Source organism: Musca domestica, unplaced genomic scaffold (assembly GCF_030504385.1).
Source record: "Musca domestica strain aabys unplaced genomic scaffold, Musca_domestica.polishedcontigs.V.1.1 19, whole genome shotgun sequence".
NCBI classification, from domain to species: Eukaryota; Metazoa; Arthropoda; class Insecta; order Diptera; family Muscidae; genus Musca; species Musca domestica.
Window position 1 is genome coordinate 10,813,227 of NW_026712245.1, and position 72,089 is coordinate 10,885,315.

General features: G+C 35.0%; 2 protein-coding genes and 2 long non-coding RNA genes across 4 annotated transcripts; 2 read left to right on the forward strand and 2 right to left on the reverse strand.

Moving 5' to 3' along the window:
* Positions 1-23,438: 23,438 nt before the first annotated feature.
* On the reverse strand, positions 23,439-23,874 carry LOC131801998 (kunitz-type serine protease inhibitor 2-like). The gene is made up of 2 exons (XM_059121283.1): positions 23,732-23,874; positions 23,439-23,671 (listed from the first exon to the last, which is right to left on the reverse strand). The coding sequence occupies exons 1-2, from the start codon at positions 23,802-23,804 to the stop codon at positions 23,490-23,492; spliced, it is 255 nt and encodes an 84-aa protein (XP_058977266.1). The 5' UTR covers positions 23,805-23,874; the 3' UTR covers positions 23,439-23,489.
* A 2,482-nt stretch (positions 23,875-26,356) lies between these two features.
* Positions 26,357-27,363, reverse strand: LOC109611640 (uncharacterized). Its single transcript, XM_020034682.2, has 2 exons — positions 27,039-27,363; positions 26,357-26,898 (listed from the first exon to the last, which is right to left on the reverse strand). Exon 2 carries the CDS (start codon positions 26,651-26,653, stop codon positions 26,408-26,410), a length of 246 nt encoding a protein of 81 aa, XP_019890241.2. The 5' UTR covers positions 26,654-26,898; positions 27,039-27,363; the 3' UTR covers positions 26,357-26,407.
* A 16,437-nt stretch (positions 27,364-43,800) lies between these two features.
* Positions 43,801-45,031, forward strand: LOC131802052 (uncharacterized). Its single transcript, XR_009342020.1, has 2 exons — positions 43,801-44,440; positions 44,510-45,031. It is a non-coding gene; the product is annotated as an uncharacterized LOC131802052 (long non-coding RNA).
* A 2,136-nt stretch (positions 45,032-47,167) lies between these two features.
* LOC131800535 (uncharacterized) lies at positions 47,168-47,967 on the forward strand. The gene is made up of 2 exons (XR_009342021.1): positions 47,168-47,668; positions 47,735-47,967. It is a non-coding gene; the product is annotated as an uncharacterized LOC131800535 (long non-coding RNA).
* Positions 47,968-72,089: the final 24,122 nt, after the last annotated feature.

Here is a 72,089-nt window from a genome sequence, read left to right on the forward strand (position 1 = left end):
AAATATTAACTTACTACAAAGAACTCTATTGGCTCGATTAAATTCCAATTAACAAACAAAGGGTATTGTGACAAAATTCAATTCTTGGAATTGAGATAACACGAGTTGTTTTTTCTTTATCTTGTCTTGAATGCGTATTTTCAATTCTTCTGAATTTCGTTTCTTCTCGGCAACAACATATTTTTAAGTGATTGATTAACTTTATTTGAAATTAATTTTTTTTCATTGCTCGTTTAAAGACCTCTGATATATTGTGATAACAATTTATACCCTCTCAAGGGCGATAAGATACAATGTAATTCAATTATTATGTTTAGTCAATGGGAAAAATTTAGGTGTGTCTTAAAGGAGTATATTTCCTTGTGTTGAATAGAATCCCTGAACGTCCAGGAATATGTAAATTTATTTAAAAATTCATTGTAGTCCTTAGTAAAGCGGTTTTTCGACATGTCCGACATAATTAAAATAAAATAAGTAAAACTTGGAGCTTGAAAAATTTCCAAAAAAAATCCGACATGACCCATTTACGAGCATAACCTGCCTACTGGCAAAATACACATGTGTGCAAAATTTTATCCCTCTATCTCAATTCGTTCCGAATATAGCGTGATTCCACAGACAAACAGACGGCCATCGCTAAATCGACTAAGAATTTTTACGCTGAAAGAGTTTCATATTCTTATAAAGCCATTGAAATCGGTTGGAGAATGCAGTTAAACTCAAAAATACCATAAATTGGGCGGTACCGTTATAAGGGCGTTACGCCGAGCATTTTTTTAAGAGAAGATAACTTTTTACTAAGGATCCAACATATAAAATTACAGATGATGTAGTTGGAAGTACGATCAAAATCTTCATAATAACGAAAATGGACCGTGGACATAATTGTGGCCTGTGGAGCCACTGTAAAGTTGGAAAAATCCTAATTATTTTGCGATCATCTCCAAATCCGTTTCAGAAAATTTGGAGATGATCTAGCGATGTCCGTCCATCTGTCTTTTTGGCTGGTGCGCACGATAACTCTCGAAGGGAGTATCCGATTTGGTCCAAACTTAGTACTTCGTAATATTATTATCAAACTTAGATCGAGTTCGTAGATGGGCAATATCGATCCAATCTTCTGGAACCCGCCCCCTCCCACAAAAGATCGAAATTTTCAAAAAATATATTTTACTGCACTGAAAGAGGAAGGATAATTCGTGTTTGCTCCAACTTTGCAAATCCTAATATTTGCGTAAGTGCTAGGTCACGTATGAAAATGGACAATATCGGTCCACTCCATCAAGTACTTCCCCCACAAAGTTTCAACATTTTGAATAATTATAACTCTTATAAAATGTGGTGTAAGAGTACAATTATCTTCATATTTCACACATCACAATATTTTATTATTATTTTTATTAATGTCTGTCGTAAAAATGTGATGTATCGGTCCACTCCTTCTGGTACCTTCTCCACAAAGGGTCAAAATTTTGAAAATCCATGAAGATCATAAAACTCGTAATTAACATCGTATTCTATTCAGACTTGATACATCTCAATATTTCCATTAATCTGTTATAACGATGGTAAAGATCGGACCATTTCTTCTAGTACATCCCCCACATAGGGTTCAAGTTTTTGTAAAACAAAACGCTCAAAGAAAGCGAAATAAGCATCCAATACTCTTCAAATTTTACACTTACAACAATTTTTGCTAACACAAGATATGTTGTGAAGATGATATATATCTGCGAACTCCTTCTAGTACCTCACCATCAGTCATAACTTGCGGAACAAGTCAGTGATTTTTCTAAAAATTATAGCATATCTCATATAAAGTAAAAGAAGTAACCAATATAGTCGAAACCTGGCTCGTCGCAAAATTTATATCATATTAGATAGGTCCGATACGAAATGGACAATATTGGTCCATTCTATTGGAACCTTCTTTATATAGAGTCAACAATTTAAATAATCATAACATAAGTAAAAATATATTTAAATAATTTGTTTTTAAGTCTGTGGCTGTGATTTGGTAAAAGACTACAGACTGAGAGTCTTTTACCAAATCACAAAGCTCAATACCAGCAGTGGAAATTACAAAAAAGTGGATTATAAAAATACAACAAATACTTTTGTCTACTTCTAAAGAATAACTAGTTTTTTTCGGGTGGCATGCCCACGTCGAAGTATTAACGATTACAAACGATTGGTTGAAAACTCATTATTTCGGATTAGAAAGCGATTTTATTTATTTAGAAAACACTAGACGTAGTTTTGGTTTCTAACCGCTGAATTTGAAAATCTGAAAATTTATTTTTAATGTCACATGGAAAAGTTAATTTTTTTGCCAGTTGTAACCATAGGAAATGACTGAAGTTCTGCATATATTCCCATATATTTGGTGCCTCTAAAAGTTTTAGCTTTAATGAACAATTGGCAAAAATATACAGTACTTTTGGAATACACCACAATTGAAGCTCAATACATAGCGGATTCATTCATATGAGTCTAAAAGTCTTATTTCTTCTTATTCTGAACACTTCCAAACAATTGGTTTCCTAGCATTAACCTATACTATTTTAAAGATATTATTCGGAAAAGCATTATATGTTCCATAAATAAAATATACTCAACTGAATTTCTCGAAATAATTGAATCTATCAATAGATAAGGTCGCAATATCCAACCTCACTTTATTTGTTCATATTCTTATTGAAAACACAATAAACAATGATTTCTGATAATGTTGTCTTACATTTCAATTCAATAAATTTTATTTCGTTGTGGAAAGTATACCTAAGCTTGTCACAGTTATTCTTTGGAAATAAATTAATTTGAATTTTTACTTAAAAGGTTTCGGTGATTGTCAAACAATTAGACATCGTCCACCCCCTCCTCATCTCCCACCAATTTAGTTCACAGAGCACAGACCTCAGCAACAACAACTCGAATAATAGTCAAGCGGAATTGTAACTGTCATAGCTTGTGGTGTTTTTGGCGTTCTTGAACTAACTTTCCAGGAAGTTTGACAAATGTTGTACCAAAAATCTTAAATAAATTTCAAATTACTTTAATTGCAGGAAGAAATGTCGAAGTAAAACCTTTTGAAAACAAAGGCACGGCGTTAGTAATTGTCAGCACGTCGTGGCAATATCATAAATTATATCTTTTGTTGGGCCAAATTTTCATTAAGACAAATTATTGTCTATCAATATGTTGCCATGACGAAAGACATTACCTCAATTTGTGAACAACCACTTGCACCCTCACATCCCCCAAACGCACCCTGTAGCAGAAGCTCATCACAAGTTGTGATTCACAACATAAACAATGGTAATAACCAGACTACACAATCACAGCGTGTGGGAGTGGGGTTGTAATTTCACCCTTCTGCTCCCCAGGAAAATCTCTTTGCTTTGTTTTGCCAAAGGATGCTGCCAATGTTTTTAGTTCTGGTGCAGGAAGATTGTAAACAACTGTTGTTGCTGTTACAGTTGCTGTTGTTAACAAGTGTATACATCACCTTCAAGGTAAATTATGTTTGTATTAGTCTATTCTACCCCCTTCTACCCCTCCTCATCGACTTCCCATAATACACACTCAGACTAGAAAACCACACAGCTTAACAATGCCAAAAAGCCACTTTCACCACATCCTTATCCTACCTCCCCCCTCACCACTCTTTTGCCTTTGTGACAGAGAAACTTTGTGACTTCTGTGATTAAGTTCACTGGAATATTTCTTTTATTGACGAAAGCGTTAGTCACTTGTACGAGGGCAGCAAGTTCGAATGTACTTAAACCGTGACATTTCATTTTTGAAATTTATGTTCGAAATTATGAAATTAATTTAAACTTTTAATGAAGCGTGTTGAAATTTGACGAACATGTGGTAAATAATTTGCTTTTTATTTAGAGACATCATTTTTCTGTTGAATAATTTCAAAAAAAAGAAACAAGTACCTAGGCTTCAAAGTGCATAGAACTTGGGGTTGCCGCAGTAAAAGCAATGTGGTAGAAATATAAAATTGTGCTACTTTCCAAATTAGGTGGTCATTAACTATATTTTGGCACCAATTTTCCAAGCCCTTATTTCAGGACGGGCATGCCATAGAAAGTAAGTACTTCCCAAATTGCCACCAAAAAATAAGAAATGATTCAAAAAATTAATCGCTCTATTTTTAGAAAACACGAGTTGATTTTGTAATCGTTTTCATAACACTTCATTCCATTACAGCTGCTTGGCCGGGAAAGAAGGACTTAAATCTAAAACTTGAACCAAAATTAAAAACAAAATAAGTTAAAAAGCAGTAAGTTCGGCCGGGCCGAACTTTGAATACCCTCCCCTATTTGAAACGAATTTGGAAATAAAATCTTTAAAAAAAATTGTTAAAATTTTAAAAATACCGAATATAGCCGTTATATTGGTGTCTATACGACGTGGACCTACATGGGCGTTGTTTGTCATAAGTTATTACCATATTCAAATTCGAAACTTGCAATAAACGTTGAATAATGTAGCTAAAATCATCAAAATATCATATATAGGGAGGAAGCGTTATATCGGAGCTGTGCAAAAACGTGAACCAGCATATACAATTTTCTGTCATAGGCTGTAGCATCTATTACGAACTTCAAATACCAAATCTCAAACAATTTTGATGGGTATTGTACCTAAACTCGTCAAAATACCGAATATAGGGAGGTGCTGATATATGGGGTCTATACGAAGACCTGGACCAGCCTAGATAATTTTCTGTCACAGACTGAGCTCTAAATACGTAATTTGAAACAATTCCGGTGAATAATGACGCTAAAACCATCAAAATACAGAATATAGGTTATATGGGGGCTATATGAAAACGTGGACCTATATGGCCCATTTACGAACTCAAACTGCCTGGAAAATTAAACATGTGTGCAAAACTTTAGCCTTCTATCTCAATTCGTTCGAAAGATAGCGTGATTACAACAGACATACAGACGGAAATACCTAATTGGACTTAGAATTTTACGCTGATCAAGAATATATATACTTTGTTGGGTCTGACATGAGTATTTCGAGGAGTTAGAAACGGAATGACAAAGTTAACATACCCTCCATAGTATGGTGGAGGGTATAAACATTTTGTAGGGCAACTTTGAAATATAACCTCATACAATCTGAACTCAACAACCAACAATATGATTAGAAATTGTATCTGAATACTTAACAAAAATTAGGACCCACTATTATTGGAGGGCTGTACGAAATAGTGAACTTATATCTTCTTCTTTGCATATTCTGAAACCTTAAAATGTAAAGGTTGAATAACACTGACATTATTGATCTATCAAGTGATATCCTGATATGGCAAAATGCATTGGCCAATGACCTTAAAAACTGTGAGTGAAAAGTTCAAAATATCCATAATCGAGAGTTACCGTCCTATAGGAGGTTTATTATATACATCCTTGATACAGAATTTTCGATAAATTACGAAGTTCTTCATAAGTCAGGTTAAGAACTGTCAGTCGACAGATATTTACCCTACGCATTTTACCATTTATGTATAATTTTTTGATGAACCTGAAATTTTTCATACTTTCCAAATCTCAACCACAGACCCCAACAGCGGCATCCATATCAACTTTCGGGATTTCAGCTTTATTTCTCCAGCCTATTTTCCAGCCATACCCCTTCACCCAATACAAAATTTAGTACCATTTAGTACTTTTTGTCTCAATCATAGATACCAATAGAGACATCACTATCAGAATTTGGGATTCCAGCTCTATTTTAGTTTAGTAATTTTCGTACAACCACCTACATAAGCAGCGACCTTAATACCAAATTTCAGATTTCAAGCATTATCTGTTCACCCAATACCAAATTGTACCAAATATAGTACTATTTAGTACTTCGTGCACTTTCGTGCACTTTTAGTACCCATTTCCAAAATCACATCTTTATCACAAATTAACCCCTAAAAGGGACCCCAAAACAAAATTTCAAAATTCTAGTTTCACCCTGAACCAAACTGTTCCAAAGTTAGTACCATTTAGTACAGTTCGCACACTTAGTTCACATTTCCAAAACCAAACTTACAACCTTTATTCTCATGCTAAATGTCAAGTTGTTAGCTCTATCCGTTCTTAATACCAAATGGTACCATTTTAGAACTTTAGTACAAAATTGGAGCTTCTCGTAACCTTAAAGTTCGAATTAAGTTAAAAATCCTTTGGTATACCTATTCTAGATACTCTCATTCCAAATCTCAGAATTTTAGCTCATTCTGCTTTCCCAATATAAAACATTCAATATTTAGTACTTTTTAGTACTTATCCTTTACCCTTTTGTACCCTTTTTTCACTAATTTACAAAAAAAAACGCAGCCTTGTTCCACGCCTACGAACCAAGACTTGCTTTCGTGCAATATTTCAAGATTATAGCTTCGGTCGTCAGTGATTTCACTGCTCATTTTTAGATAGGGAATTAATAGGGTTTTTTTGGTTCTCTTTAAAGGTGTAAAATCACATTATCTGTTCTCCAATATTTTTCTGAGCTAAAGTTTTACCACATAAAAATATTATAAAAATTCAGGCCCACATCGTATCCACCTCTTTATTTGATTACCTTACTTCTCGAAATTCTGAATTCCTGTAAGCCAGACAGGTTAATGTAAAGTCTGGATCGCATTACCGAATTTTAGACGACCATCCCCAAGAACATTCCAAAAACGCCGTTCTCAGCAGTTGGGCATGGCTCGGTCCACTTTACAACGGATTATTTGCATTGATTTGCATTTGTTCCCGTACAAAATTCAATTGACGCAAAGAATATTGCCTGCGGACAAGCCTCGTCGATTGGAATGGGCCCAAAGTCATGGGTCATGGGTCCGTCGAATATGGGCAACCCTGTATATATTTTCCAGACCTAGATATAATACTCCTATCTGCGGAGCATAGCTATAACCTTTCATGCAATTCCTCATTCAATTCGCCCGTGCGCAGGGGTCTCATCCATTTAACTTTAACACGAAATCGAACAAATTTAAGCAAAGCGAAAAGATGTAACCACCCTCGTCGTTTAAAAATTTAATTTTAATTAGCCTTTTCTTTCGCTTTTCCGCACACACACACGCACACACCCACGGACAACGAAATAAGTGAGGTTTGTATTATCTTCAACAAATAATCGGAATGTGAAAATGAAATTCTGTTGTTATTATCGACCTTCGGGGCATTTTATTTCGCCATCATCATCACCGTTCGCATCAACGTCGTTATCGCCAACGACATCGTCATCAACCTCGGCGAGATTGCAGAACGAACACCGGTGTTTGTGGTTGAGCGTTGTACAATACCACCATTTCCATTTTATTGTTGTTCCTCTCCGCTGCTGCTGTTGTTGTTGTTGTATTTTATAATTACATTAATATTTTATAAAATCCAACAAAAATCATCAGCAAGCAGGTCGGTCGGTCGGTTGGTCGGACGCCCGCACTTTAACAAACAGCCTAAAGTAATCAATTGAATTGTTCGTTGGGATGGCTGAGTGGCTGAATGGATGGGTTGATGGATGAATGCAGGATAGAATAATGGATGCTCAATTCCAGTCATAATCAGTGAATATTATTTGAACACATACCCCCGCACGTACACACGCAACGATCCTGCCCAACTCCTCTTCATTTGTGGCTACCGTGAAATGACCCTTATTATTGCTGTCGGTATTGTGGCCCCTGACACTCGGCTACTGTGGCTGATGTTGTTTTTATTGTTGTTGTATTCAATTTGTTGATACATGGTGTAAGCCCATGCAACCCATTTGCGGCCATAACATTATGCATGTTTACGAATTGTTACTCTTAATGTAGCTTCTCGCTTTCGAGTCCTCTGTATCCATATATGTGCCGTCGTTGTGCATTCAGTATGGAGTTGTGCTGCATCGCACACGCTGACATTTAATTAAATGCGCCTACAGCTATAGTCATCATCATTCATCCACTAAAGTCATATCCCTTTCGCAAGTGAAGAACGTCGTATTTGAATCTGTGAATTGAAATACGTGAATTGTGCTACACGCATGAGTTGAAAGTGGCTCAATTTCTCTAAAAGCGGCAACACCTAAAAAATGGGTAATTTATATTTTTATACCCTCCACCATACTATGGAGGGTATATTAACTTTGTCATTCCGCTTGTAACTCCTCGAAATACTTATGTCAGACCCAACAAAGTATATATATTCTTGATCAGCGTAAAATTCTAAGTCGATTTAGCGAAGTCTGTCTGTCTGTCCGTCTGTTTGTTGTAATCACGGTATCTTTCGAACGAATTGAGATAGTAGGCTAAAATTTTGCACACATGTTATTTTTTTCAGTAGGCAGGTTAAGTTCGTAAATGGGCCATGTAGGTCCATATAGCCCCCATATAACAGTACCTCCCGATATTCGGTATTATAATGATTTTAGCGATATTATTCACCACAATTGTTTCAAATTTGGTATTTGAAGTTCGTAATTGATACTACAGTCTATGACAGAAAATTGTCTGTGCAGGTCCACGTCTTCGTATAGCCCCAATATTCGGTCTTTTCATGATTTTAGCGACATTATTCACCGGAATTGTTTCAAATTTGATATATGAAGTTCGTAATGGATACTAAAACCTATGACAGAAAATTGTCTGTGCAGGTCCAAGTCTTCGTATTGCCCCCATATAACAGTACCTCCCAATATTCGGTATTTTGATGATTTTAGCGTCATTATTTACCGGAGTTGTTTCAAATTACGTATTTAGAGTTCATAATGGGAACTACAGTCTGTGACAGAAAATTGTCTATTCAGGTCTTCTTATAGGCCCTATATATCAGCACCTATATTTTTATTCGGTATATTCGGTATTTTAACGAGTTTAGGTATAATACCCACCGAAGTTGATTGAGATGTCGTATTTGAAGTTCGTAATGGATGCCACATCCTATGACAGAAAATTGTCTATGCTGGTCCAGGTCTTCGCACAGCTTCGGTTTAACGGTACCTCCCTATATACGATATTTTGATGATTTTAGCTACATTATTTACCGTTTATTTCATGCTTCGAATTTGAATATGGTAATGGCTTATGACAAACAATGCCTATGTAGGTCCACATCGTATAGACCTCAATATAACGGCTATATTCAGTATTTTTAAAATTTTAATAGAATTTTTTAAGGATTTTATTTTTTTTTTTTAATTTCCAACTACGTTCCAAATGGTGGAGGATATATAAAATTCGGCCCGGCAGAACCTACTGCTTTTTAACTGGTTTCTACAAATCATACTTGATCTTCCTATGAAATAATATTGCCATTTGTTGTACTCAAGGGTTTTTAGGGAATTAAGATTTCAAGGGAATCTTGCACTGATATCTGGTAACCTACTTGCAAATAATTCTCTATTTGTAATCAGAATACTTTTTGTGTAATATTCTTTTTAATTCAGGAAGTTTAGTATCAATCGATTTAAAATGTTAAATTACCCTCTCCGTCCCAATTCACATGCCTTGTGCTGTTATACACCGATTTGTTATGCCACCATCAACTGCTTGCAAAACAAAGTTGCATTACGAAAAACGTGTAAACATTGAGCCACCGCAGCTTCAATGTTTGCTGGGCATTTATTGTAAGATTTCTACACCCCGAACTCCAGGCAGTGTCCCATCAACTCAGATTTCTTACTTGGCGAGTATTTGAGTTTGGCTGGTTTGTCCGACATGAATATATGTTCCTCCTCCCTCTGCTGCATTGTCGTGTCTGCCTCTTCCCATTGTTGATCTCAATTATTTGCATTTTGCTCACAAAAAACACTGCTGCGGCTACTCCACCAGCAAAAAGTGTTGCTATGCCTTTGGCTATTTTTACAGGTTGTTGCCGCTTCTGTTGCTGCCTGTTACCATTCAAGAAGAGAAGAGTGGAGGGGGCTTCATTGTTGTGGTAGCGATGATGTTGATGATTGTATTTATGCACAAAAATTAACAGACAATTGCCAAGTGGAAATGGAGTTGTAATCGGCTATAATTGCAACCAAGTGGAATGAATTTGAGGGCGTGGGAACAATCTGAAACAATAACGGTTAATGTGGGTTAAACGAATTTTGTGACAAAAAAGTGTGTATATCTTCAATGAAATTTTTATTTATTATAAAAAAATATTTATTATAAAAAATTGAATCAAGAATGTATTTAATCTCTTATCCTCAAAAAATGTGGAATAAAACGACATTAAAAATATGTGGATGAATTGTATGTGACAACAATTATTATTAGCCTATGAATAATGAACAAAATCTAAATCTCCTCTGGGAGACCTTCACAAAACCTGAAATCGGTAAATGAATGATTAATTGAAAGAAATAACTCGAGATCCTTAAAATTTAGATAATCAGGGGAAATAAAAATATATAAGAGCTATAATATGTCGTGAAACAATACTGCGTATTTCTTGAATTTATACTTCACCCTTTTAGTTATCCATCCCTGGAGGCTGTATCATAACCTGGCTGTATATTGGAATATTCTAAAACTCTTCAAATCGTGGGTTGTATTAAATGGAGATTATACGACGAATGGAACGATATCGATTTGACTGCTCACAAACAATTTCAGCTCTCCAATTGAATTTATTCGATATATACAGGGTGAGATAAAAAACTGCAACATAGTCAAACACCATAATTTTTATTTTTTTTTTTATTTAATTGAATAAAAGGAAAAAATGTCGGAAATAGCATCAAATTTTAGAATAAGTTTAGATCTTTTCGAATTGGTCACCTTTGGCACGAATTATGGCCTTCAAATGGCCAATTAAACCGCCAAATGCTGCCAGAATGTTGCTCTGCGGTATTTTGGTTTATTCCCGTAGAAGCGCTTGCTTGAGGTGATCGACACTTTGGTATTTTTTGTGCCAACCTTGCTTTCCAAAATACTCCAGACACAATAGTCCAAATGTTTGGGTGCCCAAGGCTTTAATACCCCCTCCAGGACATTTTCGCGATAATACTCGGCACGGTAGATTAATACAATCGGAGAGCGACCATCGGCTGTTATGGAGGCCTACACCATCACCATGGCCGGCGATTGAGTTTTGGTCAACTGAAGGTGCACATATTCTGCTGACCTCTTTGGCAAGTAAACACGATCATTTTGTTTGTTTACAAACTGCTGGACAACGAATGTTTTCTCATCGGAGGAACCAAAATTTGGCCAAGCAAAGCAACTCTTTAGCTCTTCTAAGTCTACGTCCTTTCTGTTGCGTTGTAAGTTCTTGCACTTTTTGGAATTTCAATGGCTTTACTCCGAGCTCTTTTTTTCAATATATGACGAATGGAATATTGCGATATGTTCAGCTCATGAGCCATTTTTCGGCCACTGCGACGCGTATTTCGATCAAGTCGCTTCTTTACTTTTCGAACCATTTCTACAATTTGAGAGTTTTCGACCCATGATTTTCTATGCTTTAAAACAATTATAACGAAATTTATCAGAGACAGAAATATTAATTGGGTCCACCGATTTCTTTGTAGGTTTGTAAATCTGCCTCTGACACATTGGACATTTAAATCTTCAATTGCTCTGGGCTTTTTTCAAAGCTAAAAATTTAACTTATAACTCTGTTTAACATGTCGCAACAGTGCCTAATATAAAATTAAGAATTACTTTAAGCATTCAATTTTAAAAATTCTTCTCTCAAATGGAACGCATATTTATGATTTATGCAACATTGGCTGAACTTGAAATTGTTTCAAACTTTATTCTCTTTTTCTACATCTTGTCCCTTTTCTGAGCACATGCCGCCCATCTCAAATGACAATGTCACGCATAGCACGCGCTCTCAATGTTATCGATATTTAAATGCTATCCAAATCTCGTTACTTTGCCACTCTTGGAAAAAAAAAAACTTTCAAAAGAAGAGGTGCAACGTCTGCTGCGAAAGACAAACGTCGCAATGTCATCTGCCATGAATTATCACACCTCTCGAACCCGGCAGACAATTGATAGCACAAGGTGGAAAAAACGCGAAATATGACGATGACGACAAATTCGTTTTCCATTACCACCACTTCGAACAGCAGTCATAGTAATTTTCTTTCCGTTTTTCAATTGCCTGCCAAAGCGAAAGACAAGACAATCATTTTGCATGGGGCGTTGGCGATGGGCGCAACTCTACGGAATGCCAGAACTCCCTGTCTTTTGCATAAAAACAAACGCATAGCAATTTTCCCGAACAGCTTCTGGTTAACATCTGTCGGAAGTCGCTGACATGATGTACTCTTTTTTTTTTGTTCTTCCTTGCCACTGTTTCCTCCAAATGCCATGTTGCACGGGCTATAGTCCGCTATGTTTGGCTATGGCAAAGTGGCAATGGTGGTGGCATAAAACTCGTGCTAAGGTGAAAATCGGAAAAAAGTAATTTCAAACAACAACAACAATAATAATAACATTACAAACTCACACACAAATCAGAAATCATGAAATTAACCTTTTTTTCTTTTGGTAGAACGTTCAATTGAAAATAGGAAAAATCCTAATAAGGATGTCTGTTCTTTGTTTGGCGAAATATTATCCCTCAATTGAGAGTACACTCAAACGCACACACACACGGTCGCACACAACCAAATGTTCGAAGGGGGATGGTTGTGCAAAGTTAAGAATTTATGAAAATTATACATTATTTTGACAATGTCACGGGTGTTTTGGGCATTTACAGACACATTTATTACAACTTGTGCCATCGATGACAATATCAAATGGTGTGCACTGTGGAATCTCCGGGATGAAAATGATAATTAAATAAACATAAGAAAATAGGTATTGAAAAATTGTGATTTTTTCCGTTAAAATATTTTTACAAATGCCATGATTTTAGGACATTAAATCCTTAAAATCCTGAAAAATATATATCTTTTGCCAGGAAATTTTGACAATAACGTCGTATTGTGAGCAGGAAATATGCGACTCCAACCAATATATCTTCTTGGATTGTGAGTTTTGTGAATAATATGCAATCCAACATAACAAGATTAAACAAACTCTCTTCGGGAGTTGTCATGTACTTTGAAGTTTATCGAGGAGGATATTAGTAAAACCATTGCACAATGAACCCACATCCAATTTTTCTGTCCAAAACTATTTTAATGTCTCCATACGGAATCTCTAGAAACCAACAGTGACCTCAATATCAAAAATCGGAATTTCGGTTCTATTTCTTTACCCAATATCAGTTTTAGCAGCATTTTTAAGCATATCCATAACATTCTACATCTCACCATTCTAGATCCTAACAGTCATCCGAACTTTGTACCATTTAGTGTTTTCGAACAATTATAGTACACATTTCCAAAACTACCTCCATATACAGGGTGAGATGAAAAAACTGCAACCAACTTCAGAGTGCTGTCATTTCTAAGCCACTCGTCGGACAGCTGTTAAAATAATTACAGTGGCTCATTATATTGTTTTCAAGCATACAAAAGCATTTTGGTGGGAATTTTCCACAAAAAAAAAAAAAATTATTCGTGCTGGAATTCAAGCGTGATAGTGTGACTTCTTTATATTTGGTTGGAAAACCACAAGTGGCTATCGTTAAAGCACTCCAGCATTTATATGTGAATAAATCTTTTGTGTCTCGTACCATCGTTCGTTACCGTGATACTAGTAGCATAGCCCGACGTCAAGGAAGTGGACGGAAGAAAACAGCAACATCAGCAGAAATGGTTCGAAAAGTAATGAAGCGACTTGATCGAAAGCAGTGGCCGAAAAATGACTCGTGAGCTGAACATATCGATCGAACAATATTCTATTAGGCAAATATTGAAAAATGAACTCTGGGTAAAGCCATAGAAATTCCAAAAAGTACAAGACCTTATACCGCAACAGAAAGAAAATAGACTCAAAAGAGCTAAAGAGTTGCTTCGCTGGACCGAAAGTGGTTTTCTCCGATGAGGAAACATTCGTTGTCCAGCAGTTTGTAAACAAACAAGCAAGTGCTTTGCCGGAAATGGGCCATAATACCGCAGAGCAACATTCGGGCAGCGTCTGACGGTTTCATTGGCCGTTTCAAAGCCACAATTCGTGCCAAAGGTGACCAATTCGAAAAAATCTAAGCTTATTCTAAAATTTTATGCTATTTCCGACATTTGTTGCTTTCATTCAATAAAATTAAAAAAAATGTAAAAATTATGTCGTTTGACTTTGTTGCAGTTTTTTTTATCTCACCCTGTATTAACCACAGACACCAAGAGGGACATGTATATCTAATTTCAGGATTTCTGCTCCATTCGTTCACCCAATTTCAAATTTAGTACTTTTCGTTCAGATATAGTACACATTTCCAAAACTACCTCCATATCTCATTCCCAGATACTAACGGAGACCTCAATACCAAATTAGAGAATTCCAGCCATATCCCTTCATCTAACACCAGATTTAGTACTTTTCGTACTAACATAGGATGCATTTCCAAACCAACGCAAACCCCAACACAGATACCATCAGTAATTTTAATATCAAATTTCAAATTTTTTTTTACACCCAATACCAAACATAGTACCATCCAGTGCTTTTAGTACAATTATAGTACATATGTCCGAAACCTCCTCCATAAGTCTACTCAGTCACGAACAGAGACCCTAATATATAATTTCAATCTGTTCACCAAATACCAAATTATACCAAAAATTAGTACTATTTACAAAGCTTCGGGCACTTGTAGTACGAATTTCCAAAACCATCTCTTTGTCAGAAACCTACCACAAATAGGGACCCCATTACAAAATTTCAAAATTCCAGTTTCAGTCGTTCACCCTCCAAATTTAGTACTTTTAGTACACATTTCCAAAACCATTTTCATATATCAAACTTACTTTTCAACTTTGGTTCTAATACCAAATTTCAAGTTTTTAGTTCTATCCGTACACATGGTACCATTTAAGAACTTTTCTTAGTCTTTTCTTAGGGAATTTCCCAAAACCCTTTGGTACATCTATCTAGCATTCAATTAATGACTCTCATTCCAAGTTTAATACAATACAAAATATTACATTATTAGTACATTTTAGTAATATTTTAGTACAAATTTCTAAAAACCCAGCCTTATCACACAGTTACGCATTCATACTGACCCTCGTGCAACATTTCAAGATTCTAGCTTTTTATTTAGCTCTTTTTTATTGATTCAATTTTAGGTTAATATTGAATATGGACTTTATTGGCTCTCTCTCTCTCTTACTTGGCCCATAAATTAAAAAAAAAAATATAAATACTTTCCACTTTTTCTTATCATAACCACTGTTCATGTTTGTTTTTGTTGTCAGGATACACCCATGTAATGTACTTACACATGTAACTACCAACACACACATATTATATTATGGCATGTTTATTCCCCTACCATTCTCTGTCCATCCGACCATTCATCCATTTCGTCAAAGATAAAATGCCCGTAGAATTCAATAGAAAATTGAGTTATGTTGCGACTTGTTGGCAGAATTGTTCGCTGGAAATGAGTGATTATCAGATGTTATCTACCCTGACAAAACTATAAGGGTTGTTTCCCACTGATGACAGGCCAATATGGATTGAATTTATCAAAAAATTCACACCTCTTTCGTTGGGGTTATTAACATTTTACCCTTTAATTTGCAAAAGGCATATGTTTTTAATATATCATCGCAAAATGCTACTTCGTCAACCTACCCGGTGCGAAGGAGGTGCAGAATAACTGAAAGTCATCTGCAAAACAAGGAAACAATGGTCGAACCAAATTACCAAACACATGGAAGTGGTGATGCCAGTCAAACATCAGATATTATGGAAAATTATATGACAACCTGCATTCCGTGATATATTGGGTGTGTGTGTGTGTGTTTGTGACAGTAAACCCCACCAGCACCCTCACCATACTGCAGACAATGACTATAAAATTAAAAGAAAATTGAAAATTTGTTTCTTTGTGTCCCCTTCCCCCCCAAATCATGAATTATCAAAAGTGATAATTATGTTTCAATGTTTTTCATCTCCATTAGAAGCCCACAGTTTTCTTTCAAAAGCATATTGCGATGAAGCCGATTCCTTTTTGGGATGCCACAGCAGCGGCATTGACATCGAATATTGTAATTGTAAAAGGCAAAGTATCCTGTTTGCGGAAACCCTGCAAGTGACACATTTAAGTTCGTTAATACAAAGAACACCTGTGGAGAGGTTTTAATTGCATTTACACTCAGGAGCACACAGACACACACACTCAGGATATCTTACTTGGTCGGTCGGTAGTCTACTACTACTCCTCCTCCAACACCACCACCTCCTACTTAATCTTAAATGCTGTCCAACTGTGTTCATCCCGTGAGTTCGAGGAACATCGCTGACGGTGAGCAGCAGAGATGGATGGCGTTGCTGATGTTTGATTTTGATGTGATGACAACGCATCACAAAAGTGCAGAACATAAAAGGTCGTTATGACAGCTTTGTTGATGTTGATGTCCTGATATGCCCCCACTTCCAATCTGGTGTCTCAACAGGAAAATTTGGGACACTATGCCATTTGCTATAAACAATGTCGTGTCGTGAAAACATAAAATGTCCTTTAAAATTGCTACTGTTTCTTTGGAGAATGGACACGATTTTGTAATTGTTGTGTGATTTGTGTTTAGATAAAGACCAAATAAATATTTTGTTTTGTCCTCAAAGAAATTTTAGATGAGGGTGTTGGGGAAAAATAGTTAGGGAAATCAATATTTCATTTATACAATATCAACGTAACTACTCAATAAGACACTTTTGATACTATTTAAGAGAAAATTCTATGCATTTATATTCATCAACTTGATTTCAAGCTAAAGGAATATTTCTGCTATTAATTTTTTTTTTATTGCATACCCTCCACTATACAGCAGAAACTTGCAAAACTTAAAAGAAGTCCGTTGAAAAATTATGCTATAATTTTAAAAACTTCGAAATTTTCTTGTAACAGTTTTATGGGACTATACGGACACGTGGTGCCCAAATACCAAGTTTGAAATAATTCTGTTGTTAAATCTAAATCATTAAAACTCCAAATATTGGAAGGTGCCGTTGTATGGGGCACTAATACCAAATATCTGGATTTGCAAAATACCAAATATCTGGAGGTACAGTTATATGAAGACTAAACTTAGACCTAGATTAACAGGATGTTTTCTACATATTGGGAACACAAATTTCCAATACCACCCAAAAAAACCTTAAATCTGTCAGTAGTTATATGGGGGCTATACCAAAACGTGGACCTACACGGCTCATTTTCAATACCAAAAGTTCTGCAGACCTAAAGCACATGTGAGTAACATTTTACCAACCTACTTCATTTCTTTCGAAGGCTTGAGTGTTTTCAGCAGACAGACAGACTGACGGGTATCGCTAAATCGCCATAAAATCTTTTAATGATCAAGAATATGTATACACTGTGCAGGGTCTAAAATTTATATTTAGAGGTATTACAAATCTAATGTGAAATTTTATATACCATCCATACTATGGTGGAGGTTACAAAAACATATCGGAAAAACTCTCCTCACCGGATTATCATGGCCAACCGTAGGATGTCATATATGTTTGACAGACCTTGTTACCACAAACTTAAAAGGTTTCTATAAACGTTATAGTCAGGCTGATGAACTTATATTCACTAAAGGTGTTAAGAGGTGAGATTAGACGGGATTTTTGGAAATTCGTGTTTAAGAGTGCGAAAAGTAGTAAAAACGTACCAAATAGTACATTGTATTTAAGCGATGGGAATGAGTTCGGAATTTTAAATTTTATATGTTGTCACCTTCAGTGTGTAAGGGAGATATAAGAAGAGAACACAAAGGTTACACCGTTGTAATGGAACGATCTTTATATCCTCAGCCTAATGACTACGGCCAAGACGTGCCACTTCGAAATTACAGTTTTAGACTACAGGGTGAGATGAAAAAACTGCAACAAACTTCAGACTGATGTCATTTCTAATCCACTCGTCCGACAGCTGTTAAAATTATTCCTGTGACAGCTCATTATATTGTTATAAACCGTACAAAAGCATTTTGGTGAGAATTTTCCAGAAAAAAAGTTGTTCGTGATGCAACTCCAACGTGATAGTGTGATTTCTTTATATTTGGCTGGAAAACCACAAGTGGCTATCGTTAGAGCACTCCAGCAATTAAATGTGAATAAATCTTTTGTGTCTCGTACCATCGCTCGTTACTATAACTAGTAGCGTAGCCTGACATCAAGGAAGTGGACGGAAGAAAACAGCAACATCAGCAGAAATGGTTCGAATAGTAAAGAAGCGACTTAATCGAAACCCGCGTCGCAGTGGCCGAAAATGGCTCGTGAGCTGAAAAAAATGTATCGCAATATTCCATTCGGCAAATATTGAAAAATGAGCTCGGGGTAAAGCCATTGAAATTCCAAAAATTGCATGAACTTACACCACAACGGAAGGAAAATAGACTCAAAAGAGCTAAAGAGTTGCTACGCTTGGCCGAAAGTGGTGAACTGCCGAATTTGGTTTTCTCCGATGAGAAAACATTCGTTGTCCAGCAGTTTGTAAACAACAAAATTATCGTGTTTACTTGCCAAAGAGTTTAGATGAAAATATGCACCTTCGATTGACCACCAGAACTCAAGCGCCAGCCGCTGGTCGCTCTCTGCTCGTATTTATCGACCGTGGCATCAGAATAAATGCCGAATATTATCGCGAAAATGTTGTAGAGAGTGTATTAAAGCCTTGGGCACCCAAATATTTTGGCCGCAGACCTTGGACATTCCAACATGACTCAGCACCATCGCACTCAACACGCACCACTCAAGAATGGTTGCAAAATGAGGTTCCTCGCTTCATTTCCAGCGCACAATGGCCAACAAAATCTCCGAATATCAATCCGTTGGACTATTATGTCTGGAGCATTTTGGAAAGCAAGGTTGGCACTAGAGAATACCAAAGTGGCGATCACCTCAAGAAAGCGCTTCGCCGGGAACGGCCAAAATACCGCAGAGCATCAATCGGGTAGCGAGTGACGGTTTCATTGGCCGTTTGAAGGTCATAATTCATACCTTTGGCACCAATTCGTAAAAATCTATACTTATTCTTAAATTTCTATTTCCGACATTTTTTGCTTTCATTCAATAAAATTTAAAAATTATAACGTTTGACTTTGTTGCAGTTTTGTTTATCTCACCCTGTATAGTTCTCTATGGACGAAATCTACTAAATTTGGAACAGCTTGGTTAAATGTGAACGGATGAAGCTGAAATTGTGATAATTTGTGTTGAAATCCCAGCTCGTAGTAGGTTTGTGGTACAATGTGTACTACAAGTGCACGGAAGGTACTAAATAGTACTGTAAATGGTAAAGTTTGGTATTGGGTGAACAGGCAGTGCTCGAAATCTCATATTCGGTGTGCTCCTGTGCTATCTGAACATATAAACGTGCTTTTGTAAATTTGGTACTGTTGGTGTCTGTACTCGTATTTGAAATTTGGCGAAATATATTAAATAGTACTAAACTTGGTATGGGGTGAAGGAGTACAATAGCGAATCGTGGCGACCATTTGAAAGAAAAAGAAAATAACTTAACTGCCTCACAGATATTCTTTTGGGAGACATTCACATAAATCGATTTTTTAATGTTAAACTTCAATAATTTATTTATGTGACTTAGAGCGTGCGAAAACGATTCGCTAACAACTAAAATACAAGTCTATTTGCCATTATTTGCACAAACTCTTTGCCAACTTTCGCGGAGGAAAAAAAGGGTTCTTTCCCACATTCTTATCTTTGGGGGTTCATTCATTAATCTGTAAAATCCGTTTTTGCTATGATTTAAAAGTCAAACATGGCCAAATGTAAAATGAAGTCATAAACATTTTACATATCGAACAGACATCCACACCTCGTACATGTGTTGCGAAAATTGATAAATTGACAAACATTAAAATGTCGACGACAGTTGTACAAAAGAATCCATTACGAGTAACCTCAGCTCACGTTGAGGCGGAGAGACAAGGCAGTCGTGCATGGGCATTGAGTCCGTGTTAAACCACTAAAAGCCACGTGACTTGACAAACTTTTTTTTTCCTCCCAAATGGACAGATATCAATTTTAAGGATTATTTTTTTTTTTTGTGCACACACACACACATAATTTCTACTCTCCACTGTGGGAATCCAAGAATCTAAAACCGTAGAAAGTTTAAAAATCACTTGTTCAGGCCTCGCCGTCGTCATTGTCTAATCGCACAACGGAAAATAGTAACAATTGAAATAACCACATCGAGAAAGACACACGCCTTGCGAATAGTGGGCACAGTTCGAAGAATGTGTCAAGTCACGTGGCCCTTCACAATTGGAAAACACGAAGATTGATGCAAAATTCGGACAATGGTTTCGAAATTGTATTTAAAAAAATAAAACTTGCCTGAACTTTGACACACGCCTCGTATAAATGTTTTCATTCACCCGTTCCACTTCACTGCTAATGATGGGTAGCAGTGATAGACTTTATGAAAGTGTCATCACAGAGCGTATCGAATATTTTTAAAGCCCAAAAATGTCAGGGAATTGTCTGCTTGTCACACACTTTGCAGACCGTGTCAGTCGAAGTGCTCAGGGGTGACAAGTGCTCTTGGGTGACAATATTGTCCTTAATTGTGGCAAACAATTAATTTCAAAATGAAAACGCTGCACAAATGTGTGTTATTGCCATCATTAATGTTAACACAAATCGAATTAATGATATTTTTTAAAGAAAAAAAAAATCGACATTTTTGGTGAAAAATTTTAAAGAAGGTTATTCTTTATGAAGTTTTTACAATAATTGAAAATATTTATTATCAGAACTGAATATTGTTTTTACAAACTAATTTCCAAAATGAATAAAAAAGGCAATTTATTAGCAAAGATGACCGTGCCATTCCAAATCACAATGCCAAAAATACCAGATTTAATGTACGAAACGCTGAGTTTTGTTAACTATTAAAACAAGATATCCGTCTTTCAGAAGAGGAAAGCAAATTAATTATATTAATCAGTCCAAACAGTTTTTGATACAATGACTCACACGTGGAGATATCTAATTATTATAAAACAAGTTAAAACGTATCAGTCAGATTAGCCGACAGATGTATACCCTCAGCCAATTTTCGATTATTTAAATATATTTTGACATCTATTATGATTATTCAAATTGTTGACCCTCTATGGAGTAGGCTCCGGCGGAATGGACCAATATCGGCCATTTCGTATCGAATCTCAATAAATATGATAAAAATGTTGCGACGTGCCAGTTTTGTACTATATCGAATACATCCTTCACTTTATATGAGATATGGGATACTTTTTAGAAAATGTTAAAATGTGCATGAGGTACAAGATATAGTCGACCGAAGTATTCCATTTTCATACTTTCTTTAATACAGATAATAATATTGGTATGGCCAAAATTATAGGAAATTCTATCCAATTTTATATTAAAACATAAATTCCATATTCATCTCAGGATTCTATATTTAGATATAGCAAGCTGTAAAGAATTACTGACTTGTTCGCAAGTTATGAGAGATAAACTTATTGAAAATTGGGACCATTTGTGGGGAGGTACCAGAAGGGATTCGCAGATATATATCATCTTCACAACAGATTTTGTATTAGCTAAAATGTTTGTGTGTGTGTCTGAAATTTTAAGAGAGTTGGATACTTATTTTGCCTTCTTTGAGCGTTGAGTTTTTCAAAATCTTGAAGCCTATGTGGGGGAGATAACAGAAGAAATGGTCTGATCTCTACCATCTTTATAGCACATCTTGTGTTGATGAAAATATAGAGATGTGCCATGGAAACGGATGTTAATTTCGCGTTTTATGAGCTTCATGAATATTCAAAATGTTGACTCTTTCTGGGGGAGGTACTAGAAGGAGCGGACCGATATATCCCATAATGGTTTATGTGACATATGAAGGGAACCGTATGCTTATTTCGGATTTTAAAATCGTCTTGGATACTTAAAATTTTGACCGGGAGATGTACAATTAGGAATGATCTGATCTTTATAAAAGATCTTGTGTTGATAAAAATATTGAGATGTGTCAAGTCTGAATTGAATTGGATGATAATTTCGCTTTTGATGAGCTTCATGGATAAAAAAATGTTTACCCTTCGTGGGGGAGGTACCAGAAGGAGTGGACCGATATATTTCATCTTCACACCAGACCTTGGTTTAATATAAATATAGTGGTGTTTGTAATTTGAGGGCAATCGGAATCTTACAACACATTTTTTAAGAGTTATAATTATTAAAAATGTTGACCCTTTTAGGGGGAGGTACTTGATGGAGTGGATCGATATTGTCCATTTCTACAGTTACTCTAGCACTGATGCAAATATTATGATTTGCGAATTTCGGGCAAAATCGGATTATCCTTTAAATTTCTGTGCAGAAAAGTATTTTTTTGAAAATTGTAAACTGATATGGGGGAGGTAGCAGAAGGAGTAAACCGATCTTATCCAACTACGAACTCGAACTAATTTCGATAATAATGTTACGATGTACCAAGTTTGGACCAAATCGGATACTCTCTTCGAGAGCCAGACAGACGGATGGACGGACATCGCTAGATCGACTCCAAATGTCCTGAATCGGATTTGGTCCAAAGAGACCTGGACTAAACTAAAACTGATGGGGGGACGTTTTGGCTGTATCACATGATATATACCCTCTCTAGTCATATGGCTGAGGGTATAAAAATAATATCTACCAATCATACTTAATATTGAAGTAAATAGTAATCGGTGGAGGTTTGATTGATTTGATTGGGCCAAAAACTATGTAACACCTAGAAATATTGGTCCTGCACATAGGAATGTGGATCTATCTCGCCTAGCTGAATCTATCGTCCTATGTATATCCGCCCATGTTAATTTTTAATCACGCTACAGGTCGCAATTATGGCCCGATCGCTACGAAATTTTGCATGGAGGTGGGGATAGGTTCAGAATAGAAACCTGTTGTTTTTGGCCTTTTGCCATGAAGGATTAAATCTAAGAAACTATGCCCATTAAAAAATTAATATTTTTTTGTCATATTTTTATCGCATGAGATTTTTTCAATTTCTCTTACAATATTGAATTGTACATTTTGCAATATATTTTTCACCTTACAACACTTTTTTGGGGGGTATTATATTCAAAACTTCCTGAATTTCCTGCTCTACAGGTCATAATTAAACACCAATCGACATGGAATTTTGCATGAAGTTAAGGACATGCCAGAAGTCTAGAATTTTAAAAGACCATTGGATCACGCTTCCAACATATAGTGTTGTATGGTATCACATGTTCGTTCCGCACGTCTTTGCTTACTTCTTCTTTTTTTTAGTATTGGATAGACATAGTCCTTTTTAATAATTTATTATCCATTTAATAACCAAATATTCCAAAAATATTATTTATAGAAATTTATATTAAATACTTCATCTTTTACAAGTTCCGGTACATTCTTCCAGGGTATCGAAACGATTTGCATTTCCACCACATCCTCCATAAATAAATTGTACACACTCATCAGTCTCGACATTGTAGGAATAACATGGGAAATAGGCCAAGCAAGCTGTTCCATTAAAACCATCAGCAGAATGTTCCAATTGACATATATCTGTGGAGGATAATTTATAATAATAATTTATTTTACATCGTACGAATGATTGCGTCTTACCAATGTTAGCGGCCGAGGAGATATAAATCAGACCAGCAGCAGCAATCAAGAAAAATACAAAGATCTTCATCATTTTCAGAATTGAGGTTTAATGCTTTATGCTAAAGAATACTTCTAAGAGTGTCTGGATTTCTAAAGATTTCAATGGGTTTTTATATAAAATTCGCTTTATTAACTTACATATTTGAAATAAATCAAATTGTATTTACCCTGGCCACATTTCGAAAAGTTCTTCGCAAATAATAATAAACGACTTATACAATAGACGGCGTTTTTTAGATATACCTTATCTGCCACAAACATTTTCTGGGGGCTTTGACATAAGAGATGTAGATAACAGAGATTTGCATCACAAATATTAATATGTGTTGTGAAAGTCATTTATCCTGGTCAGATCATAGTCATTTACTTGAAACTTTATATCATATTTTGAAAATCAATTAAAGTTTAACAAGTTAAAGAGTATCTGTCGGTTTTACCGACAGATGTCTACCCTCAGACAGATATATTTAGATATAGCAAGTTGTAAAGAATCGCTGACTTGCTTCGCAAATTATGACAGACAAAAGTATTTTGACCCTTTGAGCCTTTGTGGGAGAGGTACCAGCAGAAGTGAACCGTTTTATCCCATCTTCACAACACATCTTTTGTTAGTGAAAATAATGGAATGTGTGAGATATAAAGAGAAGCAGATGCTTATTTCGGATTTTATAAACGTTTTGGTTGTTCAAAAATTTGACCGTTTTTGGGGGAGGTACCAGAAGGACTTGATGGAGTGGACCGATATTATTCATTTTTGCACATGACCTAGAACTGACGCAAATATTAGGATTTGCAAAGTTGGAGCAAAATCGGATTTTGAGTGGACCAATGTATTCCATCTTGGCACCAGACCTTGGGTTAATAAAATTATTGCGATGTTTGAAAATTGAAGACAATCAGAATCTTAAATCAAAATTTATTAGAGTTGTAATTATTCAGAATTTTGACTCTTTGTGGGAGAGGTACTTGATGGAGTGAACCGATATTGTAGCACTAATAGAAAAATTACGATTTGCAAAGTTGGAGCTGAATCGGATTATCGTTTCTCTTTCCGTGCAAAAACATTTTTTGGTTAAAAATTTTGACAGAAGGAATGGACCGATATATTCGATCTTATCACCAGACCTTGGGTTCATAAAAATATTGGGATGTGTGAAATTTCAAGACAATCGGACTATTCCATCACGTTTTGTAACAGTTGTGGGGGAGGTTTTTGATGAAGTGGACCGACATTGTCCATTTTCGCACCTGACGCACTAATGAAATTATTAGGATTTGCAAAGTTAGAGCAAAATCGATTCATCTTTTTTCTTTCTGCGCAGAAAATATTTTTTTGAAAATTTCGACATTTTGTGTGAAGGGGTGAGAGGTACCAAGTGGACCGAAAATTTTATTTTCATACCAGGGTTAATATAATTATTGAGATGTGTAAAATTTGAGGACAATCGGACTCTTACATCACATTTTATAACAGTTGTAATTATTAAAAATTTTGACCCTTTGTGGGAGAGGTACCTGGCACGTTGCAATATTTATATCATATTTATATAGAACCTACTCCATAAGGGGTTAAACATTTGAATAATCATAACAGAAGTCAAAATATTTTTAAATAATCGTACATTGGCTGAGGTTATAAATTTGTCGGCTAAACCGACAGATACTGACTCCATAACTTGTAATTTTTTTTTGGAAATTAAGACCTTTTGTGGGGGAGTTTCCAGAAGGAGTGGACCGATATTGCCCATCTCCGAACTCGATTTAAGTCTGATAATAATATGTTTGGACCGAATCGGATACTTCCTTCGAGAGTTATCGTGTGCACCAGCCTGACAGGCGGACGGACGAACGGATAGACGGACATCGCTAGATCGACTCCAAATGTCCTAAACGGATTTGGTCTAAAGAGACCCAGGGTCTAAACCCCTTATTTCGATTAGGCACCCTCTGACCGTATCAAATGATATATACCCTCTGTAGCCATATGGCTGAGGGTAAAAAAAATGGTTTGCGAGGTATAACCACGATGTAACGGAACTTATTTTTTTTATTTTTTTTAATGTTTTTTTTTTTTTGGAAAAAAATCCTTTTTTTAAGTTTTCTCATGTTGGGTCGGGGGTAAAAATATGGCGGCAAGTCGACTGATACTTTTCAACTTTTATATTTTAAAAAATAAATCTTGCTTTTTGAAAGCGTATTTCATTGAAACCGGTTTCGAAATTGTTTACATGTGTAATTTTAAAATATCCATATATTTTGTGAGCAATACACCATATGTATGTGTGTCGAGATTTCTTTGTAACAATTACAATATATGGAAATTCAAAAAAGAAAAAAAAAATACTTTTACTCAAAAAAAAACAAAATTTTTTATAAAATTAGAGCTTTATTATTTTGAAAATTTTGAAAAGATAACAATGATTGGAACATTTTTAAAATGCCAAGATAATACTACAAACTTTCCACGAATGACAGCTCTTTAAAGAAAACAATAAAAATGAAAACAATTATAAAACTACGCTACTAAGGATCTATTCTAGGCTTCTCGCTAACTAAATGCAAAAAATGAATGTGACAAGGCAATCTTTTTCTTCTTCTTCTTCTTTATGGAATGGAATGAGAACTCCTTAAAAACTAACAAAAATGCATGCTGTTGAATTTATCACGATTCTCACGCACCATATTATTGTACTTCCATTTATCCGCCTCCGAGGCATTCTTCGACCAAGCGTTGTTTGTTGACTTGTTGCCGCTGGCACTACCGCTGCTGTAGCTGGGAACGCACGAGCTTTGGTATTTGGAGTTGGCATTGGCAGAAGCCTTTACTCCGGGATTGTCTTGAGAGGAGATGCATTTCTCAGTGCGATTAGTGTAAACCATTTTGCTGTTGTTGTTGTTTGTGTTGGTAAAGAGAGGGGGTTTTTGTAATTCAGGTATTTTTCTTTTCAAAAAAACAAAGTGTTGAGCCGTGGGTTGGTTGTTAACAGTTCAGTCCAGTTGATTTAACGTCGGAATGAAACCAGTTTCATGGAACGTACTTGATATGGGTGAGTACTTTAAGTTCTAGACCATTAGCCGAATTGCCTGTCCGAGAGCCGGGATGGTTTGCGAGATCCTTAGTTAAACTGTAAAAAAATAAAAGAAAACTTCATAAGTCAGGCGGATTTGGATTATTTAGGAAGAATTTAAATTTAATTTGTGGAGAAAGTGACAGGTCATAATCCTTTCTTCTTCTCTCTTTCGTGCTCCAGGTTAGCCAACTCACCGTAGTTTAAGTGACTTCCTTGCTAGGGGTCTAAACATTGACACCAATCGTTTTGAAGTTTAACATATGTGAAATAGAAATCGACAAACAGTTGTGGTCGATTGGTTGACAGGTAATCCAAAAGTAATCCGAAATGTGTTACAGCAGTAATCCGTTTTGGGTTGTTGCGTCAATTAGATATCCTTGGCACTAATGTTGGTTGTTGAGGTTTTTTGATTTGATTTTTAAGACCAAAAGATGTATTAAAATGCTACTGCCGTTGCTGTTGCTGTTGTTTTACAACTTTCTTTGGAGAATTTTGAACCACAACTAATGCTCTCAGTTAACGAGCGCCTGGCTTAAATAGTCGCCAGCGACCAGTGCTTCGGCGCGTAACACTCGTAACATCGTTTCATTCTAATGAGATGCAAAATGCACTCAGCAAACACCTGGGCTGTCTCACTGGCCTGGCGATTGATTCAAACTTTATTAACGTTGCAACCAACATTCCTGCGCTCGTTGCTTTCAGTGCAAATCGAGTACAAATCTCTGCATCTTCTAGTCTGTCGTTTGCTCGCACTTATTTTCTTATGCTGTTTATCGTCATATTGTCATATAACACAATTTATTGTGTCTGTCGGCTTAATAAAGACTGGTTTAGACGCTACACTGGCTGTGTACTGCCGTTAAGCTGAAATATCGACTTGACTACAACCAAATGAAATGGGGTAAACCTGCTACCACTCACGTCCACCTAAAGAAGTAGAAATTAAACAACAGTGAACTGTTTGTGGAACTCTTTACAGTTTATGGTCCATACATACGTATTTGATATTTTTGGAAGAACTATTATTAACTAATTATTTTTTTATTTTTGGAATGAAGTGCATATTTAGTATATATTTATAAAATGTAGTAAACATGTAAAAGTTCACTGAAATTAAACGAAATAACTTTACACGTTCTTCACGTTCTTGGCAAATTATAACAGACTCCAAACATTTATTGCCGTAACTGGATCTCCAATTAGTAAAACTTTGAACTTTTGCCTTCAATTAGCCATCTTCATTTGTTTCGAAAGGCAAGCATTTGCGGTAATAATTTCCAATGATTTGAATCCATTTTTGTTTTTTGGCAATACTTGACAACAAACACAAACTGGATTTCCGAGAAGTTAACAAAAATTAATTATTTTGTTATTGTTTGCAGGGTTTCAGATTGTGTTTAATTAAAGTCATTACACTGCAAAAAAAAAAAACAAACGATCTCATGAGACTATCAGAATTATATAATATCAATGGATTGTGAATTGAATTGCTTAAGGGAGCAACAAATAAAGTGACATTTTATAAAAAAAATATTTTTGTTACCAGAATACGTTCGCACATCTTCTTTATATCTATAAAATAGGAAAATGTTTGTATGTTTGTTTGTAATTTATAGACTCAAAAACTGCTGAGCAGATTATCGTGTATTTGATGGACCAAACACGATATGTATGTGCGATTCTAATGAAATTCGGAAAAAGTGGCGGAATACATAATAATTCATCAAATTATATCGAAATCGGATCATATTTACATTTGGTATAAAAATAAATGTTGTCAAAATATATGGAAAATCGGTGTAGAATTTGATTTTATTTTATTAAGAAACACAGGCCCATCACGACTTTGCAATGGGCATTTGCAATGACAATTAATAAATCCCAAGAACAAACTCTTCGTGTTTGCGGAATAAAATTGGAATGTTCCTGCATTTCTCATTGTCAGCTAAACCTGACATGTTCACGCGTTGGTAGACCGAGCGATTTCTTTAATGAATTCAAACTCGTCTATTTGCCAATATTTAAATAGAAGCTAACATTTTGTGCACATTCAAGTAAAGTTTTTAAATGGACCATGTCAGACCAATATAGGAAGGGCTATATAATGGCTCCTCCCGATATTCGATATTTTGACACTTTATACAACAATGTCAAAGGTATTTGTTTTAAATTCGTAATGTATTATACCTCATGTTTCAGAGCATTGTCACGTTTTTCTATAGCGCATATATAACACCAACTCTCGATATTCTGCCTTCTGCTAATTTTATCCACATTTTCGACAAAATAGCTTCAATTTTGGTATTTGAAACCCTCAATAGTTACCTTCTGTAGCATATCATTTTTGTGCAGACCCATATAACGGTACCGCCAATTTAATGATATATTTAATACTTCTACTTCAATATCCGCCCGATTTCAGAGACAAAAAATTGATCTAGCTCGAATACTAAATTCGGACAATTTTAGTTTTAGTTTTACCTCATGATGGACGACATTAAAAGTTCGGCCCAACCGAACTGTTCCTTCATGGTTGATAGCAAACCTTAGCCCAGGGCTCCTACTTTTCGATGACCAAATATTTATGAATACCCTATTTTTGGAGACATTCAAAAAATATTTAAATAAAACTTAGGAATAATCTCACGCTACGTCTTGCGAAATTTTTTGGCTTTTAGGGGAGCTTATTTTTTCTAAGTTCTCTACTGATCTAAGTCTAATATAAATATAATTACGTTGTACGCATAGTGTATATGGATGGGGTACATTTGTTGGGAGGTACAATGGGTTGACCATTTTTGCCCGTGTATTGGGTACACCCTTCACTAAACCTCACATTTTTTATGTTTTTTATACCCTCGGTCATGTGGCTACAGACGTGCCTCTTTGGATCAAATCCATTTCAGGATATTTGGAGTCGATGTCTGTCCGTCTTGCTGAAATATCCGATTTGGTCCAAACTTGTTACATCGTAATATTATTGTCAAACTTAAATCGAGTTCGGAGATGGGCAATATCGGTTCACTTCTTTTGGTACCTCCCGCACAAAAGTTCAACATTTTCACAGAAAACTAGGCACGTGTTGATATATAGCCTCTGTAGCCATATGACTGAGGGTATAACTATATACCGTTTAGAAAAAAAGATCATCAAATTTATGCAAACTTTTCAATACATGTATCAGTGCTATGTCAGGTGCGAAAATGGACTATATCGGTCCACTGCATCATATCCCTCCCCCATAACATGTCAAAATTTTGAATAATTATATCCCTAATAAAATACGAAATAAACATCAAATTCTCCTCAATATTCATACATCCCAACATTTGTGATAATACAAGATCTCGTGTGAAGATGGTTGATATCGAACCACTGCTTCTGGAACCTCCCCCACAACGGGTCAACATTTTTTCATAAACATTATTCACAACATTAAGCTCATAAAACTCGAAATGAGCATTCGATCACTTTCAAACTCACCACATCTCAATATTTCTACTAACACAAGATTAATTGTGAAGATGGATAATATCGCCCCACTCCATCATGTAGTTCCCCCACAAAGGATCGAAATTTTGAATAATTTTAACTCTCATAAAATGTGAAGTAAGTAACCGATTCTCCTCAAATTTCACACATCGCAATATTTGTATTACCACAAGATTTGGCGTGGAGATAATAAATATCCGTCCACCCCTCCACAAAGGTTCTCAATTTTAAATAAATACTTATATCTACATAACTTGCGAAACGAGTCTATTCAAATATTTCTCTAAACCAGGGATCTGACGTAAGTATGATACTTATCGTATCTCCCCAAAAAATGTTAAATTTTAGATTAGATAAAAATTTTGCACATCCTAATATTTTGATCAGCATTAGATGAAGTGGAACAATTCCCTTATATCTTGTACTGCACGCATTTTTCAACCTTTTCCAAAATTAATCACATATCTCGCATAAAGCGAAGGAAATGGTCAATATATTCCAAATCAAGCTATCTGTAATATTTATATATTCCTTAGAAATGGTTCAACAATTTGAATAACCATAAAGTAAGTCAAAATATATTTTAATAAACTGGCATAGGCTAAGGGCATACATCTTGGAATGTGCTAAAATTAATCAAAATCGGACAGTATTTCTACATTTTCCAAAGGGGTTTTGTTATTCCAAATTTAAATTTAAATTTTGACTCGTGTAATTTGGTGTTTAAGACAAGTTTATATTTTTTTGTGGTATCATTTAGAAAATTGTAAAAAATACTAAATCGGAAAAGATTAGAATTTTGAAACATATATATGTTTTGGTCACAAAAAAAATTCAATTCCTTTCATAATTCATATTCAAAATTAAGTATCAGTGATTGAAAATGATTCCAATTCTTTATTTTTCTGTTTAACTTCAATCCTAATTTAGTGGCGAATGGAGAAATTGGTCCTAAAACGTGCCTTAGCTAACAAAACATATTAATATTTAATTCAAACAATGCATTTTGACAAAAATTAAAAATTTATTGAACTGTCTGAAAACCCAGACGGTCAGACTGGTTCTTGGATTGTAGCATTCAAATCTTGTTGTTATTATTGTTATTATTCTTGTGAGAACGAATTGCAGTCGATAATTAAATTTTGTTATTGTCTCAAGGACACTTTTCTAATTTTGTGTCTATGATAATTGGGCTCATACAATTGAAGCTAGTCTGCAATCAAGTATACGATTTTTTTAATTGCATTTGTTACTCCGCGTTACATAACATTGGAAATTTCGGGACTTTTTTAATCATTTAAAGATTTTTTTTTTTGAAATATTCAAAAAGGAGAAGATATTTGTGGGAAATTTAGAAAAGACTTGGTTTTTATATGTCGATATGAATGGGAAAGAAAAATACAATTTCAAAAATATTATGTTGTTGTTATTAGTAAAAAAAAACTGAGATTTGAAAAACTCATCTGAAATGGTGTGTTTCTTTAACATTCATTTCCGTATCGACAAACGGAAACAAGTCCTAAGGTTTAATTTTATGTGTGGACATACATATTGAGGACCTGTGTATAATTATAGAAAATAATGAATGCGAAAAACCACTACTATGAGTTATTTTCAATTTTTGGAATTTGGATGATATAACAACAATTTTAATAATACGCTTGAAATATGGGTGCTTGTCTTTCAGAAACATAAACATGTCTTAAAAGTGAGAAGTGACACGTTAAGTACACCGTGGAACAAAAATTTTATAGATAAAACAAAAAATAATAAAATAATTTTCAATAAAAACATTTTCAATCCCCATTTAACAGATCCTGAAGTCGACCTAATATTACATAAAACGGATTATCTTTTGAGCGAAAATCCACAGAAATTTTACAGTGGTGTTCAAAAAAGATTTGTTGCAATTTAATTTTTTTTTTATTAAAATCGGTAACTCGTATCAAAGAGAACCTTCAGAGTGAATTTTTGGTGTTAAATCTGAATTATGTAGAGACCAACATATGTTACACTTTTCTCTGAGTACTACATTTATGTGGCGGTCCACCTCTCCGGCAGCCAGTACGTTAATTTTATGATAAACTGGCGGTAGGTAAGCTGCTGCGGCCGTCGATAACCTGAAATTTTTTATTTTGAATATTTTCTTTGTAACAACAACAACAAATCTATAACGAGAGAGGAAGAATTGGCTGATGCAATGAAACTTGTACTTTTCATCACGCCGGCCTGGCCGGATAAAAGACGCATATCATTACTTCAATTCACTATAAAAGTGGCTTGTTGTTTTTTTAATGTCGTCGCATTGGCCAATTGGAAAATACATATATACATATGTACATATATATATATTAAAATTCAAAGTATATAATATTAATTTTATTAGTTTATTGGTGCATTTGTTCGAATGCATTCATATAACTAACGCTATTAGTCTTTCGATGTTAATGAAAATCATTTGTTTTGTATTTTCAATTAGATGGCTGTCGTATCTCTTTTTCCAGATTGTAATAGAATTTGATGGATAGTTGTAGACTACCTGTTCCACTTTGAATTATTCATTACTTTCCCCATTAACTATTCCAACTTTTTATCCAATCACACTATTTTACAGTGATTATTCAATTTTCGTACTTTAAATAAATGTCTAGATATTATAAAACATTCAACGAAGCATTACTTAAAGCAAATTTCGGGACAGAATCGTATTTTTTAAAATTCGAATAGATTACGAAGAGTTTGCCGAGGTATTGTCATTGAGAAATATTCACAAAATGTATCCCCATTAAAGGGTGTTTTTTTTTCTAATTTTCTCGTAAAAAATGGCTTTAACTTGCATTACACACATTACTTCAAGTACCTTTAATTGATACCAATATTATCTTTAGAAAAAAAAATAGTTCCAAATTCTCTGGTGGCAAGGCACCTTTCGATGTTTCCTTCTCATAAAGTCAGCTTTTTGTATGGCACGGTCTTCTAAAAGGACCAAAAATACGTCCATCCGTTAGATTGTCTGGCTGGTGCGCATGAAGGGAGAATCCGGATTTGGTCAACATTTGCTTGTCGTAATATTTTTATTAAACTTAGATTGAATTTTTTCCGGTGTATCCTCTACACTTCGTCAAAATTTGGACATAATTTAATATCTCACATAAAGCATAGGGAGACCGGTTAAGCTGATTCCTCCTTCTGGTACATCTCAGACAAAATATCAACATTTAAAAACTTACCCAGTAAGGAAAGTACAAATATCGAGCAAGCTGCCCACGAGGATTTGGGCAATCGGATAGCGCACATATATAGCCAACATTTGACAATTACCGACCTTCGTTGGAAATATATAAGGCATTTAGTGATGTGTCGATTTAATATTTGTATAAATCTTCAGGGAGCCAACATTAAAAAAATGTATATTGATTTAATCAATTAATAATCGTTTCGAGGATCTATTATCTATTCTATTATCTATTAGACGTAGTGCGCAGATACTACGTGTAATAGACAGAAAACTGTTTATCTTGTTAATGCGAAGATGTTTCCCGATTCGAACCACAATTTATGCATCGTGATATATTTGCCTAAGTATTTTCTAATAAATAAAAAAATTGGCCCATCCCAGCAATAAATTCGTAGGCGTATGTCATTTTTTCATTACTTATTCAAAAATCAGCACAACTACATACCCTCTACACTACCCGTAAGCAATGTTATAATGAGTTATTTCCATAAAATTAACAAGGAAAATAATATACCTTTATCATACAAGGAAATGAGTTACGGTAGCTGGTTCGAATGTCCGCACCAGCAAACAAACCAAAAACAATCGAGAAAATTTGAATGAGTTTGCCGACACCTATATACGTCGTTAAACATAAATTAATGCTCGGGACAGTGGATGACTACCATTCTAAAAATCCACATTTCAGCCCCTTCATCTGACAACAACAAAAAATTAAATGTGATAAATTAAACACTGATTCAACTCTAAAATTCGAGGAGTAGAACAACACCATCCACCATAGAATAGAGGGTTTGTAACACCCCGAAATATCTATTTTGGACCCCATAAGTTATACATACTCGTGATCTACATAAAATTCTTTGTCAAGCCCTGTCCGTCCGTTTGTCTGTCTGTCCGTATGTGGAAATCACACTAGCTTCCAAACGAAATGAAGTAGGTTCATGAAATTTTATTATCTGTAGGACTTTTGGTATTAAAAATGGGTCATATAGATCCACGTTTTTCAGGTTTTTTGTGTGTTTGGTGGGGTGCCCATTACAATTATGGGGATTTTGACCTTTTTTCAATCATTACCTCCATAATGGGAAATAAATCGGTCAAAATTCCCAGAAAGTAGAGGTCATAAAACCCATAAAAATGGGGTTATGTCCAAAACGATTTCGGGCATAGGATTACGGCAAAGTTATTTTTTTGTGGCATAAGTACCTAATTATTCCACCTAAAAGTTCGGATACAAAATCCGGTTTTATCCGGTTTAACAAAACTGATATGTAAAAATGGGTACTATTTGAAAGCTTATGAGTATCTATCGACCTGCCTAACAAGTGGTCACATGATGGGGTTGTTTGAACCGGTTCCGGAGCAACACAAGAAAATTGGTATTTTTTGAGCCGGAACTTAGAAAAAACCCTAAAAGCAGAAAATTGACTCATTATGGAGTATTAAGATCGACAAATTGCACTATAGCATACACCTTGCCTTTCCAAAATAGTGCCAAATAACCTGACATCTCTTGTAGTTCCGAATACATTGACTTTAAAATCGAACGTCAGAATTATTTTGGCGTAACCAAGTTAAAATACCTACCAGTGATAAAATTGTTCGGTCAATCACAGCAAACCGTCACACTACCATGAGGATTAATTCCGTTTTGGAAGCGGCTTTAATTCCCACTTTTTTATGGGATTATTTGAAATCGTCTTTTGTTATTTGGAGTTCGTAATAGGTTCCACCTCCCATGGCAACAAATTGCCTACAACGTCAACATCATCGTATATCTCCCATATAATGGTGCCTTTCGACATTCGGTATTTTGCAAATTATCATCCCGCATTCTTGAGATGATAATTTGCGTTTTCATATCACCTTCATATAACAGTACCACATTCGCTATTTTAATAGGTTCAGCGGTATTTTTCATCAGGATTTTTTTAACTTTTGAAAGTTTTTCACCATATGGAAGAAGGATATTAAAATATCGATTCGGCCGAACTAAACTTTTTTTTAACATATTTAATAGCTTGTGATGGGTCAGTAGTTAAATCCGATGGCATCCCCTTATTAAAATAAGGAGATAATATGCTGTTTGTAAGTAGTTCCTGGTAACAAAATGTACACAATAAATCCAAATAATGCGTTTATTATGTACATTTTGTCGCCAGGAACTAAGGAGAATTTTTGCCGGATATAAAACCATATCGTCTTTAGATATAAGATAAGAGTAACACGGTTGGCAAAGTTAAAAAGAACGAAGTAAAATCTATTTCAAGGCATCAAATAAATGTGTACCCATTTATTTTTCTAAATAGTATTATTTCTTCCCTTTTATATCATTTTCAATGTTTTTATATATGTTTACATTTATTATTTTAAATACCTTATAGGTTGATAAGTCAATCAAAGATTTCGTGAAATGTTCATTGTTTTTCTGTGTAATTATAAAAAGAAATAAATTAAAATTGTTACAATTTATCGTCGGACAAGCCAGACATTTTTACATAACAATGATGAATTAAAACGAAATGTTTTCTTGTTCAACCGGATTGTTATATTTTCAAGACGTATATCGCTATAAATATATATCTCTAGTATTGATCTAGGTTTTAAATTAAATTGCATTTTTCAACTCAACAAAATTGCCAATCCCCCATAGTCAATACAATGTAATATGCACAATAATTTCGATACTTAATTAAATTTTAATTTCCTATAGTTTTATCTTATTTTTAACATTAAACATATACAATTTTCGGGTATGGTTCTTGGGTTTTTGGCTGAAAACGGGTTTGATAAAAGTGAATGAATTTATGATGTTGACAAACAAACAACATGCGGTGGTTCTATTCTACTATTTGTCTTAAACTTTCTCGAATGAGAAAAGTGAGAAATAAAACTCAAAGTCCATCCTTTGCTTGGTTTTTTTCCATGTACTCTTCAATAAAAGTAATATTTTTTTATCCTACATATTATTTATGTTTTATATAATTAAGTGATATGTTTTCCTTAAACAAGTCATAACATGCGCCAATTCAACGTTTCCGATCGAATTTATTCATTGACTTCTGCCGCTGCCTGCCCGCCTGTCTTTGTGTTAGTTATGCGACGTGATCGGAGTAACGTCTTTTGTTTCGCAAATGTTATTTGGGGACAATCACTTAAAACTGATAAATTGGCAAGTGGTTGGAGACTTCAATTTTAGTCGCCTAATTTAGTAGCGGTTATACGGCATTTAATGGATTCATTCACATTTTTAAAATTATAATAAGGGCAGGTGTGTAAGAAATATCGATATTGGGAATAATTTGCATACATGGAAACTACCGCAATATGTTTATTCAAAATTATTTATTCTTAGTTGTGAACTATGAATCATTGTTTAAACTATCTAAGAATTTACTATTAATCTCAATAATAAATGTTATATTAAGAAAAACTAAACAGTTGGTTTCTAAGTTAAGTTTGTATTCTCATTCTTCTCGATAAGCGTATACTAACCCTAGTCATTCTGTATATCTTATATTTATATCGTCATATCGTTTTTATCAACGTCATATCTTCATCTTTCATAAAATGAAATAACGTCACAGCACACCTATGACGTCCGCTTAACCAATTGACGACGCTCGACACAATCCAATAAAGAAATCATCATCGCCAACATCTTTCTCTTCTATGGTCCCAACTATTTATGTGTGTCAAGAGAAATTCAAGATAATTTGATGTCAGAGAGAAAGATAAAGCCAATCTACGTCAGTCATAAACAAGAAAAAAAAAACAACCGAGAAACTGGCTAAAAGGGGAACAACCAAAACAAAGCTCATGGAAACAACCATCGGCATTTGCATAAAACAAAACAAGGGTATAACGAAATCAAAACAATCAAAGCCAGATTTTTATATACTATATACATATTTACACAAACATACAGTTGTGATTATGTGGCACACTTGCAACAATCGGTGTGAAGTATAAATGACGCTTTTTATACTCTACAACACTATGTGTTGGGGGTATTATAAGTTTGATTTGGCCAAAAATTTGGCCACATTGGAAAATATATATGGATCTTCCTATCTCGCCGAGCTGAGTCGATCTAGCTATTTATGTCCGTCCGTCTGTCCATGTTAAATTGTAATCACTCTACAGGTCGCAATTAAGGCCCGATCCTTACGAAATTGAAAATGAAGGTCGGAATAGAAGCCTATTGCTTTTGGGGATGATCGTATAATATTTAGGGGTTGAAATGAACCAAAAACTGAAAAATGTCCTGATTTTGCAGTTGCTTTACAAGTCGGAATTATAGACCAATCGAAGCAGAAGTTAGAATGGGGCTAGAGCTTAGGGGTGGGCAGAAGCCTTCCAATTTTGATGGTCATCGGGTAATATTTAGTGGGTCAAGTAGACCATAACATTTGTGTTAAATAAAAGTCAAATTTTCAATTCACCGCAAATATTTTTAATCCCTGCGAAATCACAAATAGACGAAAAAGTCAATTCTGACCGATACGTAGATGCCAATAGTAAATGTATCGGATATATATAGCGAAATATATACAAATCTTCAAAATAGAAAAAATACCTCAAGAATGGCTGGGCCGATTTTAACAAATTTTAATCTATAAATAAACAATAAAATCTAAAAAATCGCATAAAAAGATGCCAATACTGATGTTAATATGGATTTTGTAGTATTTTGTGAAATTTGTTCATATTTTTTATCGCATGCGATTTTTTAGAGTTTAGGACAGCGGGTAGAATGGACCACTACTTTTGTGTGAAAAAATACCAGCATTACATACAGGCGATATCTGAAATACACAAAAGGAGGACTTCTGGCTTTTTTTATATTGATTTCGTTGACGAATATAGCCAAATATCGTAGACAAGCAAAACATATAGATTAGTCTAAATTTAGAGATACAGAGGGGACTCTTGCTTTTGGAGATGATCGTAAAAATTTAGGGGTTCAAATGAACCGAAAACAGAAAAAATTTTCTGATCACACAATTGAAGCCAATCGACACGCCTGAGATGAGAGTTAAGGGCAAAAATGGGCAACAACAAATAACATAACGACGGAGTGCGTAAATATTGGGCAAATGTCCCTCATCAAAATGCTGAGGGTAATATCTGGGCATTACTCCGTGACATAATTTTAAAAACCAAATCTCCAAATTCTCAATTTGGGCATAAGGGGGCTTCTAATATATTGTAGTGTTGCAGGGTATCACATGTTCGGCCCCGCACTACTATAGCCTTTGCTTACTTGTTTTAGTTTTGAAATGGTTAAATTTTGCCTTTTTTCTATTACTACAATCACCAAGTGAACTTTTCATAATCGATTTAAAAATCATCGATTTTCGGTAGAAAGTTTTAAAATTTAGTATAAAAATTAAAATGTCGTAAAACTCCAAAGTGGACTTTACGTCTTTTTTTCAATTTTGAAATCATGCTATGATTAAAGTATTTTTAGTTTTATTTTTTTTATTAAAAATGCAAAATCACAAAAGATTGAAAAACAAATGAGAATGTTAAAAAAAAGTTTCCTTTATAATTTTTAAACTTTTTTATTGCGTTATAGAATTTTAAAATAATTTTTGATATCCTTCCCCTTGCAAATCTTGGCCCGTTATTGAATTCAGTTCCTAGAAAAACTTATGGACTATCATCAAATATAATTTATCCTCTGCATATATGTAGTAGTACCCACGATACCCTTTTATTCCTTCAATCTGTGGTATTATTTTAACAAATACAATCTGGAATATTACATTTCTGTTTAAGTTGTATTTGGATAGAAACAAATCGCTTATGTAAATATGTACAATAAAATATAGTGCCAAACCAAGTTTTTCCATTATTTCAAGAAATTTCATTAGAATAAAACATTTTATATTATTTAAATCCAGTTCATCTACACAACTAGTTTACTTGGGCATCTGTAATAAAAATCACGTTTCTAAACCACATTCAAAGCAGAATACATGGAGATAACATTTACATATGTATATAGAGAACAATAATTGGCTCTCTATATCGACTTAATTGACATTGTAAAATTGCATTAAAATATTCAGAAACTCAGGAATACAAAGAAAGTAATAATTCTATTATAAAAAATGAAAATTTTTCATTACTAAATTAATCAATTTTTGAGCCCAAATTACATATAGCCCAGAAAAACAACTCAATACATATCGGGAATCCGTTATTTTAGGTAGGAAATGTGGAAAGAAATAAGATGTTATTTTTTGACCACAAAAATTTGATTAAATAAGTCATTAGATAAATACCACTTTATTGAATTTATGTGATCAGAAAATTACTACACATTTTACGTAACATGGTCTTATTAAAATAAAGAACTGTTATTTGATTTAAATTGAGTATTTTTGCTGGGAGGATATTGCTATTCACCGAGAGTCTGTTTTCGAACACAAATGCCTTTGAGTTCATGGTCCAAACAGCCTTCGAAAGTAATCAAAATAATATCTACTACAAATAAGATCTGCTACTAGTAAGGAAATTAATCAAAACACATAAGCCTTAAAATTTCGAAAAAGCAGTCAACGTTGAGAGCTGCGAAATTATATTTACTAAGCTATTTTGCCTACCACAGAAACGTCACCAAAACCAAGCAACTTTGATGATAAATTTTGAAGATCACAGTTCAAAAATCCAACATTGTCTAGCCAGACAAAGGTCACTCTACTGAAACACTCATACAGTCCGTGTTGTTATGAGACTCAGAAGCATTAGTGCTAACGAATTCAGAGCAGATTGTCTAATATAATGAGAAAACTGTTTTTTTTAAACAAATCTATATGCTAATATGCCATAATGGCAAATAGAAAGATAAACAAACAAATAAATCATAAACATATGATTTTTGGCTTAACAATGCATAACTCAAAAACTAAAAAATTCACATGTGCCTAGCTAAGATTTGAACCGCGTAACTCGACATTCAGGCAACTCGAAGATGCCGTTTCAGTGCCCGGGTGTATGCCCAGGAGGCAATGCAAATTTGGATGTTTGGAGACACCCTTTCTGGTTTCATACTTATCATACCCCTTTCTGGTATCATACCTACAGATATTATAAATAATATTCGTAACCATAGCTATCATCATATCTTATGTAAAGTTGGAAAATGTGGGTCCAAACATTGGTACGTTCTCCAAAAAGGGTATACAAAAGCAAGTAGTCAAATGATGAGAGTATATATTTGTCGGAACACCAATCGACCATACTAATTTGATAGACCTCACTTATGTTGTGGCTATCGATTGAATTTCATGACTTTTGAGATAAGACTGGGTTCGTAGAAATTCGGACTAGAAGTGTACTAAAATTATTTAAAAATTACTAAAGTTCGTATCTCTAGGTATTCTGTGAAAGGAAACAGCTAAATTTTTGATACTCAGTATAGAAATTAAGATTGGGAAGTAGTGTTGATATAAGTATTAAGTGTAAAGACTGTACTAAATATTACTAAATTCGGTACAATTTGATTTGGGTTGAATGGATTGATCGAAAAATTTGAATTCAGGAAGCGTACGAAAGGTACTAAATTTCAATTCTGAAAATTGGCATTAGGATTACTGTTAGTGTGTAGGGTTGAGATTTGGAGGTGGTTTTGAAAATGCGTGCTTAAATGTACTAAATGGTACTAAATTTAGATTTTGGGTAAAGTATTGAATTTAAAAGTCTAAAATTAAACATTTGGATCAACAGCACAATCTTTGGTATTTGGCTGAGGGGGTAGGGCTGGAAATCTGAAATTTGGAGTGAAAGTCATTGATGTTGTGTAGGATAGAAACTAACTAACTAAACTAAGGGGTTTTTCGAAATTCCAACAATACGTGTACCAAAAGTTCCAAAATATACTAAATTTGGTACCATTTAAAAATAAGTGAATGGATGGTGGTAAACTTTTGAAATGTGGTATGAGAAACAATTCTCGAAAATGGGGTTGATGTAAGGAGGTGGTTTTGGAAATTTGTACAAAGTGTAAGAACTGTACTAAATGCTACTAACTTGGTTATAATTCCTTTTTAGGTGAACGGACGAAGCAGATAATTTGAAGTGTTGGTATTGGGGTCTCTGTTGGTGATAGGTTTTTGATTGGTGTCAAGGATAGAGAGATGTAGATTATTTTGGATATGCGTACTAAATGTTACTAAATTTAGTATTGGATGAAGAAATAGAGCTGAAATTTGATATTGAGGTCGCTGTTGGTTTCTAAGGTTTAAATATGGACCCGTTGAAATAGTTTTGGGCAGAGAAATTAGATGTGGGACCATTGAGTAATAGTTTTATTAATATCTTCCTTCGTAAACTTCAAATAAAATACTTTGAAAATTATTTGGTGTAAAAGGTTAACATTTTCCTATTATTCTCTCCGAAAAAGAAAAACTTCAATAATATATAAAACCTTGAAAGTCTGAAAATTTAGTACGATTTATGAAGTTTTGATTAAAAATGTTGTTAAACTGAAAAAAATGTGCAGTTTGAGTACTAAATAGGCTTAACACGAACTGTTGAAACGAATCTAAAATAAAGTAGCGGGCACTTGCTAGTTTAATATAAGGTTAACAGTACATTGGGGGAATTGTTTGAAATTTTAAATTGAAAGTGGAATTTTGAAGGTACTACAAAAAATTGGATACAAACTTAAAAAAAAAAAAGTAAGCAAAGGCTTAAGTCGTGCCGTGCCGACCATGTGATACCCTACAACACTACAATATGTTAGAAGCCCCCTTATGTCCAAATCTCTTTTGGAAGATTTCGCTTTTGAAATTATGTCACGAAACACTGCCCAGATATTACCCTTAGCATTTTGATCAGGGACATTTGCCCAATATTTACGCACTCCGTCGTGCTGTTATTTGTTGTGGTCCATTTTACACCTAAATATAATCCAATGATCATCCAAAATGATAGAATTCTTCCCTGTCCTTAAATCTCTTCTCAGGCGTGTCGATTGTCTTCAATTGTGAGATCAAGAATTTTTTTCTGTTTTTGGTCCATTTCAACCCCTAAATATATTGCGAACATCTTTAAAATCAATAGGCCCAACCCTTCTGAGCCCACCCTACCCTCATGAAAATTTTCGTTAGTATCGGACGATAATTGCAATCTGTATATAATAACCCCAACCTGTATTGTAAGATGAAAAAATATTACAAAATGTAGACTTCAATATTATAAGTCAAATTGAAAAAATCGCATGCGACAGAAAATATGAAAAAAATAAAAAATTCACAAAATACTACAACTACATCATTATTGACATCTTTTTATGCGTTTTTTTTTATTAGATTTTTATAGAGGGCATTCTGAAAATCGGTCCAGCCATTCTTGAGATATAGGCATTCTAGCTAACATCCCTTTCTTTTGTATGTATACATTGTATATATTTCGCTATATATACCCGATATACTTACTATCGGCATCTACGTAACGGTCAAAATTGACCTGCTCGTCTATTTGTGAATTCGCCAGCATTCAAAATATGCGCGGTTTATGGAACATTTTACTTAACACAAATGTTACGGACTATTTCACCCACTAAATATTACCCGATGACCATCCAAATTGGAAGGCTTCTGCAAAGTATTGAGCTCTAGCCCCATGCTTACTTTCGCGTCGATTGCTCTATAATTGCAACCTGTAGAGCAACTGCATATTCAGGAAAATTTTCAGAAAATTTCTTGATCCATTTCAACCTCTAAATATTATGCGATCATCTCCAAAAGCAAAGCTTCTATTCTGGCTCTAACCCCACCTCCATTCTAAATTTCATGAAGATCGGACCATAATTGCGACCTGTGGAGTGATTACAAATTAACATGGACAGACGGGCGGACGGACATACATAGCTAGATCGACTCAGCTCGGCGAGATGGGATGATCCATATATCCTTTCCCATGTGGGAAACCAATATTTCGAGGTGTTATATAATTTTTGGCCCAATTAAACTTATAATACCCCCAACACAGTGTTGTAGGGTATAAAAATTGGTTCATCATGCTACATATGCATTTAAATATGAAAATGAGGTAAAGGACTTAAATGCTGGCCATTAGATCCCGCATTCTACAATATACTTACTGAATTTACCAAATTAAGTCACAGTCAACACCTATTAATATATGCATTCTCAAAATGTGTTTAATATTATAACAAGTACCAATAAAATACAAAAGGACAAGCTATTCACGCAGTATATAATTTCCTGAAATAACGTAACACATCTACAGTCTTCTTAGTTTTCAAATTAAAATTTCTTCGAACAATATTAAACTCACACGCACGTACGTACGTACGAGATAAACAAAACAAGCAGCTTACAAAACATTGTAGAATATTCTTGGAATAAAATTGTAATTACCGCCTACGAGATAGAAAGAAAGTTGCCTTAGCTAAATACATTGTATTGGCAAGCTTGCAAACCTGAAATAGGAGAATCACTCACTTTCCTAGAATTTATTAAACAAACATTCAAAAATACCTAGTCGCTCCGCTGGGGAGACGGGTTGGCGATCACATAAGCCATCGTTGTCGTTGTCGTCGTCTATAATGCGAAACCACGAACAACACGCTGCCGGTGCATGACAATTTAACGAATATAAAAAGCCGGTTGAATTGAGAGCGCTTATCATTCAAAATTGAATATCAAAACAAATAAGATTCAAGGAAAGCCAAAGCTTTTCGTCCAACGCTGTTTCAAAACAAACAAAAAAACTCAAAACCAAGTGAAATTTTCTATGAAATTTTTCACTTTAAAATAATTGCAAATCTGTGGTGTCAATGAATTTCCGAGCCGACACTAAAGCCAAGTTAAATGCTAATTTGAGGTAAGATGCAAAAAAACAACATCCCAATTATTGGAATATAATTAATTATTTTATTTCTTTTTCTTCTAGCCTTTCCAAACATTTGTCATCCAAAAAAGGTTCCCGTACCTCCAACTGCGGTAACATCCTAGAATTCTCTGTGCTAACTCGTCTGCATAGCGTACCTTGATTCCCCTCCACACATTTCCAACCATCTGATATCTTAAATCAAAAAAAAAATTTGTCAAAATGGTCCACAAGAATCGCTCATCTCGCAAATCCTGCCCCGTCATTGATGTCAGCCCCCAACGCAACTCATTATCGGTATCGGCCAACAAATATGAATTGTCCTCAAGCCCTCGTATTGGTTATAAACTAGAGGTACCCAGCCGCCCCATTGGCTCCTCATCGTCATCGTCAGCATCCTCATCTAGTCTTTGGTATTACAATGACATGATCAAGAATAATCGTGAACAATTCAATAGTTTACATTTTTGTTGATATTTGTTCTTAAATATATATTGTTGTAAATTGAATATGCCAAAGTGTTATACTGTTATAAAATATCATCACAATTGTTTAATGAATAAATTAAAAATCATTACATATCAAGCCTGGTCGTTTTTAGAATCTAATTCTTGGGTTATTGAAAAATTAATTTGGTTGGGAGATTGAAAACTCTATTCTTCAAAGTTGTCTAATTAACTTCAGAGATTTGAACTAAAGTCTTAGTTGAGCATGGAACATGTTTGGTACTGGTGATATATTCAAGTGCAAAATAGGAATTTTAATATTATACTATAAAATGTTATGATGATAGGTCCCCGTAATCGGAAACTATAAATGGATCTTCTTATCTCGTCGAGCTGAGTCGATCTAGCTATGTATATCCGTCAGTCCATCAATTTGATTTACAATTTTGAATGAACATTTAGTACTTCAAATGGACAAAAAAATATGTTTTCCTGATTTTGCAGTCGTTGCACAGGTTACAATTGAAAACCAATCGACACGGAATTTTGCATGAGGAGAGAGTTAAGGACAGAGAAGAAGTCTAGAATTTTGGATGACCATTAAATTATTATACCCTCAGCCATATGGCTGCAGAGGGTATATATCATTTGATACGGTCAAAACGTGCCTATTCGAAATAACGATTTTAGACCCTAGGTCTCTTTGGACCAAATCCGTTTCAGAACATTTGGAGTCGATCTAGCGATGTCCGTCCGTCCGTCCGTCTGTCTGGCTGGTGCGCACGATAACTCTCGAAGGGAGTATCCGATTTGGTCCAAACTTGGTACATCGTAATATTTTTTTCAAACTTAGATCGAGTTCGAAGATAGGCAATATCGGTCTACTCCTTCTGGTACCTCCCTCACAAAAGGTCAACATTTTCAAAAAATTTATTTTTTGCACAGAAAGAGAAACGGCAATCCGATTTTGCTTCAACTTTGCAAATCTTAATATTTGCGTCAGTGCTTGGTCAAGTGTGAATATAGACAATATCGGTCCACTCCATCAAGTACCTCCCACACAAATGGTCAAAATTTTGAATAATTACAACTCTTATAAAATGTGTGATTTAATAGTGTGATTTCTTTATATTTGGCTGGAAAACCACAAGTGACTATCGTTAGAGCACGCCAGCATTTAAATGTGAATAAATCTTTTGTGTCTCGTACCATCGCTCGTTACCGTGATAATGGTAGCGTACTGCAACATCGTCAGCTCGGGGTAAAGCCATTGAAACTCCAAAAAGTACAAGAACTTACACCGCAACTGAAAGTAATAGACTCAAAAGAGCTAAAGAGTTGTTTCGCTTGGCCGAAAGTGGTGAACTGGAGAATTTGGTTTTCTGCGATGAGAAAACATTCGTTGTCCAGCAGTTTGTAAACAAACAAAATGATCGTGTTTACTTCCCAAAGAGGTCAGCTGAAAATAGGTCGGTCGGAAATTCGGTTGGCCACCAGAACTCAAGCGCCGGCCATGGTGATGGTGTGGGCCACCATAACAGCCGATGGTCGCTCCGCTTTCCGCTCGTATTAATCGACCGTAGCATCAGAATAAATGCCAAATATTCGCACGAAGTTATTCTAAAGCTTTGGGCACGCAAACATCCAATAATGGTTACAAAATAGGGTTCCTCGCTTCATTTCCAGCGCACAATGGCCACCAAAATCTCCGAATACCAATCCGTTGGACTTTTGTGTCTATAGTATCTTGGAAAGCAAGGTTGGCATTAAAAAAGCATTTCGCTGGGAATGGGCCGAAATACCGCAGAGCAACATTCGGGCAGCGTGTGACGGTTTCATTGGCCATAATTCGCGCCAAAGGTGACCAATTCGAGATCGACATATAACATAGTGCGTCTATGACCAATTTCAGGAGGTATCACTAACTATGTGCTGAGAAAAGCCTTCATTTCCTAATAGTATTTAATAAAACTTTCCTCTCAATTTGTTCTAGAAGATATTAATAAATTATATATTATAATTTTTTACCATAACCTGCATTTTTCATTATTTCAAGTTTTTCATATTCCAATTTTTGTTATTAAATACAGAAGTAGTTTAATCCTACGTTAAATACATCTTACTTCAATAGAGTAAAATGGGATCAAACTATTTGAATAAAATTCAACTTTCCTCAAAAAATCTAAGTCATAGAGATGTAATATTCCGTTATTGATCAAAACAGCTACTTGTTGTCAACAGCCGCCTAGATCACAAACACCATTTGGGGGTGTTATTTTTCTTCAAAGAAAAAAAAAAACCACACTTACGCCAGCATGTGATGCTGATGAATAAAAATTTCATCGTCCCAGACGTAAACAATGAAATAAATTCAAATCGAAGCATCCAATTATGCAAATCACGGCAGATGCTCGACTTAAACAAGTTTATGTTTTTGATATTATTTCTAAATTTTTAAAAACAAACTCAAAATTATCCAAAGACCAAATTAAAAACACGCTACGAATGCATGATAAGCGTAGCTTGCCAGCTATAAAAAGACGGCGAAAGCAAAGGAGGTCATCATTTGAGTTTGGATATCACAACCAAAAGCATCAACCAATCAACCAACCAAGTTTAAGAAAACGATCTTCGTTACTTTTTCAAAATCTTCAACCAGTTATCTAACAATTCAAAAATTTCTGTGACAATATTCACTTGAAATTTATTGGAAAACAACTTATGTGTCAATGAATAACCGCGCCGACACCAAAGCCAAATTAAACGCTAATTTAAGGTGAGTTGGAGAATTTTCCATGCAACATTATCACAATGGATACTAATTTTACTCTCTTCTCTTCAGCCTTTCCAAACATTTGTCATCGAAAAAAGGTTCCCGTACCTCCAATTGCGGAAATATCCTAGAATTCTCCGTGCTCACCCTCATCCAAAGCGTTCCCTGATTTCTTCACTCCACCCTCAGCCAAGCAATCTAAATTTGTCAACATGGTCCATAAAAATCGCTCATCTCGCAAAACCTGCCCCATCATGGATGTCAGCCCATTACGCAACACCCTGCCAGTACCGGCTAACAAATATGAACTATCATCCAGCCCACGCATTGGTTACACTCTAGAAGTACCCACTCGTCGCATGGTAGCTTCGTCTAACACATCGAGTGCTTGGTATTACAATGATATGGTGAAAAACAATCGCGAACAGTTCAATAGCCTACACTTCTGTTAAAAAAATCCAATTTTTGCTAACACGTCAACAACAACAACATCTACAATTCAAAATGTCATTCAAATAAAAGTTCATTAGAAAGTTTATAGCAAACAAAAATCTAGACAAATTGTTATTAATTCGACAGACGGATATCGGCATGTCTCTGTAGCCATGGTCGAGCGAATACATGTATTTCCGGTTAAGGAAATAATTTTCCAAATCTGTTTAGGTCATAGAACTATGGAAGTCATGTTCAAAAATATATTATAAAATTTGTTCTAGAACAGATATGTTTTTCCTCATCTATAAAATGTGTAGACAACTTATATTCGAAATTGTGTCAAGTTCTAACAAGGTGTTTCATTGGAGGAGTGATTAACATAACGGAACGGAATATACATCTTAATTTTATGTTTATAAAGTACAAAGTACAATGACACTTCACTATAATAAGGAACAGTGTTAAAATTAGGTGACATATTCGGGGGATTCACTTAATTCGATGCGACATAATACGACATAATAGTAGGTAAGATATTTGGAGGTTCCTCTTACTGTCTCATATTTGACTTTTTCTCGATATGTTCTTGCATTTAGTTCAAGATATGGAAAGCGTCTTCAGGTTTAGAAAAGTGTTGTTTTTTATTTTTTCTCTAGCCACGACGAAATCGCAAAAGCATTCTTAAAGCAGTGGGATGAGCTGGGGTCGACCACCACACCAAAGTGCTTCACCTGTCACTAGCCATCCACATCCTTCTCGAAGCCTAGAAATTAGCTAATTTTTCCCGCCAATGAAACCAAGCTAGAATACCAACATAAATGAATCAGAGAAGCTGATATCACTTATGTCATCAGTATCTCATAAGCTCCGTCAGCTACATAGTATCACATCAGCATTGTATACCGTACCCACTCACATTTGTCAAGCATACAAGGAAAGTGGACCCTGGAATAGAACAGTGTTGGTAACCTCAAATCAGAGACATCTGATGCTCTCAAAAATGCACATATCGGAAGTTCTCGGAGCATGTTCGGGAAAATGGATTATAACGTATATGGATTTCCGTAAAGAAGTCCCAGTTAAAGTGTACTTTATCTGTGGAACAATAATCCTTTGCCTTCCTGGATTTGTTTGGCAAAGGGCATGGATACCGTGGCATAAACGGAACAGGAGACAAATACTTCTCACTACCTGTGGAAGGCAAGAAAGGATCTACATAATCTGGAAAGGGTTATTTAATGATGTAAAAGAGAGTCCATGCCACCAAGCTTATCGAACAGAGTTTAATTCATGATGATAACGTCAACGATGTCATACATCGATACAGCATCAATATTGACCACAGAGACTAAATATCCTTAAAATACAGCTGAATAACACATGTTCGTATTGGGAGGTACCTGACGAAAATGCACTGGTGGTGAACGCCCTCACACCGCACTGCATCTACTCAATTCCCCTATCAAACCCACTCAACTTACTCCTGGCAATGTCGACATCTATCGAATCCGCTGAAGTTGTAAGCTTGAAGAAACATACAGAAAAAGATAAAAACTGCTAAACTGCAACATCTACTAACAACCGAATAAAAGCTAATGATTTTCCAAAGCCAATTTAATGAATCCCTGAATTTCGAATCCTTGAATACCGCACTACAAATATCGGACTTCATATGGAGCCTCTCGTTATATATTCGTAGACAAATACAGGGTGAGATGAAAAAAACTGCAACAAAGTCAAAACGCCATAACTTTTACATTTTTGTTAAATATTATTGAATGAAAGCAAAAAATGTCGGAAATAGCATCAATTCTCAGAATAAGTTTAGATTTGTTCGAATTGGTCAACTTTGGCACGATTATGGCCTTCAAACGGACAATGAAACCGTCACACGCTGCCCGAATGATGCTCTGTGGTATTTTGGCCCATTCCCGGCGACGCGCTTTTTTGAGGTGACCGACACTTTAATATTTTTTAGTGCCAACCTTGCTTTCCAAAATACACCAGACACAATAGTCCAACGGATTGGTATCCGGAGATTTTGGTGGCCATTATGCGCTGGAAATGAAGCGAGGAACCTCATTTTGTAACCGTTCTTGGGTAGCGCTGTGCTGAGTGCTGAGTCTTGTTGGAATGTCCAAGGTCTGTTTTAATACACTCTCCAGAATATTTATGCGATCATATTCGGCATTTATTCTGATGCCACGGTCGATTAATACGAGCGGCTGTTTTAGCGGCCTACACCATCTCCATGGTCAGCGCTTGAGTTCTGGTGGCCAACCGAAGGTGCACATTTTCAGCTGACCTCTTTGGCAAGTAAACACGATCATTTTGTTTGTTTACAAACTACTGGACAACGAATGTTTTCTCATCGGAGAAAACCAAATTCGGCAGTTCACCACTTTCGGCTAAGCGAAGCAACTCTTTAGCTCTTTTGAGTCTATTTTCTTTCTGATGCGGTGTAAGTTCTTGTACTTTTTTGAATTTCAATGGCTTTACCCCGAGCTCTTTTTTCAAAATTTGCGAATGAAATATTGCGATATATTCAGCTCACAAGCCATTTTTCGGCCAATGCGACGCGGGTTTCGATTAAGTCGCTTCTTTAATTTTCGAACCATTTCTGCTCATGCTTCTGTTTTCTTCCGTCCACTTCCTTGACGTCGGCCTACGCTACCAGTATCACGGTAACGAGAGAAGATACGAGACACAAAAGATTTATTCACAGTCATTAAATGCTGGAGTGCTCTAACCATAGCCCCTTGTGGTTTTCCAGCTAAATATTAAGAAATCACACCATCACGCTTGAATTCCATTCCGAATATCTTTTTTTTTTTTCTTCAAAATTCTCACCAAAATACTTTTGTACGCTTGTAAACAATATAATGAGCTGTCACTGGAATAATTTTAACAGCTGTCGGACAAGTGGCTTAAAAAAGACAGCAGTCTGAATTTGGTTGCACTTTTTTATCTCACCCTGTATGTTCGTAGAAAAATGCTTTAACCCTGATAAAACTAGAGACCCTTTCTTCTCTTCCTGCTTTCACAGATGTCGTTAAGAAATTTTTAAAATATGCATATTTAAAAATGTATGTTCTAGTACCTACAAGAATCTATTAGTTTTGCAATTTACGTATAAAAATTTTTACATTCATGCAGTTCTGGTATAGAGCGAAAATGGGCTAAATATATTTTACAACAGGAAACTGAAAAATAATTTATTCTTTTTTGTGTTTTTAAAACTTTTGATTCAATTTTTTATATATACGTCTGGACAATCTCCGATTTGGCTATAACTTTCACAAACTGAAAATTTGTTAAACTTTTTGAGAAAAATTCAAATTTAACTACTCTTTCAAAATTGTATCCGCTCCCAATTATAAATCAAATCGAATTTCTATCTATCCAAGTTCATTTGTACTGGCCCATATGCATCAATAATTTTTCAATCATTTCATATACATATGATTTCTAATTCAGAGCTTTTTTGATAATAAATGGAAAAGTACCACAAAAAATAACATCGGTTTGTCATCGATAATATCGGTAGCAGACTGCAGCAACAGCCAGACAATAATAACACATCCCATATTGGTTTATTCATATCTTGTGTCGAACGAGAAATACCGCCTAATTTACATACAAATCAACAGCATCAGCAGACAGCAGCCAGAGCATTTGACAGCCGCCATAAAGAGAATAGGGTTTAAAAAACTGTATTCCATAACATAAGGTGAGGGAGGAGGGGTGTATTCCTCCTCCCCCTCTCCCTCACATACACACAATGCAAGAACAAGGGTATTGAAATATTTATGGATTTATTAAATGAACACAAATCAAGGCAGCGTAAATGAAGAAATATGTTCAATGTCATAAACTTGCAAATTTACACACACTAACACACACGCACACACACACAGTTACAACTAAAACCTTGAAAGTGTTGGCTTCCTTGGATGATTTGTATACCATCTTTGCAATTCTCGACGCCCATGTTACGCTTAAATCTGCAAATCTTTCTTATTCCTTTCTCCTCTCCTAATGGAATAACAATATATCAAAAATGAAAATATTCGCATTTTCGACTTGACATTAGCTTTCATTTGCTAAAGTCACGTGTCACTCGCATTGGCTGACAAAGAAAATCCATGTAAGACATACAATGTATAAAACTCTATTAGTGAGCACACATATTTATATTTGGTTAGCAGAAGATGCAGGGTCGGAGGGGGTGGTGTTTAAAAAGTTGCCAGCGCAACAAAAACAATTTTTGCACGCGATTTTCATTCTTGCGGAGAAAGTTGATATTCACACGCATCAACGCTGCTACCCACATTCCGTAGTGGGCACATTACTAGGACTTGTATCTTTGGTTTTATATAAACTGTTGGTGAAAAGTTTGCATGCGTGCTCTCTTGTAATGCTAGTAAATAGAAAAATATAACTAATAGCCATATTTGACGAAATATTTATTCCAAAATTATAATATATAAAACTGAAAACAGAAAATTAAATGAGGAGTTCCCAAGATATGTGGAAAATTTTAGTTTTAGAGAATCTTCTAGAATTTTAAAAAAAATATAAAATAACACTTAAAAATGATACTCCAATCATGTAGATGCTTTAAATTGCAATAAGCTGTTCTTTCGGCGGCTACATCATAACTTAGTCCAATATCGACAACTTTCAATCGTTCTAAAATACAATGATGTCTTCAACTTTTTAAGAGACCTACAATTCACACTGAAGAATTCGATCGAAGTCAGGTCTTATGGACAGACAAAAATTTATTTTTGATACCATAATAACACGTATACCTAATTATCGTCAAAGACAGCGAAATATTACGGTCCACTTGATCAAAAAATAAAAATTATTACAAATTACAAATATTTTAGTGGAACTATTACATAGGGGCTATATATTTGAAAAAAAAAAAAAAAAACAAGACTTTTCACATCTTATAATCTTTCATAGGTCTATCAAAGCCGAACCTGCATATTTTTCTTATATTAATTGGTTTATTGTCGCGTTTCTTTGTGCCGTTTACCTTAAGGCCATGGAGAAATGTAAATATTATTTGATAGGCTGAAATACGTCCCATCAGTTTTTTTTTTATCAGATTCAGGTCAATATCCTATCGCCTAATTCTTCACATTCTTATAAACTTTTTATGACATCAGCCATATGGCTTGAGAGAGTAGACACCATTTGATATGGCCAAAACATGCCATATCGAAATAACGGTTTTAGACCTAGGTCTCTTTGGAGCAAATCCATTTCAGGACATTCAATCTGCCTGCTGGCTGATGCGCACGATGTTACATCGTAATATTATTGTCAAACTTAGATCGATCAATCGATCGGAGATCGGCAATATTGATCCTTTTCTTCTGGTACCTCCCCACAAAGGGTTCGAGATGTTGAAAAAAAAAAAATGCTCAAGAAAGCGAAATAAACATCCAAATCTCTTCAAATTTCACACATACATATATGTAACTGCAAGCGATTTTTGGTACCTCCCCCACAAATGGTCGAAATTTTCAAACAAAAATATTTTACTGAACAGAAAGAGAAATGATAATCCGGTTTTGCTCCAACTTTACAAATCATAATATTTGCATCAGTCCTACGTCAGGCGCGAATTGATGCCATTTCTTCTGGTACCGCCCCCACAAGCTCTAAAAAATCAAAACGATCATAAATTCCGAAATAAGCATCCGATTCTCTTCAAATTTCACACATTCCATTATATCGACTAACACAAGGTTTTCTGTAAAGATGGGATATGTCGGTCTACTACTTCTGGTACCTGCCTCACAAAGGATCCAAATTTCAAATATCCATGAAGCTCATTAAACGCATAATTAATATCTATTCCACTCAGACTTGGTACATCTAAATATTTTTATAAACACACACAATTTCTAAAAATTATCACATATCTCATATGAAGTGAAGGAAGTAGTCGATATAGTCCAAACCTGTCACATCTCAATATTTATATCATGTTTATTTGGGTCCAATTCGAAATGGACAATATTGGCCCATTCATTGGGAACCAACTCCAAATTTGAATAATCATAACAGAAGTCAAAATATATTTAAATAATCGAACATTGGCAGAGGGTATACCTCTGTCTGTAAGACCGTCTTGTGTAATTACACTTAGGTCAAGACTATATCGCCAACTTCGTATCGCACCGCCCATCAAAGGATGACACACATAAAAAATTTGGCAAGATCAGAGCCTACTTGTTTTAGTAACTCTCCAATAAAAGACTCAAGATTCAATTAGCAAAATTGTGCACAGGAATTTCTGCTATACCTAGATTCTGCACCAAAATCCAACCAACTCGGCACTAATTAGAATTTTAAGTTCCCTCGCAAAAAAACATTTCAAAGTTGAACCATTATTTCATACATCCCACACGATTTGGTCACAATTTCTCGAAAGTTAATATTTCAGGTTATTTGTGAGTTGACTAACTCCTCTCAAAAATATTCAATTCAAACATTGACCCTTCGGGACTTTCAAATTGTAGTTTTAGCCAAGAGTCACGTGCTAGTAGAAGAAATTTTCGTTGTTTTACCTTATATTTATTTCATAACAACATGTTGGTAGCAAACTTCCGTCGAGTACTGTAGCAAACATTTCATGTCAGTGAGGTTTTTCGTTAAATATTTATTACCTTTCTAATCGTTTCGTAAATTAAATTATTATGCAGCTAACTTACGTTTTGAAATTCAAATTCACCTTGGGAAAATGCCGTTAATATATCTCACCATCTGCTCCCGGCAATGGGACCACAAATATTTCAAGCTTTTACGCCGAATTACTTAGTGGTCATAATTCAAAAGTTTTATTTGTTTTGACAACATTTTATGCGAGAATTTGAAAATAAAAAGAGGTGTTCGGGTTAACATCTTCTAAATAAAATGGATGTTCTTTAGTAGGCCTGTAAAATTTTTGAAGGTGGCATGGAGACATTTTTACCTTATTACCTCTTTTACTGAAAAATGTTTATGCTAAGTATAAGGACAGATTATCCATAGCTAACTTTATTTCACCAAAGCCTTTTCTCGATTAATATTTATAAAAATTACATTTACTAAAAAACATTCATCAAAAATTCTGTGTTTTGTTAAATAATTTTCAATTCGGATATCTCTGGAGTGGCAACACAAAAAATATACAAATAAATGTGAATGTATCTGTCACCTTCATTCAGTGCAATACGTCCATCTAAATCCCCATCTGGTACATATTCTTGGTACCTTGCGGTAAATATTCTCTTTCTACCAATCGGCTAGTTAGCAAGACCAAAGGTTATTCCTAAAAAAAACCACCGCTGATATTATGCAAAACAACATTTTGATTTTAGAACTTGTCTTGGCTACTAATTTTAATATTCCACCAATAAAAATAAAATAAAAACTTAATTCCTAGTTTTTAAAAATGTTTGCCTGCTTCTCTCCTTTCCTGTCTTGCCAAACTGATAACACTTTCTTTAGTCAATCTCATCTGAATATGTAGATTATTTTATTAGTTTTTCTCAGAATGCTTTTGTTTGCGTAAACAAATCGCCACGCTTTGGCAAAACGGGGTTTCTTCTCATTATGCGAATTAAAAAAAACTACGCCCCGTGCTCCGTCAATGGTCACTCACGTTTGTTGTGAAGAATGTTTTTTAAATAATTCTTTTTTGGATGTTGTTTCACCACTTTTATGTTTCTGTTATTTGTTTCATAAATAAGTAGCTCTGGATACATTTTATATGTTGTTAATATTGTTATAATGCCATTAATATTAAAACAACTTTGACTGATTGGATTTTTATTTTTTCAGCACTATCATGGCAACTTTCATAGATCTAAGAACACAAGTTTTTTCAAGATTTTTTTTTAAATGATATAAAAAACATTTTATTAATTCGAAATTAAATAATACCGTATTCGATGCTGTTTTTATGACTAGAAATATTTTAACTTGTGGAAAAAACTATCTTAATTATTTAAAAAGCTTAAGTAATTGTGGGCTATGACTGGCAGGCAAAAAATGTTATTAATATGTTTTTATAATCATGAGGTGTAAAAGAGTACAGTGGCATTTTTTCCAGACTTATAATTCATATTTCAATGGTTAATATCAAAGTCAAAAAAATTTTGCCATTCTTTAAGCATTAAATTTTACTGAACAGCTATACTACCGGCTACTAATGTGAAAACGGCATAAAAAGTGGGCGGAATTATGGGGAAATGTTATGAGCCTTAACACATTATTACATTATTAATTATGGATATTCTAATTGAACGTTTTCCGCGACTAACTTATAACGGAATTCAGCAAGTAATTGCCGCACTTGCATCTCAAATGAAATATATGCTTTATTGATTTTTTTAAAGCGTACATAATTGAGAATTTGTTTTATTTTCATGGGGATCCGAAAAAAATAGATCGATATATGATTATTAAGTGAATGAATACTGAAGTGTAGGACATTCATCGAGGAGAAACATCTATTTTCATGCCAATAATTAAACATCGAATAGAGAAAGGAACGTGCTCAAAATTGGAAAATAATTCTCTGATTTTACACAGACCAGACAATTGAGAGAAATTGGAATTTTTGAATAATTTATATTTTAAATTGGAATCCAATATTGATATTTGATAATTCGTACTAAGAGGTACTAATTATTGTACTTTTAGAGTCTGAATACTGCGATATGATATTTACTATTTTGTGACAATACAAAAATATTTCGAGATAATCGTTTCAAAAAATTCATAATTTTTGATACTGAAAAAATGAACAAATATATACCTAATAAAGCATAACATGAAGAAATTTGGAATATAGTTTTTGTCAAAAGCTATTCACACTAGTTAAATAGTATCAGTCGGTTTTGCCGACAGATGTATACTCCGCCTCGGTTTATGATTATTCAAACTGTAGAGCCTTTTGGGGGGGAGGTTCCGAAACACTTGACCAATATTGACCAATTCGTATCTGACCTAAGACAGATGTAAATATTACAATGTGCCAGATTTGGTTTCTATCGACTACTTCTTGTACTTTATATGAGATGTGTGCAAATTTTTGGAAAAAAGTGGAATTATGCTTGAAGTAACAGATATAGCGGAACGAAGTATTCCATTTTCATACTTCATCTAATACAGATAAATATATTGGTATGTGCAAAATTTTAAGGAAATCGAACATTTATATTTTATTTTATGTGAAATCACAAATTTCGATAAACTTTATTTTCCTATCAGATTTCTGGTTAAGAGAAAAATTTAGATATAGCAAGTTGTAAGGAATCGCCGACTTGTTTCGCAAGTTGTGACAGATATAAATATTGGAAATTGTTACCCTTTGTGGGTGGTGGTGGTGTGGATGTGTGAAATTTGAAGATTGTTGGGTGCTTATTTCGCTTTATTCTTAAAAATTTGAAAACTTGAACCCTAAGTGGGGGAGGTACCAGAAGAAATGGTCCGATCTCTACCATCTTTAAAATAAATCTTGTGTTTATGGAAATATTGAAATGTATAACGTCTGACTCGAATCGGATGTTATTGTTTGTGTTATGCGATTCATGGATATTCCAAACGATGACCCTTTGTGGGAGAGGTAGCAGAAGGAGTGGATCGATATATTCCATCTTCACATCCGATCTTGGATTAATAAAAATATTGTGATTTGTGTACTTTGAAGAGAACCGGATGCTTATTTCGGATTTTATGATGGTTTTTTTTATTCAAAATTTTGACCCCTTGTGGGGGAGGTACTAGAAAGACTGGGCCGACATATTTCATCTTTGCACCAGAGTTTGGGTTAATGAAAATATTGTGGTGTGTGTAATTTGAAGACAATCCGACTCTTACATAATATTTTATAAGAGTTGTAATTTTGACCCTTTGTTGGGGAGCACTGATGTAAAAATTAGGATTTGCAAAGTGGGAGTAAAATCGGATTATCCTTTCTATTTCTGTGCTGTAAATTATTATCTTTGAAAATGTTGACATTTTGTGAGGGAGGTACCAAAAGGAATGGGCCATGTCAATAACCCGTATCAAATTAAATATATCCTATCCTGCCATATGGCTGAGGGTTTAATGAATAACTTCTATATATTGGAAAAAAAACTGTTTTATTTTTTAAGGATTCCACCTCTTCCGGTTCATACAAAATTTAAATTGTACCAAATTTAGTACCATTTATTACACCAAAGTCCGAATTTACAAAACTACTTACTTTCCTCACTCCTAGAAAAGTAATATTATTTCTAAATATCAGAATTTCGCCTCTATGGGTTCACTCAAATCCAAATTGTACCAAATTTAGTACTTTTCGTGTACATAAGTACATTCCGCCAGTAATATTAATTTCAAATTTCAGGATTCCAGAAACAATGAACGGAATGGAGTACACAGACTAGTGTGCTACAAGCAATAATACCCTCCCCAAGTAAGATAAAACGCGATTGTTATCTGCATAAAATTGTGACTGTATATCATATTGGATGACTTGAATTCTTTAATAAGAAAAAAAATTATTTTTTTTTTCAAAATGTAAAGCAAATTTTCAGGCAACCAAAAACTACAAATTTTCCCCCATTCCAATTAGTCCAATTGGATTAATCGTACAAATCCCATTACAATTTTCTAATTTCCGTTACATAAATCTTATCTTAAAATTTCATTCAATAAAGTCATTAAAAAACAATCTGTTTAAGTACTTCAAAAACATAAGACACTCCCCCACATCTATCCACGATTTTGCATCCCTCTCAAGTCACTAACAGCTCACAAAGAACAAAAACATATTTCACAAAAAGGGGACACAATTACTTGACAAGTTTTGTTATTGTCCTTTAAATGCTTTATTCAGTCCATGATTTTCTCAGGGACTCACACACACACCAGGGCTAAATTACGTAAAGATGAATTGTGACATCGTCATCTGTTGTGGGAAGTCATTAAATTATCACACATTTGATGTCAAACAATAGAGAAAATTCGAAAGATTCTGAAAATAATTTGAATTTGCAAAATCATTTACACTACCAGGGATAAAAATTCACAAACCACAGCTATTCCACTGCCCATTGCAATTCATCTCCATAGCCTTGATTGTGATGAGAACAACAAAAAAAACCTTCCCACAGAGCATAAAATCTTAGCCCACTTTTCCTTGTTATAACTAACGTCTGATGCTGATGCCAACCACTTTCCTTGGTTCGGTCGTCTATGACATGACATGGCAATACATTGTCTTTACATTCACACTTTGGTCGCATTACAAGTCGAGAACACGGTTATTACATCACAATAATCCAATTCGAAAACACCACCAGAAAAACAGGAACAACAAAAACAACAGCAGCAGCGATAAAAGAAGGTGGCAATGGTACTGACGACGATGATGATGATATTCCGTGGGGCAACATATTGAATTGTGTGAGTAAACATTCTACCGCACAAAGGCAAGGGCGGAACGGTAAATTATAGAACACTTATTGTCGACCGCTTCCAACCACCCCCATTACCACCCTGCCCGAGGATATGCTGTGCACTTGGGATTCCCAACAAAAGTCAAGCCGAGGGCAAATGAAGTTCAAGTGTTTTTGGGATGAAATTGTGATTGTGTTTTTATGGAATGATAATGATGCTGATAAAGCAATCCTCCGATTTGGGTATTTTGAATTGAAATGTTTGGAATATAAGTTACGGAAGTTGTTACTATTAACATTATAAAGGGAGGGGAGTTTATAAGGATGTAAATTTGTGTAGTGTCATTATATGCCTAGCTTGTAATTGTTATATAACTGTCCAAATTTACATATTTTAATCGTATATTTGAAAAAAGTATTCCTAAAAAGTTTATATTAAAAAATATTATTTCCAGACGGTTTATTATTGATTAATTAATTAATATTAATTTTATTGAATGAAAACAAAAAATGTCGGAAATAGCATCAAATTTTAGAATAAGTTTAGATTTCTTCGAATTGGTCACCTTTGGCACGAATTATGGCCTCCAAACGGCCAATGAAATCGTTACACGCCGCCCGAATGTTGCTCTGCAGTATTTTGGCCCATTCCCGCCGAAGCGCTTTCTTGAGATGATCGACACTTTGGTATTTTTTAGTGCCAACCTTGCTTTCCAAAATACTCCAGACACAATAGTCCAACGATTTGGTATCCGAAGATTTTGGTGGCCATTGTGCGCTGGAAATGAAGCGAGGAACCTCATTTTGTAACCATTTTTGGGTGGCGCGTGCTGAGTGCCATGGTGCTGGAGTGGAGTCCTGTTGGAATGTCCAAGGTCTGCGGCCAAAATGTTTACGTGCCCAAGGCTTTAATACACCCTCCGCAATATTTTCGCGATAATATTCGGCATTTATTCCGATGCCACTGTCGATTAATACGAGCGGAGAGCTACCATCGGCTGTTATGGCAGCCCACACCATCACCATGGCCGGCGCTTGAGTTCTGATGGCAAACCGACAGTGCACACTTTCCGCTGACCTCTTTGGCAAGTAAACACGATCATTTTGTTTGTTTACAAACTGCAGGACAACGAATGTTTTCTCATCGGAGAAAACCAAATTCGGCGGTTCACCACTTTTGACCAAGCGAAGCAACTCTTTAGCTCTTTTGAGTCTATTTTCTTTCTGTTGCGATTTAAGTACTTGCACTTTTTGGAATTTCAATGGTTTCACCCCGAACTCATTTTCCAATATTTGCCGAATGGAATATTGCGATATGGTCAGCTCACGAGTCATTTTTGGCCACTGCGACGCGTGTTTCGATCAAGTCGCTTCTTTATTTTTCGAACCACTCCTGCTGATGTTCCTGTTTTCTTCCGTCCACAATCCTTGACGTCGGGCTACACTACCAGTATCACGGTAACGAGCGATGGTACAAGACACAAAACATTTATTCTCATTTAAATGCTGGAGTGCTCTAACGACAGCCACTTGTGGTTTTCCAGCCAAATATAAAGAAATCACGCTATCACGTTTGATTTCTATCACGAATAACTTTTTTCTGGAAAATTCTCACCAAAGTGCTTTTGTTCGCTTGTAAATAGTATAATGAGCTGTCACTGGAATAATTTTAACAGCCGAGTGGCTTAGAAATGACAGCAGTCTGAAGTTGGTTGCAGTTTTTTCATCTCACCCTGCATTGTAAATCCGATTTGATATTCTTGTCCTCTGCAGCCGCAATATGCACTCTGTAACAACGATATTTGGGGAATAATATCAAATAGAGTCCATAAATATTTTTCCTAAATTTTATTAAGATAGGTATAGCTATATCCAACCTCCCATATATATATTTTCTCGATTTAAAGTTTATCCCGCACCAAACCGTTAATATATGCCCAAATGGTATGGAATTTGGCACTTACGATTCAGCCTAGAAACAAGTATGTCAAATTTGGTAAAAATTAGTTCAGTTATAGCTATAGCTCCCATATATATTGATCATCATATGGTTGTTATGTTTTTTTTTTTATTTGTTATATGAACCTCTACTAAATATGCAAAGGAGTGTAGGGTATCATAAAGTCGCCCCATCCAAATTTTAGACTTTCTTTGCTGGTTTTATCTGTTTTAGATGAGGTATGAAAATGGAATAGTTCGTTCGACTATATCTTGTACCTCAAGCACATTTTAATATTTTCTAAAAATTATCACATATCTCATATAAAGTGAAGGATGTATTCGATATAGTCCAAACCTGGCACGTCACAATATTTTTTATAATAATCGAACATTGGTTGAGTGTATGCATCTGTCTGCAAAATCATCTGATACTTTTTGATTTATTTTGAGGCCAAAAAAGTATATCCTTTATCATTCATCGTATCGTATATTTTCTCTAAAATTTCTTTCAATAAAACTCAAGCATACTTCTGATGATTCATCATACCCTTTCGTTTGGGCGTTCATAGACAAAGAAATACAACTTAAAAGGATACCCTTGCGAAATTTTCAATTATCATTACATTGCCGCTAGCTGCTATGGTTGAAGTGATTATGACAGGGTTGGCTTTCACTTTCACAACACTTTCATAATGATCCTGCTGAAAATTATGACAACACTTGGCATCCTTACATCCCAAACTTTTCTTAATTTTCGTTGTTATTGTATCATAAAAATGCTGGCTTTTAATTTACAACTCAATTTCTGCTGCTGTTGCTACTGCTGTTCTCTATCGCTCATCTATTTTCTTGTAATAATCCTGTCTTTGGCATACACACGCACACATACACTCAAAGAAACCCAGACTCCCATGGCAAAGTGGACATCAAAAACAAGTAGTTATTGTTATTGTTGTTGTTGTCGTGGCAGCTTTAATATCAAATGCTGCATATTACACTCGGGCAATCTTTCCATCTGACGATAAATCATAAACGAAACATCAATTTCAGCCTCTTGACCCCTGCTGACATTACAACACACTCCACTTGCCGGCTTCCATTCGCTTTCCACCACATTCTCCTGCGCTCGAATGATTATCCTAATGGCCGTTGCTGGGAGTGGTAGTGTGCGCCCGGTCTGGAACATTGCTGTGAGACTAAAAATTGAATGAGAACGCTCTCGATGGACATCGTTAACATTGAATGAAACCAATTGCTGCAGATTTTATTGGCTCAATTTTATGATTGTGTGATGTTATGCTTTCTTGGCATATTATCCTTAAATATCCTTGGCTTCCCCTTCCCCGGTGCACATATCATCGTTCGATGAGGAGGTGGGTTGGATAGAGGGTGGGTAGTGAGCGTATGTTATGAGTATGTTATTGGAAACGGATGTTTCCTAATTGTGTGAGATTTTCCTTTTCAATTGGCATAAATCGTTTCCAAATATGTTTGCTACTCCTGACCATTTGGGATATGAGAGAATTGTTTCCGCTTCCATTATTTGTGTGGCGTTTGTGTTGTTGTGGCGGTGGGGGGTGTAGGGTGTGGGGAATGTGGTTGTGTATTTTGTGTGGTCATTTTATTAAATCAATTTTTTGGCAATGATGATTTTCTTTTGCCAATGCCGTAGCTTTGAATTGGATTTCTTCTGTGGCAGAACATGGATGAGATGTCACCACATGTGTCTTATGTATGGATTAAGGTTGTTAAAGAGCATATTGAAGTTGTGCAGCATATTGTATTGAGTGTTAACGCAGCTTAGGAGGGGAACAACATGTTGACATGTTTTAACACAACCTGAAAGTATGTTTTGTGAATCTAAAAATGAGATTTTAGAAGATCAATAACATTTCTTGCAATTTAAAAATAATGTTGAATAAAGAAACACGCGGGCTCTGATCTCAACTGTATACAGTGTCATATTTCAAAAATTATAGGATAGGGCGCGTACGGTATTAAACGATTATAACTATGGATCCTTGTCCTTGATAAAAAAAATAGATGACAGATATTTAATTTTTGGGTATTCGAGCTATCAATGTACACAAGGGTCAGTCGATATTGAACAATTTATTTATATGTCTATAAAAATACGTCAAATATAAGTCTAAACTAAAAAAGTAGCGAATAGGAAAACGAATACTTGAAAAAATAGGGATAGAACTTTGATATTGAAGTCCCTGTTGGTTTTGAGATATGGAGGCGGTTTTGCAAATGCGTACTATAATTATTCTAAAAGTACTAAATAGTACTAATTTTGGATCACTGTTGGTGTCAAGGGTGAGGAGAAGGAAGTGGTTTTGGACATGCGTAGTATAACTGTTGCGAGCGCAGGTGAATAGCCCGATGTCAAAGAAGTGGACAGAAGAAAACAGCAACATCAGCTGAAATGGTACGAAAAGTAAAGAAGCGACTTGACCGAAACCCACGTCGCAGTGGCCGAAACATGGCTCGTGAGCTGAACATATCGCAATATTCCATTCGGCAAGTATTGAAAAATGAGCTCGGCGTAAAGTTTGTAACAAACAAAATGTGTTTACATGCTAAAGAGGTCAGCTAAAAATGTGCACCCTCCGTTGGCCATCAGAACTCAAGCACCGACCATGGTGATGGTATGGGCCGCCATAACAGCCGATGGTCGCTCTCCACCCGTATTAATCGACCTTGGCATCAGAATAAATGCCAAATATTATCGCGAAAATATTCTGGAGTGTGTATTAAAGCCTTGAGCACGCAAACATTTTGGTCGCAGACCTTGGACATTCCAACAGGATTCAGCACCCTCGCACTCAGCACGCGCCATCCAAGAATGATTATAAAATGAGGTTCCCCGCTTCATTTCCAGCGCACAATGGCCACCAAAATCTGCAGATACCAATCCGTTGGACTATTGTGTCTGGAGTATTTTGGAAAACAAGGTTGGCACTAAAAAACACCAAAATGTCGATCACCTCAAGCAAGCGCTTCGCCGGGAATGGGCCAAAATACCGCAGAGCAACATTCGGGCAGTGTGTGACGGTATAATTGGCCGTTTGAAGGCTATCATTCGTGCCAAAGCTGACCAATTCGAACAAATCTAATTTTGAGGTATTTCCGACAATTTTTGTATGTATTTATTTTGTATGTATTGAAAAGTATGGGGTTTCAATTTGTTGCAATTTTTTTATCTCACCCTGTATATATTCACAGATTTGCAGTGAATTGGGTAAAAGGAAGTCAATTATTGACATTTAATGGTGCATATTAGCTATACAAATTTCTTTTCTTCAAAGACTCATATTGACATTTCTTCTAGAATATTTCTTCCTTTGAAACTTTTCCCAAAAATGAAGTATTGTTGAAGATTTTTACTTAGAATGGAAACGAGTTATATAATTTTCAGTAGTTATATATAAATTTCGTAAAAACTATTAAATGTAGATTCGTAGTTTATTTTGAAATTTGTAATGAAATTTTGTGTAGAATATTTCTTCCTTTCAGAACAAATCGTTCTAAGGAAAGAAATCCTTACGGCGAATTTTGTATTTACACCCGTAACAGAAACGAAATTTAATACCTGAAATATTGAAATTGTTCAGTTTACAAATATAATATTTTTAAAATCCACAGGGCTATTTTCAACATTTTTTTTTTTTCAATATTGTATAATCTGGACAGAAGTTTGATAACAACCGGCCCTTCCTTCCTCATAATATTTTAAATAAAACCCTAGTCGAATCATATCCACTCGGAAATGTTCTCCCCGATATATATAATATAATTCATGAGATTATTACAACATTGTTTATAACCGAACTCCTTAAGACATTTACAAATAATATCGAAAATTTATTATCTTTCCTAATTATAAAAATACTTACAGTTATTTCAAAACTTTTTATAAAATTTTAATTACATTAAAATTATGAGAATCTGTAAAAGTTTATTGATAAAATTAATGAAAGGCTGTTTGACTCAATCACTTCTCAAAAAAGCACAAGTGTCTTTAATTGACAATAAAAATAATGAAAAATCACACTTTAATCGAAATTTCACACTTCATATTCACATTATCTCAAAGTGCTCCAATAATAAGAGCAACAACGTCAACTTTTAGACTTCCCAATAGCTTATCCACACCATTCCTTAAATATGTATCTATGTGTGTGTGTGTAAGTGTTTGTGTGAAAGCCTAAAAAAGTTTAAGAAACAATTTTAGAAGTATTTTTTTTTTATTCTAGCAAATTTGGTGTCAACACTTTTTGACATAATGGGAGGACGAACGAAAAACTTTTTCCACAAACAACAACCACAGCGGCGACGACAAACAAATCTTTCGGTTTCTTTTTTCGCCAAGTCCTTTTGCTGCTTTGTACGTCACACTTTGTGTGTTCTATTCTTTAATTAAAAGAGTTTTTCTTTGGTCTCACTCACTCACCCACACACAGACACCAACCTGCCCTTGCATGTCTTTTCCCCCTCTCTAAGCAAATCAAAACAAAACGTTGTGACTCTGGCAGAGAATGGATGAAAAACGCTTTTCCATGTCTAATAAAAATAAACATAATTATCAGAAATATGGAACAGGCAAACGAGAATAGCCATCGCGTATGGCCACAGTGTCTGGGGAAGGGGTGGGAAGTTAATGAGCCCCAAATTTACCAAAAAAAAAGTTAAGAGAGTTGCAGATGGGGTGGGGGTGGTTTCACGAAACTTAACTTTTTCCCGTTAAAATAAAAACGAAACTTATTTTGATATTCGAGACGTTTGTTGAGAACATTAAAATTAACGAAATTATGAAAGTCATAAATTTTCCAGTTTTTGAAGGCGGCCAAGTCTGGAGGACACCAAACAACGAATCACAGTCAAGTTTAGCAGCAGCTGCCGGTCGAACGTTTAGAAACCGTGGAAAGGGGAACTAGGTGGCTGCATAGGAAATTAGTGCGTGCTAATAAAAGTTAATTAGATCATGAATTATTTTCTGTCAGATAGAATCGCTGTTGGCTCGAAACGTCAGCATGCGAGGCTTAAATACATTTGACAAGAATACTTATGTATTAGAATATATTTTGGTAAGATTTTGGTAGGAACGTTTGAACATTTTTATATTTTATATAGAATCTTAATTATGCTATTTTGGAAATTTTACTTGATGCAGTGTAGAATCATCGTATATATATATTGAAATTTAATAGTATATCAATTTATCATGTCTTTGGAAAATGAAGAAATTGTGCCAAAAATAATTTAACTACAAAATGCAAGGCTTTGCAGCTTGAAAGGTATTTTTTTGGCACATATGATACACATAGACGCCGCATTTTCAATTTTTATTCAATGAAAAAACTTTTCTTAAAAAAAAATAATCCGGATTAAAAAAATGCAAACAGACATAAAATGCACAAGGTGAGATAAAAAACTGCAACAAAGACAAACGCCATTATTTTTACATTTTTATACCCTCCACCATTCTATGTAACTCCTCGAAACATTCATAACAGACCCTACGAAGTATATGTATTCTGGATCAGCGTAAAATTCTAAGACGATCTATCGATGACCATCTGTCTGTCCGTCTGTTGTAATCACGCTATCTTTCAAAGGAATTGAGATAGAAGGCTAACATTTTTCATACTTGCATAGTTTACCAGTAGGTAGGTTAAGTTCGTAAATGGGCCATGTCGGTCCACATTTTCGTACAGCCCCCATTCAACGATACCTCCGAATATTCGGTATTTTTATGATTTTAGCGACATTATTAACTGGAATTATTTCAAATTTCGTATTTGAGGTTCGTAATGAGTACAACAGCCTATGACAAAAAAATTTGTATGCTGGTCCACGATTCCATTCATCGGAATCGTTTTAAATTTCGTACTAGAAGATCCTAATGGGTACTACAACCTATGACAAAAAATTGTGTTACAGGTCCAGATCTTAGTATAGCCCCTATATAACGGTACCTCCCGATATTCGGTATTTTCAGGATTTTAGCGACATTATTTACCGGAATTATTCCAAATAATTTCCATATTTAAAGTTCGTAATGTGTACTATAGCCTGTAACAAAAATTTTTGTATAGCCCCCATATAACGGTACCTCCCGATGTTCGGTATTATGGCAAGAAATTCGTATGCAGGTCCACGTCTTCGTATAGCCCCCATATGACGGTTTTCATTTAAGTGGTAGCTTTTGATTTTTTTTTTTTTTTTTTTTTTTTTTTTTTGAAATTCTTCAAGTTCCTACGAAATGGTGGAGGTTATTAAAAGTTCGGCCCGGCCGAACTTATCTGCTTTTTTACTTTTTTTTTTTTAATTTTAAAACAAAAAAAAAAAACATCAAATTTTAGAATAAGTTTAGATTTGTTCGGATTGGTACGAATTATGGCCTTCAAACGGCTAATGAAACCGTCACACGCTCTGCGGTATTTTAGCCCATTCCCAGCAAAGCGCTTGCTTGAGGTAATCGACACTTTGGTATTTTTTAGTGCCAACCTTGCTTTCCAAAATACTCCAGACACAATAGTCCAACGGATTGGTATTCGGAGATTTTGCTGGCCATTGTGCGCCGGAAATGAAGCGAGGAACCTCATTTTGTAACCAATCTTGGGCAGAGCGTGCTGAGTTCTTTTGGAATGTACATGGTCTACGGCCAAATTTTTTTGCGTGCGCGATAATATTCGGCATTTATTTTGATGCCACGGTCGATTAATACGAGCGGAGAGTGACCATCGGTTGTTATGGCGGCCCACATCACCACCATGGCTGGAGCTTGAATTCTGGTGGCCAACCGAAGGTACACATTTTCAGCTTACCTCTTTGGCAAGTAAACACGATCCTTTTGTTTGTTTGCAAACTGCTGGACAACGAATGTTTTCTCATCGGAGAAAACCAAATTCGGCAGTTCACCAATTTTGGCCAAGTGAAGCAACTTTTTAGCTCTTTTGAGTCTATTTTCTTTCTGTTGCGGTGAAAGTACTTGCACTTTTTGGAATGTCAATGGTTTTACCCCGAACTTATTTTTCAATATTTGCCGAATGGAATATTGCGATATGTTGAGCTCACGAGCCATTTTTCGGCCACTGCAACGCGGGTTTCGATCAAGTCGCTTCTTTACTTTTCGAACCATTTCTGCTGATGTTGCTCTTTTCTACTGTCCACTTCCTTGACGTCGGGCTACGATACCAGTATCACGGTAACGAACGATGGTACGAGACACAAAAGATTTGTTCACATTTAAATGCTGGAGTGCTCTAACGATAGCCACTTGCGGTTTTCCAACCAAATATGAGGAAAGCACGCTTGAATTTCATCACGAATAACATTTTTTCTGGAAAATACTCACCAAAATGCTTTGGCACGCTTGTAAACAATATAATGAGCTGTCACTGGAATAATTGTAACAGCTGTCAGATGAGTAGCTTAGAAATGACAGCAGTCTGAAGTTGGTTGCAGTTGTATCATCTCACTCTGTATAGCAAATAGGGTTCAATAAAAGGAGGTGGTCTCGAAAAACAATTGGTATTTTGTAAGCGGATATGGAAATTGGGAAAGAAGAGAATTGGAAATCTAAAATGTAGAAAACTTTTTGTGCGTTGGAGATTATATATGTATGTGGTGTTTGAGATACCTACTTAAAAAAGTACTAAATGGTATAAAAATATGGTATTTGGGGAGTGGATAGAACTGGAAATCTGAAATTCGGAATAAGGGTTTATGATGTTTTGTTGGATAGAAAAATCAAAGGGAATTTTGGAAATTGTGGCAATAACCGCTAAATTTGGTACCATTTGCTTGGTTTGAGAATGAAGTTCACTAGGTAGGGCTGATTTAAGGAGGTGGTTTTGAAAATGTGTACTAAGGGTAAGAACTGTACTAAATGATGCTAAATTTACAGGAATCGGATAAAAATATATATGGGAGCTATATTCAAATCTGAACCGAACTTGACTACATTTTAAACAGATTTTTCTGAGCTGCATCTGATATATGATACCAAATACCATACCTGTAGAGTGAATATTACGCATCTGAAGGACTTAAAACCCCAAATCAGATGAAAGATATATATGGGGCTATAGCTATATCTGAACTGATTTTCTTATTCTTTTTGAACTTCGAGCATAGCCAGATTATTTAAAATAGATAACTGAAGAGCATCTAAAAGATCATCGCCAAAAATACATATGAGCATCAATAATTATCCGAAATGTCTGCTTGAATGTGACTCTAAGTGAAGAAGATAAGAACCAACAGTTTTTGGTTATATTGCCTTACATTGTGCCAAAAATGTTTGTTGTTCTGTGTCAATAAAATTCCCAGCTTCGATCCGCATTGAAATCTGTTTTACGTCGTAGCTGAAACTAAAAAATACCTATTAACAACTTTAACTCGAATTTGCTACACGTTTTATGCATTAAATTTACACTCTTTATTTAGTTTTTTTGATTATCCTAATCTCTTTACGTTTTTTTCAAATGATAACAATATTTTCGTATAAAAAGACTATAACAATGTCCTTTGCACATTTTCGCAATATGCCGATAAACATCTCCGAATTTTAAAGTTTTTTTTTTTTTCAAATTCTAAAAATATTTACCAATGTTGTTATCAATGCCATTGACGATTCAATTTTCAAAAACGATTCCCTTTGCGAACATTTCCTACAATGGTCATTGAATTACCCTCGTTTATCCCTTATATCCTTTAAAAGAAAAATAGAGGATGGGCGAATGAAACGTCTTTGCTGGCCACTTCTAACAGCTTATCTAAATTCCATTCTACATTGGTTTAAACTGTTTCTTTATTTTCGCAAAAAAAGAAAAAAGAATAAATATTTTACATTTTTCACTTTTCGACACTATTGTGTTGTTGTGATTTCCCCACTTATTCCTTGTTTGTATTCCCCAGAGGTAAAGAGAAATGTGTGCACTACTTGCATGTGAATGTTGTTTTAATGTTATTCGTCTTTGTTTCTTTTCCAAAGGCAAAGTAAAAAGGGGTGAAAGGAGATTGTAAAATTCGTTGATTCTTGTTTTTTACCAATATTCAAGGTGCTATTTCAGCCAATGACGGCGCCCGGTATAGATAAGTACGAGTACAGCAATTCAATGGAAAACATTTTTGTAGCCATCACCAACCCCTTCCTTCATTCGAATGTTTTAGAATGTCTTAAAAGTTTTTTTACAGGTCGGAAATTGTATTTTATTGCTTTTGTACAAGTCTGATATCCTGAATTGTAGAACGTTTTATGTTTTCTGTTTTTTTTTTTTTTTTTTTTTTTTTTTTTGGCAAATATCAAAGTTTCCTTCCAAGTAATTCATTTTGTTCCTTCATTCATTCAGGTTGGAAGTTGTATATCTTTGTGTGTACCTTTTGTGTTCGTCACGTGATCTATTAGCGGCTCTGTCCATATTGATGTTGATGTGTACATTTTAATAGCATTAACTTTGTTTGCACTTTTACAATTATTGCAAATACCCTACACCAATGTCAGATAGATTCCCTTTCAGCTATGACCATAGATTAGTAAGGTATCCAGGGAAAAGTATTAGACACAGACTCTATATTGATGAGTGCCACTATTACGTTTTGAGGATATGATTGAGCTTATTACATTTGGCTGTTCAATTCGGTCTTTCCGATGACATAAAATCATCTCCGTAGAAGAACCGAAGGTCTTAAATGTCTTTACCCGAAGCTCTTCTAGTGGAAGACCCGAATTTCTTGTCATAAAAACCCCGTAGGTCGTCGAAGGACCTTTAAATACTTGCATTTTATCATTGTAGGATATTATAAAGTTCACTCTGCTTGTTACTTTTACTTTATGTTGTTGTTGTCGTCCATTGTCAATCTCTGTTCAATAGACAGTGGCAATTCCTTACTTCAAGACAGTAATTGATGTCTAGCTATGGAAAAAGTTTATCGACTCAATAGTTTTTGTTTAACATATCTTTGACATGGATAGAAATCAATTGTTATTTTGGCATTTTTTAGTTTTTACTTTACTGTCGGCAATTTCCTGGATAAGTAAACAAAAAGTCTGCAGTAACGTTTATAAAGAATTGGGCTAAGATGATATGTTGTATGCACATGGCTAAAAGAACATAATTCATAAATGCTTACATATATAATGATAGTATTTTTTAGTTTTTGTTATGAAGACATACATTAATTTAAACATAAACCTTGACATTGGGAGCCACTTTTGCATGTATGAATTTGTTTCCTCCTCCTTTTCTAAAGAGCAAGGGTGCGTTACTATATGAGAATAACAATGGCTATAAAAAAAGCCCCAATCCACGTTGATTTTCATATCTTTTTGATTTTTTAATTAAATACAAAATTTAAACATCATTTGGAATGGTATTTCCGCTCGCATTCACTTTCTTATTGTCATACCAAAAGTAACTGTTATACGAACAATTTCGCTTATGTGGCGCCATCTAGCTATCATGTATCTCTTTTATTTTTAAATTTCAGTCACAATAGCGTAATTTTGTCGTTTGTGGTGTATGTCGTTGCTGGAAAATTGTTATGGAAATTTTGTCGATAAAAACGTTAAAGTGAAG

What these genes read in the sequence shown, in the direction of transcription:
- LOC131801998 (XM_059121283.1), bottom strand. Translation starts at nt 23,804, where the DNA reads ATGATGAAGATCTTTGTATTTTTCTTGATTGCTGCTGCTGGTCTGATT. An exon ending in CTCCTCGGCCGCTAACATTG is followed by an intron (nt 23,672 to 23,731) that starts GTAAGACGCAAT and finishes TATCCTCCACAG; the next exon opens with ATATATGTCAATTGGAACAT.
- LOC109611640 (XM_020034682.2), bottom strand. Translation starts at nt 26,653, where the DNA reads ATGGTTTACACTAATCGCACTGAGAAATGCATCTCCTCTCAAGACAAT.